Raw genomic sequence first — 72089 nt, 5'->3', positions numbered from 1 at the left:
CACACAGAAAAGACAATAAGATTATATATACTCCTACTACCTCCAATTACAGTAAGAGCAACAATTATAAGGTTGTACTCCTACAGCCACCCTAGGGAGAAAATGAGAGGAAAATGTTCCATTAGCTTAATGAAGAGAGCACAGCAGAGCTATAGTCAAATTTTCTCACTATTAGCACCTATGGTGTGCCCCAGCACACAAGGGAAGCTTGAGTTGCAGGGTAACAATTAAACTTTCTGACAATTAGCCCCTACAATCTTCTGTGTTCCCTGAACCCAAAGGAGACATTTCAAAGACTCACATTTACATTTTTCTCACCTCTTGCCTATGAAATTTGAGTGAGTCATTTGCTTGTGGAAATGGAATCAGGATGAAAAGTTTATTTTTACAGATGACTACAAAGCATAGTTGGCAGGCTTGCTGGAGAGCACATATCAACTGAATGGCATAATTTATAAGGGGGCAGGTTAAGAAAGATGAAAGCAGAGGACTGTTTACACCAGCCTAATGAGTGAAAAGATGCAATTTAGCTTCCGTGTTACCTGTGCAGGGAAGGAAATGACAAGAGAACGGTAGATTGAGGCCTCTCATTGCAATCGCCAAAGAATCAGGTTTGCCTCCTAGAGGATATTGTATTAGAGGGAGAAGATTTCTTCAAGAGTGGCTGCCTTATGCTCACATTTCTTGGCTCCACCACTTCATCTCACCAACCTCCAATTTTTGTCCTCTGTAACATGGAGGTACAGAACTTCCATGGATTATCGGGAAGATTAAAAGAGAAAATGTACAGGGATTAATCTACAGCAAGTGCTTAACTAATGTTAGCTATTATTTTTATGTTCGCAATCAGCCTAGAACGGTTTATTTGGTTTCATTTCTATTTAAGAAGGGATGGATATATGTGCAATTTGGAGATGTAATGGTTTGAACTGCTCTACAAATGACCCATGAATTATATGGATAAATATGGGCCAACAATAGGTTGCTCATACTGGCAATTTTCACTATCTGCACTCTTTTTTTGGCCCTCAGTCTTGTTCTCTACATGACTGTTACTGTAGTAATTCTGTCATAAAGGTGATGGGTATTAAAAAATAATCCACCTGGAGTGTCAGATACTCTAGATAGCCACTAGTATCCATACTGGTTCTGCACTAAGATCTTCTACAAGGTCCCTAGTAACTAGATGCAGTTTAGCAAACATGCTTGCATTTTGATTTTTTTTTTTAAAGTAATTACTGAGCCAATGGGTTATATGAGAACAATTTGAGTTCCATTTTTAACTCCATCAAAAGATAAGAATTCTTATTATTGTAATTACTTTGTCTTTACTGGTTAAATTAACATTCAGCTATTGTGGTTGCTGTGCAATATACGATATTATTTTACCTACTGTGTGTTCAAAGTAGTCTTGTCACAGTAACAGCATGCTAGCATGAAAAGCCTTATAAGAAATAGGTAAATACAAGTCTTTGTGAATTAAAAGGGGGTAATTATGTCAGTCTTACTGCATTTGTGGGTGAATAGCTAAAAATAAGTAAAGTAAAAATGTCAGAAAATATTTAACATTGTAAATACAAATAATCACAAAATTGTAAGAATGAGAATGACCTATAAAATGTAATTTTTACTTTCTCTTGCTTGAGTATCCAAATTAGAATATGAAATCCAATGCACAAATACTCTTTTATTTTCCCTTCATTTAAAGCAATCCTAGTCCTATACGACAGATACAATTGCTATAATTTTCCTGTCAAAATAGATCTTTGCTGTAAAAGACCCCCAAATTATTATTTTTATTTAAAAATTTATCTTTATGCTTTATACAAACAGAACCCAAATAAATCCTGATATTGAAAATATTTTGGCTTTCAAGAAACATGTAAGATTAAGCCAGATGGGGTGTGCTCATTTTTGAGAGTCATGTAAAAGTAAACACATCCCAACTTGCAACTGAGCTTCAAAGTAGTCTCTTTGGTTAACTGTATACTTACTTCAATGATTCTGCCATTGTGCCAAATCTTTCTGGAAGTTCCTTTTTGCTTGTGAACAGCCTTAACACTATGTAGCATATTCTTCTAAATATTTGATTTCTTAAAATTGAGCCCCATGAATATAAGACATTTGTTTAAGCTAGACAATTTTTTTTTTAAATTTAGGAAGAAAAGTAACCACAAAGTTCATTTTTCTCCCATAGCTTCTAAATTAGCTTTAAAGGCTTTGCAAAGAGAAATTCTTGATTATATTTTTAGTTAGGATAGCCACAATAGCTTCTCTAGAATCAGTTCCAGAGGAAATTAATTTGAAAGACAATCTGTATTCAAATACATGAACTGGTAGAATTGTTATGAATATGAGTTCCATCTTTTAAACATAGTTAAATGGCTGTGATGTAGAGAAATTATTATGGCATAACTAAATTAACTGTGTTTGAGTATAGTAAAAAATACTATAAGCATTTCATTGAATTGTCTGACAATTCTTTGTCTGACATAATCACATAATGAGTTTCAAAAGCACTTTAAATTTTCTCCAATATTTCTCTCTTAAATTTTTGCCTAGAACATTGTCAGTGATGGATGAATAACAATATTTTGTATGTATGATTATTCTCAACCTTATTCAAATATTGTTTGAGGAAACTAACACTAAAGGATATAAAAGGATAACATTAATAAGGATCAATATACTGTGATGGGATTGTACAACAGGGAAGAATAAATTCAAGAAAAGGGAAATATAGACTAGTAAAATGTATGCAATACAAATAAGCAAAGTGACATGACACTCTGCACATCTTTAATAAGGATCAAAATTTCATCTGTCTACTTCAGTTAGCAAAGCATAGAGGAATGTGATGTTACAACAACATATACGTGCGAGTCCATTCTCTTGTATTCTCTCTCTTTTCCCTATTTTGCTAGCACATTACAAAACAGTAATTGTAATGTGAATAATTTGTGGCCTGCTAGTGGCCTACTCATAAATCATTAAGAAACAGAAACAGCTGATATTATTTGAGGGAATGTCAATAATATACCATTCACTTTATACTTACTGTCATTTAATTCACATACCATTCTTACTAAGGTACCCATTTTACAAATGAGGCCTTGGGCCAAAGGTTTAAACAGAGATGGCATTGGAACTATATCTGCCTAACCTGAAAACAAGATTATCTTCTCCCCTGACTCCACTACTTACTATCCCCAATTAGGATTTTCCTGAAAAAGTGTCTTAAGAAATATAATAAAGAGCTATCCCTCTTTTAGATTTCCTAAGTGCTAATCTTTGATTTTCATAAAGGCACAAGATAACTTTTGTGCATTCATTTGAATTTTAACTGTTAGCCATGTGCCACTCAAACTATACTTTACTCAATTTTTATGTGTGTACATTACAATTTAAGGAGGAAATGTTATATCACTATTAGAAAGGTAAAACTGGTGTATTTACTAGAAATAGAAACAAAAAGAGAAGTGACTACTAAAAGATGTGCATTCATGTAACCCCCACAAAACTTTCAGGAGCCACCAACTGTGCCTATAGAGGGAACCCTGCTGTATGGGCCTGGGAGGTTAAGTAGTTTCTCCTTGGGTTTACAGAGTGACCTGCAGCAGGAGTTTCCTGATGGTTCCATCCTGGCCTCAATGTTATCATATCATTCACTTTTCCATTTTCAGAAATAAGAGAAGTTTGGCATTAGTCCGAAGGAAGATGAGGGATATGTCCACTGCTATTGAAAATCTCCACTGTGTTCAGAATGCTTTATTCACTAGAGCTAATTAAGGCCAAAGGGCTGATAGCATAGAACAAAACAAAATGTCCCTATTCTGTAAGAAGAGAACAAATTCCAGTATTACAAACTTTTAAGTGCCCTTGTTCTGAAACATGAGATTTCCAGGAAGCTCATTATGACAACTCACGTCATGTTTCGTTAAATCATAAATCAAGCCATTTAGCTTTAAAATTACACTGTTAACTAAATTAAATCTCTATTTTGCTATGATTTTTAGAAGATTTTCAAGAAAATCCAAGAGATAATAGTTGGTACTTAAAGCATTTCTAAAACTTTCAGATTGTAAATATTGGGAAAGCAAGCACTTGTGTTTACATTTTTTTCTAGAGCCTAGTACAGTATGTATTATATATTAAATATGAATGTCAGAATATTCTGAATGTATTCATTTCCTTACCAAATATCCAACACAGGCTTGATGAACCTGTAAGTGGTTCATCTTATGAAGAAATGATTCCATAGAGAACAAGTAGTTATGAATGATACAGACTATATCCTGGATGATACAGGAGAAAGGATTTCCAAGTAAATCAAACTCTATTAATATTTTATGGATTTTTTTAGTTTATTACTAATATTAATAGATTATTACTGTATTTTCCCAATATTCCCATATATAAATTTTATTTTCATTTTACCCCTCTTTTGAAAGAATGTGGTATTTTCAAATTTTGTGAATTTTTAGTAAATATCTTTCCATGAATAATGATGAATTACTAAACTTTTAGTAAACTTCATAAGATACTTACACTCATTACAGTCTTTTTATTAATGCCAAGGACCCATTCACATAAGAGTGGGGATTTCTGTAAAGTAATGTATGACTGAGGATTCAAAACCCAGTAAAGAACAATTCATGTCATTTCACAACAAGGTGGTATGTCTTGTAGAGACAGTAAATTAAAAGCTATTCTTTTATAACATTTTTAAGGTATACTATTTTATTGAGGTAATTAATGCTGGCTAGCAACACTGTATAATGTTTTAGGGCTATAGATTCACACCTCTCTGAATGTAAGTTACCACACCTTGCCCACAACCAATAGCCCATTGGACCCTTTTTCCCCTTTGCTCCTTACCCCCCACTCTCTTCCTCTGGTAGTCTCAGTTCTGTAGCTAGATTTCTGGAGTTTGCTTTCTTTATAATTCATATGTGAGTGAAATCATTGATTCTTGTCTTTCTCCTTATTTTTAAAAATTTATTTATTTATATATATATTTATATCATTGTTCATTTTTAAACAATGTTTGCTTCCCCCTCGCCCCTCAGGTGTAGTCCCCATAGAGTTTCCTCCACCAATGCACCCATGTACCATCACCTCAGTCCCCTGTGCTCCTCCCTCCCTCCACTCCCCTGCAGGATGTCTCTGGTTTATAATTGTCTGTCTGTTTTTGTTTTGTTGTGTTTTGTATTGTTATTTTCTCCCTGATGTCTTATTTGGTTCCCCTATATTCCTCCTATAAGTGAAACCATCTGATACCTTTCTTTTTTCTTCTGGCTTATTTCACTGAGCATAATTCCTTCTAGCTCCATCCATGTTGCTGCAAATGCATTAGTTTATCTTTTTTGATTGCCGAATAGTATTCCATTGTGTATATACAACTTTTCCCTTATTTTGCTTAGGATAATCCCTTCCAGTTCCATCCATGCTTTCAGGAATATCAAGTCTTCAATTTTTTTTTTTTTTAAGCTCAACAGTGTTCCGCACCTTCTTAATCCACTTATCTGACATTAGGCACTTAGGTTATTTCTATAACTTGACTATTATATGTATGTCCATATACATATTCAGACACCACAGATGAAGAATGTGTTGCAAGATAGTGATTCAGCATAATAGTAGATAGTAGTAAACTATCTTTTTTTTAAAAAAGATTTATTTATTTGTACAAGAACTGGGGTACAGGCCAGATGTGTGGGAGGGTAAGAGGATTCATCAGAGACAGAGCAGGGAATAGAACAGGCAGATTGACTGAAATACACTGCTGAGGGGAGCAGTGGGCGAGACAGGAGAGGTCTGCTACGCCATCTGGGTATCTCCCTGACTGGCTGGGATCAAACCCGAGCTGCAGAGGCTTCACAGCACCGCACTCAACTACCTGCACCACCAGGGAGGGCCCAGTAGTAACCTATCTTAAAGAAAAACTTGGCTATCAATTGACTATAATGTATATTACTTGCATAATATAATATATATTAAGATATCACATCTATTTTTCTTATAATTCTTTTTGTGTATTATTACATTTTCTTCATTGATAATGCAGCAGTATATCTCATACACATTCAAAATTATCAAGGGGTGGTGTGGTGGCATATGCCTGGAGGGTATGATCTTATACCTCTAAATCATGTATAATGTTGTAAACCAATGCTACCTCAATATAATTCTTTTAAATAGAATGGAAAAAAAGGGTAAACAAAACAAAATTGGCCAGGGAGGCAAACCCTTTCTATGGGGGAAAGAGGAGCATATATTTAATATGTAGGAATGCTTTTGTATCTGTGTGCATATTAGATTGGAAATTAAACACTTTCCTTAGAAATTTGTATTGGGGCCTCCTTGGTGGCTCAAGGGCTTAAATCTCAGCACTAATAAGCTATCCGTAGCCACTGCAACACTAGTTTGATTTCTGAGCAGGGAGCTAACCCACATGGCACAACAGACCTCTTCTGTCTCTCCTGCTGCGCCCCTCAGCAGTGTATTTCAGTAGATCTGCCTGTTCTGCCCCCCACTCTGTTTCTGGTGAATACTCTCACCCCGCCTGCACATACTACTTGTATGCATAAATAAACAAAATAACCTTTTTTAAACAAAGAAAGAAATGTGTATTTACACATCTGCAGATCAAACATTGGTAGCAAAAAATATTCCCTTGCACATATAAGTTTACTATATTAGATGTTCAGGTTTCTGGATTCTGTTTGTCAGAGATAGAACATCTGTGATATGTTGCCTCTAGGATGTCCATTCTTTGAAGTATTCCTCTATTAACAATGCATAGAAATAATTTTCCACATTACAATGCTAATACATTGTAGGAGCTACACTGCTCAAAATCGGGTACTTTGTGTCTAGTTCTGGCATATTAAGGACCACAATAAAATTGAACTTTATTAGATTTTATTAACCAAATTATGTAATTATGTCCATTTTGAACTAGCAGCAGTTTTAAATTCTAGGCCATACCTCATCTTCTAGTGTATGTATTGTATTATCTTTAATATAAGCAGAATTGCATATGTTATTTTCATTTGAGGGACATACATAATATGGACATGAAGCCATTGATATTCACATGAAAAAGTCCTCTTGTTGCTATTAGTTAACAAGCTATATAAGCATTACTAACCACTTCCATTGGTTATTTCTTTAATACAAGCAGAGTTAGAGGCTTAGCAAATGCTTTATTTTACATACAATTTTTTTTTAAGATTATGGACAAAGTCTACTTCCTTAGGGAAATGTTCAATAAAATATTCATTTAAAATATAAACATGCATTAATTCATAAATTAAAAAATATTTATTAATTTCTTCTGAAATTTATGATGATCTGTAAATGTATGTCACCGAACTGGTAAATAATAAAATATCTGGTTAAGAGGTTATCAAGACCCATATAGCATGGTCTAATAATCTTTGATAACTGTGATAGATTAGATTGTTATGCTATAATATGGAAGGGGACAAGCTTGACAAGCTTGTCAACTTGTACTGTTGGTGAATCTAAAAACAATTCAAGAAAAATTAGTGAATCATTAAGAGATGATAGGCATTCAGTAATGCCTGCTATGTGGCCAAATAAAATATGGCACTTTAATTCCATAGTGCTTTAAATACTATACCTCTTCTAAAACAGAAAAGTGATTTAAATTGTTCATTTTAGATAGGTGAGTTAAAATTCTTTCTGAATTTCTAATTATTAACTTTTCTCCTATTTTACAAGTATATATAATACTACATTCTTAAATGTCAGATTGGCATGTCTGTTTTCAATTACTGTCTTGTCTACTCTTAATTTTTATGAATTCAAGATAATTGTAGCTCTTACAATTATCAAGCTAATTCTCCATCACACATATTATATATTCAATTACACACCCACTCCAGTAATTTCACAATTGTATTCATTTTTTAATTTTCTGCTTATTACTTCTTACATATTGCTGTTTCTGGGAGGGAAGTCACATAAAGCATTTGAAAGTAATTAGGTGTATTCAGATAAAATGGTCTTTTATATGGGGTACATTTCCTAGAGACAAAAATCTTTAAAGGCATTAAGCCTGATACTTAATATTTTGAAGATAGATCAGAAACACTTAAGTTAAATATTTGTTTGTATTTCTAAAATGTACAAATGACTCATTTTTATTATTGCTCATGCACTGTAGCAGTTGGGAGAAGAGCAGGTTGCTTGAAGATGCAACAAATATTCTTTGAACACTTCAATAAACACAATGTAAACATTCACTTTAATAATGTTTCCTTTGTTAATGCAAAACCGAGTGCATTTTTCCCTTGCCTCTGGCTGAGCCATGACTAGCTGAGTAGCAACAGCAGAGTGCTGAAAGAATTTTTCAACAGCAATTTGCTTGTTCTAATTTACTTTTCAAGGTTGATGATCAGGATCATTATGTTGCTTGCAAAAAGATCTATTTCTATTAATTTGATCCAGTCATTCCTCTTGTTCTCATCATAGGTCGTTTCCCTGGTCGCTTTCAGTGACTCAGAAGTGCCACCATTGCTTTAGTTCTATAGTTTCACATACAAAATGAACTGTTACATTGTTTAGAAACAAATCTGTTACACCCTATGAGAAAATGTGGGCACATTGAAATGAGTGACTCAGATACAAAATCTTTGCTTTTCCATACCCTTTCTAGTTAGTAGTTCTATGCAACACTGCCACCAAAGCATTATCTGTTTAATACTAACTTTGTCTAAATAAAATTTAAGAAGGCTTGTTTTTTTTGAACCACAACACACTCATCAACAAGATCAAGAAACAGACCTCTTACATAACTTAAAAACTTCACATGATGCATATTGAACAAGGAAGACATTTCAAATGATAGTACTGTAAGAGTATAATGGGAGTTTTCAAATTCAAAATAGCTAAATGGTCCCCAGTCTCTTTGGGAAGGAAAGTGTGTTACTATAGTTTCAACATTTAAAGAGCCCCAGCTAAATGACTGGGGAAATTCAATGGTATTACATTCTTTAACTAAAAGTATAAAACTGTCAGTGGAAAAAAAGCCCAATTGCTTCAATCATGGGCATATTAACATTGTTAACAATTTAAATAAAATGGATCATGCTTATGAAGGCCGTGCTTCTGAAAGAGAAAAATCACAGGGTTTAAAATATCACTAATTATCTCCTTACAACCTGCAGAGGGCACTCAAGTCCCTTGAAAGAAAAAGTAAAAAATTTAAGAGTAGTATCTTTTTTTTTTTCATTTTTATCTTTACTAGTGTATTAGCAATTTTTTAATAGAAACTATCACTTAAAAAACATTTAAAGGCAACATGCAGCTTGACATTAAATGTTTAACAGATTATTAAGATATTTAAGTGTTCACATGTCCTACTGGCAACACGATTCAGCAGGTGGTTTTCTATCTAAGGTCATCCTTCAATCTGTATATGCCATGCATTACATATTAATACCACATTGCCATTAATTACACAGATTAGCCAGGGCCTTGGAGGAATCAATGTGAACTGCAGAGTCCTTGCTAGAAGGCAGTAAACTAGTAATACAGATATGACACCACACTGCTCTAAGCTCTGTGGGCAATAATGTTATATCCATAAAACAGTTGGTGAAAAAAATTAGAAGCTAATTAAAAAGCTTGTAAGAGTTTTAATCACTTTGTAAGAATAATCTTGTGACTTCTTTGGTAATTTTCATTCTAAGAAACTTCATTATTACTAGTATTATTTGGAGGGAAGATATTTAATTATTTGATCTTAATAGTAAAATATTTCGTAGAGAGATCCACCCAGACACACTAACATATTACATACACTTTATAGACGTTGCATGAATACATATATGTTTATATTTTATCTAATTATATTTTCTCCGTATCTCATAATGGCACTGTTAAAAATATATTGTAACATTTTAGTAACTATTGCATGGGGTAATTATTAAAAATACTAATTTCTTAACAACATGGGAGATTCTGTCTTCCATCTTTTATTTTTTCTGATCCGCAGTTCTGCTACGGTAAAATAACTTGCTAGCAAAAGATATTTGGGACAAGTTTGGTTACTAAATTGAAACTAAAGGCTGGCTTGGCATCAATATAAGTTAGATTCTATGTCCTTCCAGTTACTGTTTCAGTTAGAAATTGGGTCACAAAAACTTGTGCCAAAAATATGTATAATTATCTAAATGTACAGTTTGTAGGTGCAAGCTTATTAGAATAACAATTATAAAGCATTACTTTGTTTATATCAATAATTTGATTTTTGAAAACACATTTTGCAACAAATTGTTTAAGGGTCTTGAAATATGAGGAATAAATCTCTTAATTTGATGTTACACAAAATGTTGACACAGTAGATTTTAAAAGTGAATTAAAAAAACTAGCATGAAAGCATCTTAAAACTTTATGCTTAAAACATTGTGCACAACTTCATGAGTATTTCCAAGTTTAAAAATTAATTTCCAGTTAAATAAAGGAAAAAAAGTAGGAAAAAAACCCAACACTTTAGGAAAAATATTTAATAATTTAAAATAATTATTTTGAAGTGTTTTTATTATGGAACCATTTGCTTTTATGAAAAAAAATTTCATTTTGAAAATAAATGCTATTATTCTTATGATGGGGACATAAGTTCCTTTTCCTAAGGACAAAGTTAACAAAGTTTTGAAATCAGAAGTCCTAAGATGAATAATTGTGTATTACAACATGTTTTCACCAGTTGGATTTCCACATGTCAAGACATTTTTTAATAGGGGGAGGGCAGGGAAAAACTGGACATTTGTAGCCAATACTTTGATTTTTAGGTTATTTCAGGGCAAACAAGTACACATTCTAGTACATGAAACAAAACTAGAAGATATACTTAGAATGTAGTCTTTGTTTCTTCTTCCTTCAAAGCCCATGTTTCCTAAAATAATTGTTAGGCAAAGCAAAAAGAAATGTTTGTTCTATTACGTAAGAAAAAAACTTCATTTGGTATTCAATTGACTTTCTAACTTAGCAGACAGGACTTTACATCTTCAAATACTGAAAATAAATTGCATTCTTGGCCCTTGCTTTAAAAGGTTATAGAGAATGAACGCACACCCTGGTAGTGTTCTAGTGATCTCCCTAATCTCAGTTGCACTTTGTCAGAACGAGGTAACTGGTAGTTAAGTGAAATACCCTAGATCAAAGGGGGATTAATCACCAACTGAATCCTTGCTGAATAAACCTGTCATTCAAGAAAATTATTTCCACTGAACTTAGCAGAGGATTGAAGGTATTTGCATAACAGGGACCAACGTACTTCAGCCAGGTTAAAAGGTTCAGAATTCATCCCATGTTTAGCTTTTTGCCTCCTTTTCCTTTCAGCAGTTTGGTACAATGGTTTCTAATCTGATAATACAGCTAACTATCTAAATGATGTCAGAACAGGAAAGTATTGCAAAGTTTGGATGAGGGATGGATCAATTTCACTTTCAGTAACTCCTAAATCTGATTTGTTGGAATTTAAGATGTAATCCTAAAAAAGTCCCTTAAACCTGAGGACTGTTTATTAACATCCCTTTTCTGACCTTTGTCTTAGAAACAACCATTCTGCTGTGGCAGCGGGCACTGCATAGGCTCTGGATGATAACTTGACCTACTTACCTCCCAGGGTGGTGCAGGAGTCTGTGAATGTCTATAAAGTATTTTGAAATACTATAATAAAAACTAGAAGGATAACACTAGCAGTGTTTCTATGTATGAAATTGTGCTTTGAAAGTTCTTAAAATACAATGTATAAAACCATAATTTTAACTCCAATAATGAGCTGGAGTGAAAAACTTTGGTTTTACGAGACAAACTAATGTTTGGTCCATCAACAAAACTACTCTTGAGAATGCCTCATGAGGCTATTTATTTCAAGTCTGAGGTTTGTATCAACTATTTAAAAAGTAAAAAATTGTCTACCACTATAATGGTACATAACTTTACACTGCAAGGGTGTTGCTGGCTTTAAAGTTTAAAAACTAGTATTGGTAAAAAAATAAAGAAAAGAAGGGCTTTATCAAAATTATGAACTATCTTTCTGGAGTACATTTTTAGAAATTTAACATTTTTGTACCTTTTGGTCTACTAAAGATAATTACTCATATGACAGACATTATATTTCATAATCATATTTTGGCACTAAAAAGGAATTTAGCAATTTTGCATCTAGAGTAGGTCTGACACCATCCAAATCTTTAACTGGAAATAGGTGCTCATATTCACTGCAAATGCAAAGCATCTTTCAAGTTAAAAAATGCAAAGAATTGTTATCAAAGAAAATGAATAAAATCCATAGTGAGATAATTTTTTAGAAAATGATTGAAGTTTTAACCCAAGAAAGGACTCTTAGAGTGTCTTATAGCTTAGAATAAGAACATGTCAATCACGATTAAGCTTCTGGAATCGGAATCCCTTTGAAATGCAGCTGTTTCTTCTTTAATTGTGGCAGCAGACTCTGAAGAAAAGAAAGGTCCAGCCTTAAAGATGAGTAAGGAATACAAAATAGCTCAGGATTAGTTGTAGAGTTCAAAGGTCGCTAATTACACTAAGGAGTTCCCAGACACAGGGAAAACATTAAACAGGTCACCTACCAAACGGGAAACAGACTTTGTCTTCAGAAATTATCCTGAAGTGACAGGTTTCTAGACAAAATCAAAAGCATCACAGTGTGCCCAGCTGACCTCAATAGGATGAAAACATGAGTTGGTTTTAGTGTTGTAGTGTTATGTTAGATGGAATGGCAACAGATGGCATCAGATTCCCTCCTCACTGCCCCTACACTTTCCAATACTCCCTAAGATTTTCCTCAGGTTTCTAGAAATATCATTCACTGGTTTTCTGCCTGCTTATAAAGAAGGTTTTGCCTAGAGGAGTATTATATGGATTCTCTGCCTACTTACTAGATAAATGCCACTTACCTATTTAGTGTACTTTGCTAAAAATTTCTATAATCAAGATGTCCAAAATGGCTCCATTAATACTAACATAAATTAGATCAAATAGGTTATGGGCATGATTTTTCTGCTTTTAAGAGGAAAGATTTTATTATTGATTATCTATGGTTAAGCTAGAGTAATAAGTTAAAATGCTGGTCGGGCAGTTACTCTACTTTCTTTACTATTTGGGATAATTTTGAACACAGAACATTATGTTATAATAATGCCTTGCAGAAAATGAGTATTTATAACGAATAAGATAGACCCTATTTGAAAAAAATCGTATTTCAAATCCTAAATTTATATGCAATATCCCAGTTAGCTGCTTTTTCTAATCTTTTCCTTAAGACTCATAAAAAAACAGAAACCAAGATATAATTTAATTGAATATTAGTCTGTATTTTTAAAATAACACTTCTAATTCTGTTCTGTAAAAGGAAATGTGACACAGATTAAGTTTTGAAGATCTTGAGGTTTCATCTTTTCTTAAATGGTCACTTTAAGTCTAAAACTTGACAATGAACTGCTTCGAAAACAGAATGTGACAAATAATTAAGTGTAACACACAGGTAGAGAATATACAACTGGTTCTTGAAAAAGCAGAGAATGCAGATAAGAAAGCAAGAGGGCCAAATTTAGAATATACCATGAGATTGAAATATGATTAAATGATACTCTATCCACAGGATGACTTTTAATTTTTATCTGCATTTATTCATTAATCAGTATTAATGTAACAAGAAAGAAATATATCTAAATTTATCCTTAAAAATTTAGCTACAGACATTAAGGGATTACAAAATACTACGTTCATCTTCTGAAGTTATCCCATCCTGCTTAATGTGCTTACTAACATCATAAGCAAAATGTTATTGTGGCAGATTAATAAGCTTACCTGAAAAGTGATTCTATAACAAAAACAAACACCTTAAGTAGAAGTATTATTAGCCAATAGCATAGTTCTGATTAAGAACAGATTACTATTTAAAATGTTTTCCTTGGCTCTTTTCTCAGGAGTTTACAGTTGTTTCTAATGTGGTCTGTGGTATTCTGTAACAACACACTGTACTAGGGGCTTAGTACTGAGGTTTGGGAAAGCAAACAGTTTTTTTAATCTTGCATATCAACTATAATCCATCAATAGTTGTTGCCTGCACTGAGGATCCTGAGTCCTCTACCCAGGAGACTCAGAGGAGAAAGAGGGCTCTGATTGATTAGGCATGTCTGCCACAGGGGAAGGAACATGTAAGGCAGGGTGGCCAAGGGCTAGCCTAAAATAAACCTACAGTGAATCACTGTTTCACGCTCTGAATCATATATTTGAGTAAAATAAAAGGAAAACAAAATTGGAGCCGTTAGTCTTTAAAATGTTCTTTCAAACTGTATCAGACTAAAACATGAAATTGGAGCCTTTTATTATTAAATCATTCAATCATATTTTTCACTGATAGGTTGTATGCATATATATGAAAAATAAAAGACTGATTTATTTTAAGCTATGTTACTTTGTATAAATCCCACTTAAACATGAGACAGTTATAGTAATAATGATCCATATGTTACTGGAGCAGGGGCTTTAGAATTCCAGATGTAATAGTCAGAAGAAATTAGGTTCCGGTCTAAAAAAAAAAAAAAAAAAATAAGACAAATTATTTTACAAAAACTCAAAGAAGAGACTAAAGTCATGCTTTTTTAAACTTGTGGGATATATTTCAAGGAAAGTAATACTACGAAACATCCATTATAGTTCTATTTTATCAAGGCATTAAAAAACATGGGTTCATTAGATATTTGAATAATCTACCTTTCAGTTTATTTATGACAAATTTATGACACACTATAATTTATGCAAAATCTGCCATTTTTCCCTTCATATGTCCCCTAAATTGTGTTTCTTGTGGATCATTATTTCAACTACAAAGACATTAGGGAATTTTATATTGGTTTCTTTTATGATCTTCTCCATAATCCAGATTCTGATCTTGCTATTTTTTTCCTATTCAAAGAGTCAGAGACTGAAGTAAACAACTAACTTTACAGTAACATTTTAAATGTGGCTTTAGTAGTTTCTTATAGTTCTGATCAAATTTAACTTCTGCTTTATTAGCTTTAGACAAATGGCATCCCCTCTTTTATTATCCCATATAAAATACTTGTCTACTTGCATTCAAACCAAACCACTGGTTTGGTTAAACTGACATCATAATTTCATGCCTTCATTTTAAAAAATGCATTATAAAGACTTTCTTATATGAAAGCATTTCTATAAAACACAATCAAAAATATTATGTAAGATAAAGCCTAGTGAGGTAAAAAACATGGTTTCTTCTCTTTACATTACATAGATTTTATTATTGCCATTCACAAGTAATTCTTAGAATTCTGTAGTTCTGGGTTCTATAACTCTTGAAACTTTCAAGTACAGAGGTCTAGTCTATCTTTCCTATTTTGGGGACACTAATCCTTAGTTTAAGAAACATTTATCTAAATAGCTTTATTCTCCTTAATATATGTGGCAAAGATTTCTGTTTGCATTTCCTAAGTCTACCTCATTCTAGCTGCTTTCTATTCTTTTTTTCATTCCATGCCATAGATATGTAATTTGATCTGTATTAGACAGTTCTGAATTCACTTAATATTGAGAGGCAATATAACGTATGGTGAGGGGGTAAACAGCTCAATATTTTAGATTACCTATGAGACTGACATTATCTTTTTATATAATGTCTATAATATTATAGGTATCTTATCCATATTAATTGTACATATAATAATTTTCAGAGCATATACTACAGATTGGGACATTCTAGTAATATACATTTTTTTAAACATATTATATACTAAATGAAAGAGGTTATTTTAAATGGATAATTATGACCAATTTTTTCTTTTGATTAGTTTCAGAATATGATTATGACTTTGTGCCACTCTGTAAAAACCTTTATTTTGCCTTCATCTTGACAATAAAATCTGTATTCACACTATACAACTTAGTTCTGCAAATAGTTCAATAAAGCTCATAATAATAATAATGTTAATTTAAACACTAATAGCTAGCATTTAGTGCCAGGCACAAGGCACAACTCATTAATCCTAATAGTACCTTATGTGGTATTTTCTCCATTTCACAGATGAGGATGCTAATGGATCAGAGAGATTAGGGTCACACAGGTAGTAGTAAATAGCAAACTGGGGATGAAACCCAAGCAGGGATCTGGAACCATTTTATAGATGAGAAAACTAAAACATCTTCAAGTAGTACATTAGGTTGCCCAAAGTTACACAGCTAATAAATTCTGAGTCAGACTCAAGACCTTGTCTGTCCATCATTAAAGTTCCACTGAACAATCTATGAATGCAATAGTATATATTATAACCAGACCAAAACAAATACAGCTTTATAGGAAGCCTACCTCTATCCCAATTTATGCTCATCCAGATCATTTTATAAACAGAAGGCAGACAAGTATACACCCTGTTACACAGAATGGGTTCAGGCCAGAATTTTTATAAATTGGGACTATTTTCTGATCTCTTTCTGCTACATTTTAATTTTACTTTGTGTAATAATCTCATAACACCATTTTAATACCTTCAATTTAGTTTGAAGCTCTAAAACTTACATGTACTTATTTTTGGTTTTCCTGATGCAAAAACTTGAACCGAATGCTGATCTGCATAACACCCAGTGAGAGTGTAATCTAAGATCCTAAAGTGAAGCTAGAAAAAGGAGAGAAATTGAGATGATTACTTGGTAAAAATTATAGTTAAACTTTTTCCCTTGATATAATTTTAGGAACTTACCTTATACAGTTCACAAAATAAGAATTATAAATACTAAATTCAAACATTGTCTGGGTATGCATTTGTACACATACATAGAGTTTTTCCCTTCTTTGCAATAGGGCTGTTTCTTTGTAAGGGTGTCATTACGAAGTGCTTAACACACACCAGGTACTTCACTAACATGAACTCTAGTCCATACTGCAAAGTATCCTTACTTCATAAATAAGGGACTGAGTGAGAAATGAAAGCAACCAGCATCCCGGCATATATCTAGCAGAGCTGGCATTTAACTCAGACCTAACTGATTATTTACAAAAGCTGGTACTCCTTCCTCTATGTTGTCTGTTGTTCTCTATATTCTCTTTTATTGCTAAGGCTATCTGGATGTGATATACGTGTGGAGTAAAATCCCACAATTTGTTCTGAAAATTATCTGGAAATAGGAATTTTTATAATCTCTTTGAAATAAAGCTTACAGACATAGGTAAATCTAAAACAAGAAATGAGTATCACTATCATATTTCTGACTTCACTACTATTTCCCCTAATTCCTTTTATGTACAGGTTCCAATTTCTCTTCTTTAATTTATTTGATACCATTCTATTTAGGTTTTCCTGCTACATTTTTGTTAAGTCCTTCAATTTCCTTCATTGGCTCTTTTGAAACTTTTTCCTGCTTTCTCTTATCTTTTTTTTTTAAACTTTATTCATTTCTACTACCTTAACTATTTCTTCTCCATGGATAACACCTAAATTTTTAGATACAGTTGAGCTCTCTTTTGAGAATCAAGTTTTAGCCTCCAGCTATACACTGAACAGTTACATTATTGCTCTCACTAGCAATTTATATGATATGAAGTCTACTCCCTCCCAACTCTCTCCATATCAGTACTTTCTTCTAAATATATCATCCATTCATCAAATATTTATGTGCTAGATACTAAGCTAGATGTGGGAGATAAAACGATGAATGAAAGACTCACCTGGTCTCTGTTCTCTGGGGTTTTAAATCTGGTTTAAGTTACATATATTTTTAAAATAATATTACCTTGACTTAAAACTATTTCTTGTGTTATATTTAATTAGGGACCAAGGCTTTACCTTTATCACAGGTCTCACAGCAGCATCATCCTTTTACTCCTGTCTCTCTCATTCTGTGACAATTTACTAGTTCAGTATTACTAACTTACTAATTTTCATTTGGATACTAATATAGTAAAAGTAGTTACTTTGTCTCTTCTTTCCCCACCGCCCCCATTCACCTTCCTCACATTCATGAGCAATATTCATCAAGTAGTTTTTTGTAAGATGACTCAGTACTCAAAGTGTAACATTGTCTAGTGAAGGAATAAAATTATATAATCCAGCCCTCAACTATTCTTTCTGTTTCTATCACTGGTTCCTAGTGTGCCTTGTTCATTCTTCTTCATTCTTTTGAGTCATTTCTTCACCTATACAAATCTTAGTCCTCAAACCTTTATGCTCATGTTTACCTCAAAGAGCTTTATTTAAACTTCATCTCTGCTGCAAAGCTTTTCTTGACCACTTCAGTCAGAAGTGTTCATTCTTTCCTTGAAACATCAAAGGGAGTGGCACTGATCAATTACTGACAATGCATTACTGAAACACCTCTATAGGGCATAAAACACCTTTACATCTCATGTGTTAAGAGCTGGGTAAAACTAGTTAAGTTGGGGCTATTTAGGTTATGCTTAACTATTTCAACTTAAATTTTTTTTTAAAGATTTATTTATTTATTTATACAAGCACTGGGTACAGTCAGAAGCGCGGGAGGGTGAGAGAATTCACCAGAGTCAGACGGAGAGTAGAGCAGGCAGACTGACGAAGTACACTGCTGAGGGGAGCAGCGGGCGGCAGGAGAGGTCTGCGCACCATGTGGGACCCTCACCTGGAGGCCAGGGATCGAACCAGCACTGCAGAGGCTGTGGGCAGCTTCGCAACCCAGCGCTCAACCGCTGTGCCACTGGGGAGGCCCCTCAACTTAAATATTTTTTAAGCATTAAGTGAAATAAAAAGTAACTAATACTAAACAAAATAATCTTAAAATGGCTAGAAAAAATGAAAAGATCAATTAAGATACATGCAACTTAGAAATGAAGCAAGGCATTTAAGATACTTAGCCACAGACATATATAGATATACCTTTAAATATGCTGTACCTCCAATGCAAATCTGGTCAAATGGCTGTTTCTCATGGCTCTTGGCTCCAAAAGTTACAGTTCCAGAAAGATTAATTTCCATTGATTTGGGGAATTTCTGTCCTAAAGACACAAATGCATCAACCGACTACATCAAGTAAATTTTACAACAAATGAATGGAAAAAAAAAATCAATAAACAAAACCTAGCTTACCAATAATCCAGATTAATAAGCTTTTCTCTCGAAATACTTCAAGCTGGCCAAAACTAACTTTGCATTCCACATGTGTGATTGGACCTCTTCAAAAAAAGAAAAGTAAAAACAATCATAGATAGTTCTGTTCCCTGTTCTAGCTCTGGTGAATTCTCTTACCCTCCCGCGCTTCTGACTGTATCCAGTGCTTGTATAAATAAATAAATCTTTAAAAAAACAAACAAAAACAAAAAACAATCACAGATATAAGTTTTAGGAAACCCACATCAGATCTTGCTATTACTACTTAACACAACGATAGCAAAAAAGTAGATCTGTATTTAAGTTTGCATAATAGAGTAGAACAAATAATGAATATTTGATCTAAAAAAAAATAAAACCCACCAGAAACAATGAACATTTCTGGCAATGATACACATTTCTTTATTAATTCTAACAGCAACTATAAAATCATACAGAATGTATCACACAATCACATGAATTGACATATTAAAATCATGATTTTACTGTACATATAGGTGTCCGTTGAAAAGGACTATGTTCTAGTATAAATTAAAAGAATGGATAAAGAAATAATCATATGACATAATGGCTTCATAAGCCAGGTACTGTTAGTTGGACTTGACAGGTATATATAGAATGCAGAGAAATTGCTGTAAATAAAGCCAGGGTGAACTATCCCTGAAGAAAGTACATTGGTTTACATTTATAATATACTAGTAAGTTTAACCAGAAAAATAAAGGCATGTTTAAGAGTAGAGATTATTTTTATGATAATGCTTTGATACGGAATCAGGGTTCATTTGAATAATATAAAATTTTTAGAACATAAAAACAACGTAAGAAATTAGGACAATTTACTGTATGGCAGTGGAAGTGTACTATGGAAGGCAGAAATCATGGCATCATATTATTTTATTCTTACCTATTGTAAAAAGGTATCTGAGCTTCACAAAATTCAAAATTATTTTTCACACTTTCATGAAGTTTTAAATTAACTGTTAATTTTAGTTGTATGTCTTCTTCTTTCATTTGGTAAAAACCCAAAATTGGTGGGACAGGGACCTGGAAACAAATTATATAAACAAATTTTTATATAATCTCAGAATAACATGTCTAAAATATCAATGGTAAATGAGAAAAGGCTTGTAGTAATATGCAGAGATATAGATTATATGCCTTGAAAGACCAATGGCTTACTCCAAGTTTTTTTTAATTGAAAAAATTAAAATTGTTTATAACATTATATAGATTTCAGATGTCATTATAAATCACTATCTGTGTGGACTATATCATTCCTAGTTGTTTTGGTAATAGATGATGGGTCTCCTTTGTTCTAAGGGCAGAATTCGTCCATCTTTCTGTTTCCAGAGATGAGAAAGGTGCTTTATAAAGGTATGCAATACATTCTTTTTCATACTCTTGTTCAACCAGGTTTATGCCCTACAGGTTCTCTATAACCTGCAACACAGGTGTAGACTAGACTTATTGATCACTGTTACCCTGTCAACAATCCCTATTGCTCTGTGTGTATTTTGTGATTTCTACACCCTCTAGCTCAGAAGTAGCTCAATTGGTTATCAAGATTGAAGAGGAAACAATCTGTAGCCTAGGGTTGGCAATTACTCTTTTTGGTACCTTTGATGTAAGGTACATAGAGACACTTTCCTTATACACTGTATGTCTTAAGCTGTAATGTAATGCACAAGCAGAGAACACCTATTAAAAAAGAGATGAGATAGACAGTGTAGATCTTGGGCATAGAGTGTATTACTGAATTTTAATTTTCTGACTCTAGACCCAGTCTGAGTCTACTTCTTATCTTTGAATGGCAATGAGGTTGCCTCTTCTATTCTGAGAATAAATTCCGTTTACTTAAGCTTGTATGAGTAGGTTCTTCTAAACTACTGATTCACAACTAGGAAAAGAGACTAATGGTATAGTAGAAAAGATTATGTTTTAGATCTGGAAAATTTGGTTTGAAATCCAGAATCCACTATCAGTTATAGGATCTTGTGCAAGTCATGTACCTTTTCTGAGATTCTCCTCATTTGTAAAATGGGACTAACTCAACCTTAAATTTTTTTTTTGAAGTATTAGAAAAAATATATATAAGGTACTTAGGACAATACATGACACACAGCAGTTATTCAATAAGCAATACATGCTATTAATATTAAATAATTGTAACGTTACCTGAAATTATAAGAATTTTATGTTTATGGTTCAGACTATGACTAAATCATACCAGGATCTAGCCTATGACCATGGACTCCTCATTATGGAAGATTAAAAAAATAATAATAATTACCATAACTTTGAAAACCATTCAGTGCTATCACAGACACCAGAAATAAGAGGCATTCTATTCAAAGAAGTGAGTCTTCACTTTCATTCAATTATTGTCTGGTAATAACTCATTGAAAAGTTCTCATTTTGGACCAAGTAACTTTGCATGAGTAACTTGCTTAGAGAATTTATAGATATAAGATGAGCAAAATCTCAACTTTTCTAAGGTTGTTTTACCTGGGAAGTATAGTAGCATAAGTTGAATGACTCCAAAGGTGGAGTGAAAGGAAACTTGTAAGGTCCACTAAATGCAGAATCATCCATTGCATCAATACTGCTAGAAGTCAGAATGGCAGAGTCAAGAGAAGTCACACAAGGATGAACTAGAATATCCTGAAGTGGAGATCCATTAGTGGGGAGACTCAAGCTGATGGTAACATTTGGCATGATTCCCTCTAAATCACACTACAATACAAACAGAAAGAGATATTAATATTACTAGAATCTTAAAAGTACACATCTTCTGGGTAAAGCTTTTCTAAATTTATCTGAGTCATAGTCCACAACTTAACTTGCCTTTTTCTCAAGATGATGTTCTCCTGGCTTTCTATCATGCTTTTATTTCTTTTTTCATTTAAAAATGGAAATTTTAGTTACAGTGAAAACACAAGCTTATCACTGAAGACATTTAAGAAGACTAAATTAAATTTCTCCATGACCCTACCATCAGTTAACAGTTTAAAACAGCGTATTTTTTTCCGCAGTTCATATATCTTCATGTTTTCTTTATAAAATCAGGATATATACACATAATGACAAGCATAAAGAAATAATGCTGCATCCTACCTTATTCACAAAAAACATTATTTTCCCATGGCCTTAAGTACTTTGTTTTTTATTCTATTGATAACATTGGCTTATCATGCTTATAGAATCCTAAGTCAGAAACCAGAAATGTTTTCCTAGAGCCCTCTACTTATATCTAAAACCCTTAAAAAACTTTTAAATCTGCTTATTCTCCATTCCTGTTACAAATACATTGGTACAGGCTCTTAAAATCTGTCCTAGCCCTCAACATGTATCTAGATTTGCTTTCCTCTAATCAATCCATTGTGCATGCCAGAGCTTTCTTAATGAAACATAATTCTAATTGTATTGTACCCATGCTCAAGACCTTTCAGTAGTTCACCCTTGGTTTTATATTACTTTTAAAGCCTTTCATTGTTTGTCTCCCATCTACCTCTTTAATCATTTTGTCCTGCAACTAACATTATACTAGATTCTTAAATTTCACTATTCAAATCACAATTTCCTTTTTTTTTTTTTGGTCTCATCCTCCTTGGACAGTTTTGATCGCGTTGGCATGGAGCCACTTCTGACAGCACTTGCATGCTTCCTTCGTCTTAGATTTTTGGGTCTCAGCCTGAAGCTTCACGTGAGCTGACTTCAGCTTGTGGGTGTGTTCCCTGAGAATCTGACTGCTTTTGAACACATTTCTCTTCACTTTCAGGTATAGACTGTGCTACATTATCTTCTGAGCCACCTGTGCAGACTTCTTATCCTCATCCAGGTTAGCCTTCTTGGGCATTCAAGTGTTCTCAGTATCCTTTTGTTTACCTATGTCCATATGCCTGCTTTCCTGGTAGGCCAAGTTGTTTTTTTTTGGCATTGAGCTTGGGGCTGGAGAGTCACAGGCTCCTGCATGATCAGCCTGTATTTGATTATCATTTGGATTGCTGACAGCAGTTGGTATTGGGGACTTGATTGGTTTCATTAGGGTCCCATCACACCTTCTTTTTGCAATAGCAGAGGACACTAGAGTATTCTCAAGACTGGCCACAATGTAAAGGGAAATCATAATTTCTTATACCTCTATATTTTTATATTAGCTAGTCCTGTAAGCTATAATCTTTCACTTTGTAAACTCAGTTCATTTAATGCTTTGTCTGAAGCTTTATCATCTACACTGTCATTTCTACAGCCTACCTCTGCTATGTAGAGAAAGTCAGGATCTTCTTCCTTAGGTGGTCTGGGTCAGTTTGCCAACAAATGGTAACTTATAAGAGATTTGGAAGGTAGAAGGGGAAGGGAAGTCAATATTCTTGGAAGGTCAGAAGCCAGTTATAAGAGATTTGAAGACCATCGTCTGAGCTCCTGCTTTAAGGCTGTTGTGGGCAGATGCAGCATTTTGATAGACATGTCTATGAGTTTCTCTTTGATGTTGTAAGATGTGGTAGTTTCTCAACTTTCTCTGTGAACTCTGGTTTCTCCATATACTTCCACTCTCCAGACTCAAGTCATTAATGACTATTTCTGGAAGGCTGTAGTTAGAGGATCAAAGATTTTCACTCACTCAGCTCTTATATTCGAGTTAGCCCTAATTCTTATTCTAAACAACCTTACTCCCACAGATCTTGTTGGGTTCTTTTCTGACCTGAGCCTACTGATATGTCTTACTTAGGTATATATGGATAGTCAGATTTCCTTTGTACCTCAACTCTAACTTGACATTTACCCAATTAAAACTAGACAACCGAGCCATGGAAGACTTATTGAATGCTAGGTTTGGTTAGACCTGGGACTCAGCAGGTATAATGTTGAGTTTCAAATGCAAGCATCTAGTTCCACTATCATTTGCACAATCTGCATCATGCAATAATTGCCCTTCCCTTTTGGTTATTGTCTGTGCTCCTTTTGTTTCCTTCTTGATATTTTCAGTTCTCTGAAAGCAAGAATTGTTATATTTTTCTTTGTATCTCTAGTGTGTAGCACACTGTTCATCAAAACAGTATCTTTTTGTAATTATGTACCCTACCTTTGTTTCCAATTCTAATATGAAATATTTCTCTTTTAAAAGTTTTATCTACTGTTTGATATATTTGTGAATTCAAGGATTTATTTGCCATACATCATATGCATTTAGAGAATAGGCAGACACTATGAACAGTCACCTGTAACTAGTGACAGATTCAAGAATGCCAATCACATTTGAAAATAAAAAAGTCAAATAAGCGTACTCTGAATCAACTGCTACCTCATTCTCTATATGTGAATGAGCAAGGACTTTTTTTTTTAAGTTTTTTTTTTTTTTTTTTTTATAGAGGCATGCTTTATTTATTTGTTTGCTGGTTTGTTTGTTTGTTTTGTTTATACATGCACTGGGTACAGTCAGAAGCACGGGAGGGTGAGAGAATTCACCAGAGCCAGAGCGGGGAGCAGAGCAGGCAGAAGGACCGAAGTACACTGCTGAGGGGAGCAGCGGGCGGCAGGAGAGGTCTGCACACCATGTGGGACCCTCCTCTGGTGGCCGGGGAGCAGCCGGGGATCGAACCGGCGCCGCAGAGGCCGCGCGCAGTTTCGCAACCCAGCGCTCAACCACTGCGCCACCGGGGAGGCCCTAAGTTTTGTTTTTTAATAGATATTTTACTACAGAGATAATAAAATGAACGAGTACTGCTAAAATTTTTAAATATTGTTTACATTTACTAAATTAGCCTCTAACAGTTTAACATCCTTAAAGGGATAAAACCACAACCATAATAGAAACTACCAACAAATTATCCTATATAGGCATTTAAAATACCATATCACTAGCCATTTACTATAGGATAGTATTCATTCTAGAAGAAATCCATGTGCTACACTTTAAATCAATGTGACATATGAAAATCTAGACTTTTAGCTACAAATTGTAAAAATAAAAGGGACCTTATCTGATTTTAAAAATGACTTAAAGACTTAACAAATTATGTGAGCTTTTCAAAGACATACACAGAATTGGTAGTGTGAGGACTATAACTTGAGTCCATTGAATTTCAGATCATGAAGTTTTCTATTAGGATTATGAAGATAATTATTTCCATACAACAGGCTTCACCATAAAATTTACCTTAAGTACTATAAATATACAATAATTTAAATACATACAATAAGAACCAATCCAAAACTCCCATAATAATTTAAGGTCAGTCTATCAATGAACTGAGATATTTAAACACTGATATTAATAAATAACAAAATATATATATAATGTATTCTCTTCTTATTGCCACACAGAATAAAAATAGAGTAATGGTGATTTTTCCTACTTTTATTTCACAGAACTTAAGAGAAAAATGGATTCAACTACTTTTAAGACTTATCAATGACCTTATCAGTGACTTAATTTTGGAGCCACTTAACATTTTTAATAAAATTAATAATTGGAGCATTTTTGATTATGATAGAAGTTAAAACAGATACAAACTCTTATGTTATTTTATATTTTGAAAAGAAAGACCCAATTTGTCTGCTAGAACTATTCTCTCTCCTTGAAATCGATTTTCATTTCTAAGATTTGTACATAGGTACTCAACATTATATTTGACATATAGAAAGTTCACATTCATAAGTACCACGAATAGAGGGAAATATTAGAAAAATAAAGACATTGTGAATATTAATATGCACCAGTACAAATTTCACTTGGAGGATTTTTATTCCTTATCATTACTGAACACTATCACTGCTCTATTTCTATTGTCTTTTCCTATTTTCTAACCTTAAACCAGATTATCAATATTAACCTATTGATTGAAGTAAAACAAGAGCTCTTCAAAATTACCTTGGATATTAAGTGAGAGATTTGTCAAATTCACTCCTCTAGAGAAAATGGAAAGTAGGTACGGTGGTTTCAAAATATTTTCACAAATTCTAACATTGTTCTCTGCAAAAAGTAGGAACTTTTGGTAGAATTAGTAACTGTTCTAATGAGTATAAAAGTGGTGGCAGTGGTGCTATGTGGCCTCTTAATTTAGGTAAAAAAAGTTTCCAACTATGCTGTCTAGTTCTCTTTTGGGTCACTGGGTCTAAAGGAAGTCAGTTACCAAGTTGTGAGAACATCCTGAAATAGCCTGTTGAGAACTCTATGGAGAATGGAACTGCAGGAAGATCTCCCACCAAGAGCCATGCTATGCTGTGTGGTAAGTTAGCCATGCGACTGAATTACCACACAGCCTCAAAGGTTCATGTGACTGTAAACTCAGCTGAAATCTTGACTGCAACTTTACGAGAACCCCCACACTAAAAGCTCCCAGCTAAGCTGCTTCTGATCTGACCCATAAAAACTATGAAGATAATAAATGCTTATTGCTGGGGAAGTGGGGCAATTCATTACACTGCAATGTATAACTTATACAATTAGTAAAGAATGCAAAAAGGTAACAAAATTTCACCTGAATCTCACATCTCGTAATTGCTGCTTATGTTATAAAAATCAAGAATGTCATAAAACAATGAAAACAAAGTGAGCAAATTTTACTTTTCTTCATAGATATTAAGTGGCATGATAAAACAAGGGCTGGGAAAAAAAAACTCACCTTGCAAGTGACAGCTCCCACGACTTGCCATGTATCTGCTATATCCTGTTTGTCATACTGCATGGATTTTACCTTTTCAGTGATAGAAATAGAAACTTGTGGCTTTCCTTTATATGTTCCAGTTTTCCAGGCTGGTTGCTTTTGTGACTGAATTACAGAAGCAAAATTAATACTATCTAATGAATTCTGTAAGTTGGCATCTAACAAAGTACCAAACGGACAAGTCTGTAGAAGCAAATCAGACAATTGGTTCAATTTTGTATTCAGCTCAGTGTCACTTTTTTGACCTGAGTAAAGAAAATCCTGCACCCCAAAAAGTAGTTCAAAGCCTTGTGAAATTCCACTGATACTGATTAATGCTGGACGAGGGGATAACCCTTGTTCAACGAGTGGTGCGCAAGCATATATCATGCCATTCTTCAGAAAAGCGACAACTGGCCAGAGTTCTTCACCTCCAATTGGGAGTCCATAGACAGATGTTTTGTTGATGTGTGAACAGCTATCACGAGTCTGCACAAAGTCCTTAGCATTATCCGATAACCTAAGTTCGAAGAGCAGTGCTTTAAGAAAGGGACCATCATCAGGTATAGGCATATAACTTGCTCCATTGAAGACTTTAGCTCGTTTTTCAACAGTTGGGTACCTTCTGCATTATAGAAACAAAAACATCATAAATGATTCTTCCACATAAAATAAAAATGGGAGAATCCAAAAACAAAACCCAAAACACAAGGCAGCAGTTACAACAATAAAATACATAATATATATACACACTTACAAAAGCCACAACCCCCCCCCCCAAATTAAATCACATGTTAAATTCTTAATAGTGTAACTAGCGATAGTATACTTGGTATATTATCTCAAATGATAAAGTGTCATTATTTTTTATTGAAAGTATCTAATTCAATTTACTTTTTCAAATAGGTAGAGTTCATGAGTCTAATTTAAAATTCTAGTCTCTTGGCTACTCAGATTTCCTTTTGGAAAGTAAATAGCTGGGAATATTTTATTTCCAAGGAGTAAATAGCTGAAAATATTTTAGGCATCTATAAGGACATTTTTTCTGATTCCATCTTAGTAGAGGAGGATCAAAAGAACTGGTAGAGTTTATCTGTCCACAACTTTGGATTCCCAAGTTGAAATGATACAATTTTAAAAGGAATGTTCTATTCTACTCAACTGCAACAAATTAACAGGTACCCTGAATTGCTTTCCTATCCCCCCTAAAATACACAGGACCATTTTAGAAATAATGGCTTATCGCTATAAAATCTGAATATTCTTTTATGGTTTGCATGCTTTAAGCTGAATGGTAAGTAACCAATTCATCTTCTTTTGGAAAGAAACAATGGAAGGTACTTCTGCTCATTCAAAGAAATGTTAGATCACTTTTTCTTAGTTTACAAAAATATACCTTTTTCTTACTCCTCCTTTCTCTACTACAATGTCCAGAATAAAATACTCTATTAGCTATTAACTTTTGTGTAAGTCACTTAACTTCCCTAAGTCTATTATCTTAGTTGTAAAATTAAGGGGTGGCTAAAGAATATATCGGTAATTCTCATCAAGGATCAGGAATACGGCCAAAACAATTTTTCTCACTAACACTACTAATAACATAGAAATGCTTGTTATTAATTTTTAAGAAGAAATATAAGAATGTATTCGAAGTCATCCATGTATTTAGTGAACCTCACTCATTTACATCCTGATCCATTTTCTTTCTTTTTTTTTTAAAGATTTATTTATTTATTTATTTATTTATTTAGTTATTTATTTATAAAACCACTGGGTACAGCCAGAAGTACGGGAGGGTGAGAGAATTCACCAGAGACAGAGCGGGGAACAGAACAGGCAGACTGACGAAAAACACTGCTGAGGGGAGCAGTAGGTGTGGCAGGAGAGGTCTGCGCAACCAGCGCTGCAGAGGCTGCGGGCAGCTTTGCGGCCCAGCACTCAACCGCTGCGCCACCAGGGGAGGCCCCTGATCCATTTTCTTGATTGAGAAAGGGGAAGGAAGAACTAGCAGTCCAGAAGTTGCCCAGCAAGTGAACACCACTTCTTTCTCTAAATCTCTGAATAAGAATAGGTGAGAACTTTGGACTAAACTTTAGTCCAGTTTCTTATCGTCTAGTTATCTAGAGAATAATAAAAGTTTTTCTTAAGTGTAAAGCTTATGATTAAATGTTAAGAAAAGAAGTTAATCTGGGACCTCATACAATGCCTCAATATATGCTCAGTAAATAGTGTTGGATAACTCACTTGTTATTTCAGACTTATTCTAGGACTTTCTAAAAACAGGACTCAAACATTAAGTGGCCCTGCAACTATACAATACCAACCTAAGCCAGACATGAGCTAACACTTCTGTTATTTATTTGGATGGTAAGTCTCTAAATCACAATCTAAGCAAAATTTTGTTGTGGGGGGGGGAAAAAGTAGTTCAAAGAAAGATTGATTGCGTTTTTAAATCTTAAATGATGGTTATTATCCTTTGGCATATGTGTGATAACAAGTCAGTGCATATCTGCTAAGCCCTAATACCAGTCCCAAGAGGTCAGAAAATTGAAAGTAACAAAAGTTAACTTGTTCAGTGGTACAGAATAAATAATAGAATTATTTGAACCCACATGCTATGTCCATAGAGAAACCTATCTAAAATTTTCTTCTGATACAGTGGGAAAAAAATTCTGGAAAGTATGAATTTTTGAGACTTATTTTGTAAAAACAAAAAATTTAACCTCTATGAAATATTAAGATAAGCTACAAAGACATAGATATATAGTATGGTATTGGCACAAGAATGGACAAAATAATAGAACTGAGACAGACCAATGTTTATCTGGGAGGCATAATAAACATCATCAACAGCACCACAACAATCATTAGGGGAAAATATACATACATATACATATATATATATATATATATATCTCCACACACACACATACACATATACTGCTTGGAAGGTGATGTTAAAAAACTGGACTCCAGTATACTGAAAAAAATGAAATGGGATTCCCATTATTTCATATCCAAAGATGGACTACAGATGGATTAAAGGCCTAAATATAACAGACAAAATGATAAAGATAAGAGAAGGTAATACTGGAAAGTATCTTTGGAAAATAAGGGTAGGGAAAGGTTTCAACAAATCCTCCCAAATGCTAATTACTTTGATTGCAATAAAATTAGTAAGATTTCTGTATAACCAAAAACAACATAAAGTTATTTGACAATGATAAATTAGGAGAAAAATACCTATAATAGCTAAAAATTATGTAAGACTAGTATCAAGAATACAAAATATATTTTGCATACTAACAGGAAAAAAACAAAAACTCTCAAAGAAAAAACAGACAAAGGAGACATAAATATACGTAGAGAAATTATATATATATTTATATATTTATACACATACATACACACACACACACACACACGTGCATGCACAGCACAGAAGAGGAAATCCAAAGGGCTAACACAGAGAAATGCAAATGATATTAAGATATCCTTTATGCCAATACTGACAAAACTTAGAATAAATGTTAGGAAAGAATGGAGAGGTTGGAATGCTTGCTCACTGATGGTGAGAGTATAGACTGGTGAAAGTACTCTGATGAGTAACTGTTTGGCAGTATTTAGCCAAAATCAGCATAGATAAGTCTTATAGGTCTCTCTGAAGACTGTTCTTATGGCTAAGTTGGAGGCAAACTGGGAGATCATCACAAAAGAAAGGAGACAGGTGAAATGTGGAGGTGGGGTGACCACGACAGAACAAGAAGAAGCAGTGGTATAGATGTGCACTGGCCAATATAGTAGCCACTAACTATACGTGGCTATTTAAACTTAAAAATTGAGTTCCTTAGTTACAATATCCACATTTCAAAGGTTTAATAGCTACATATGACTAGCAGCTACATATCAGCATAAATTTAGAACATTTTCCATTTACACCATTGCAGAAAATTCTATTGGTCAGCACAGCTCTAGATGAATACAAAGTAACATAGGTATTTCTTTATAATGCTGAGAAATCTGAAACATGTAAGAAAAGAGAAGTCTATAGCACATCTAATTATGAATTATGTAATTTGAAAAATGCACACACAAATTCACAAATAAAAGGGCAGCAAGAAACTATACCAGTAACTTGTGAGGGAGAGGGGAATGACAAGAATAAAGATACTCAAAGGAATATATAAATAAAATGAGAAGTCCATTGGATGGACCAATGAGGTTATTAACCTCCTTACTTGAGGTACAACAATAAACATAAACCAGTTAATACCGGGTTATAGATGGTGGTCAACTCTAATACTTCCAATAACAAAACTTGGTTAGGTTGCAAGGAGGGAATTTTTCATATCCACGTTGCCAACCATTTTCCGTTTAAAATTACTCATCCTTATCTGCCTCAATCTCAATTCAGTTACTTGCTCCTTCCTTATAGTTTTTCTCAAGGAAGAATGAAATTGTAGGCAAGAAAAAACTGTTAATGGGCACTGAGAATAAAATGAGAAAATTACTCAACACCACCACACTTTACAAATGAGTTACTGTGTAGTTCTTTACACAGCTATTATGATAAAATGTGGCAAATTCTAAAAGGGGAACCAGATCAATTTACACCCTGAAAGAAAAGGTGACTAGAACTTATTTTTGTATTTTTTTAATTTCCATTAACAATTAATTAACTATGTGAAAATTTCTAGAAATAAAATGTAGCAAGATGAAATAACCATCTGATACTAAGCAAGAACTTTCTATGAATTAAATGTCCTCCAATGTTTTTCTTACTGAAAGCAGAAAAATCTGAAACATGGTTAGCGTTTTCATCCTTTCCTTTCGTCATTCGATATCAATCCTAAGCAGGTCAAGTTAGTTTTAACATATTGCAATATGTTACTAAGCAAGAACTTTCTATGAATTAAATGTCCTCCAATGTTTTTCTTACTGAAAGCAGAAAAATCTGAAACATGGTTAGCGTTTTCATCCTTTCCTTTCGTCATTCGATATCAATCCTAAGCAGGTCAAGTTAGTTTTAACATATTGCAATACTATTACTAAGTATAGTAATACTAAACATAGCAAATACATAGGCATGCTAAAATACAGTAAAACTAATGTTAGAAGACACATAACACTTAACATGTGTCAACTCTCAACACTTAACATGTGTCAACTCTCACTTCTCAAAACACTGAAGTAGTAGTACTATAAAAATCTCTGTTTAACAGATGAAGCAGAGGTTAAGTAACTTGCCAAGGTGAAGGCCCGGGGACACACTGCCACACAAATCTATGCTCCATCATCCATCTTCGAGTCATCATTTCTGAGGATTCAGACAGACATTTACCTGGAGAATCTGACGGTGCCACAGAGTGGAGTTCCCGGTTCGTGGCTTATGAGCCACACCGCCCGCTGGGCCATGATTAGCCACTAAAGCGTCAGCTCATCTCCAGGTCCCCACCATGGAAGAGCGCAGACCTGATTTCTCTAATGGGCTGTTAGCAGAAGCCCCGAGCTTCACTCATCCCATCCTACCAAAACCAGATGCTGCCACCTCTGCCCTACCAAAGCCAGATCGGGCTCAGCAGAGAAGCAGCTCCTTCACGAGAGGTGACTAAAACCTTTGAGTTTCTCCTACTAACACATCCGACCCAAACTTCTGTGAATCCGCACCCAGCGTCTCGACAAACTTGTTTATCTCCAAACGTCTTACTACTTTCTTCCTCTAGCGCCTACTTCCGGGACGGTGGCCGGCGAGGACCACGCTTCCTCACGCGTCCCAGCGGCGCGCTCTCAGTGACTCACCAGGGCGCGCTTCCCTCGCCGGCCCCTCCCGACAGCCTCCAAGGCGCGCGCAGTTCCACTTCCGGCGTCGAGGCGGTGACAATGGGAGCGGCGCGGGCGGCGCCGGGAGGCAGCTGACAGGCGTCTGCGGCTTCGCTTCATGGCCGCTCTCCCGCCCCGCCTGTGCTGTGTGGGGAGAGGGGGAGCCCGCGGCGGCCTGGAGCCGGGGCTGGCGAGCCGAGCGAGGACCGGGGTGCCGCGCCGTTGAGGCGCAGCATGTGAAGAAGAGACGGCATCCAGGGCGAGGCGAGCCTCTCAGCCGGCCGGGATGGCTACGACGGCCGAGCTCTTCGAGGTGGGTCCCGGCGTCTCCTCAGGGAGTGGCAGGCCCGGGGTGCTGGCCGCGAGGTGGGCGGGCGGAGCCGCGGGCTTCGGGGGAAAGGTGCGAAAGCGAAGGGGTGGGGAGCGGCTCCCGTGTCGGCGCGGGCGGAGCGTGACATGGGGGAAGGGAGACGGGGGGCCGGGGTGGGTGGGGAGGCGCCCCGCGAAGGGAACCGGGGTTCCAAAGGAGAGGGTTGGTTTTGCCTGCGGGGCTGGAGGGGCGCCCCGGAGCTCTGGTAGATGGATTCGGGAAGGGCTGACTCGGGGCGCGGAAGGAGGAGCGGGCGAGCCGGGTCGGTCGCTGGGACCCACACGTAGTGTCCTAACGGGGCCGCCTGGGGTCGGGACGGTTGGGGGCTTCTGGTGCATGAGTAATTATTTCCTCAGCACATACTAGGAGTGGCACGCTTGCCTGCCAGTTTACCCTTCTATTTAAAAAGGCTGAAGTGTTTTTTAGGACAATAAAGGCCTGCTAAGTCATTCGCACCACTGAAGGGAGGCAGAATTAAAACGAACATCTCTCTTCAGGTCTTAGGGATGTTAAACGCGTTATTAAACCCCCTCCTTGCCAGCTAGAAACAAAAGCCCTTACGCATCGAGACAATGAGCATTCCAATGTGTTTCTTGGAACCTTCTCAGCTTCCAAAATTTAAAATTTAATTTAGTGAAATCCGACGTAAGAAGCTGTGATGTTTGACATGATAGAGTAGGAAAACTAATTGGACCACCAAACAATGAAACATATAAAGACTCCCCTTTTGTGAAAGAAACGAAAGCAGAGATGTGGGGTGAAAAAAGGAAGACCTTTTTTGTGTATACTTGTGTTTCACATTAACAAAAGTGTAAGTAATAATCGAGAAGTCAATTGACTGTAATTTCACCATAAGTGAAAATTTGGATCTCTTTTCTGCTTAATAATCAGCAGTTTTTGTGGTTTAAAATTTGAGTACCACAGTTTTTATTACAATTGGGAACTTTTCATTTGTTGGTGTAGCTATATTTTGGAACTCGCAGCATTGGGATATATAGTGCTTTTGTTGAGAGGAATAACTTGCCATTGACATAATGAATTACAGTAGTAATTTGTGAGTGAGGGATTATTATTACAAGAAAGACTTATGAAATATTAATTGCATATGTCAGATTTAAATGTTGGGAGATATATTGCATTAACTTCTCTAATTCCAAAATTGGACATCTGTTTATTGATTGACACAAGAGCTGGGAGACATTCTTTTAGCTAAAAGCTTTTTACTGTGTGTCCCTGGGCAAGAAACAAAGTAGTTCTGTACTTCCTTGTTTTATTTTTCACATCTTATAGAGGTAGAAAACTGTTTTATGAAGTTGTTTGAGGTCTTTAATTTACTTAATGAATTGAATGATTAGTTAGCTATTAATAGAAAACTGTTATTTTGTCACACAGTTCATAAAACATTAACCTTTGAGTTAATGATTCCTGCTTTACATTCCCAGTTGTGTCTTGGACCATATTATGTCTCTTTTTCTTTAAATGCTTGACATGAGTCCACAAAACTTATTTGAAAATATTTCTGATCCCACCACCTCCAGGTGGGAAGGAGAAGTGGTAAAGAAATACAATTTATTTTCAAGGGTCTTCCCATTTAGTAAGTATTTAAAACAAATTAGTTCTTAACCTCACTCTAACTCCAGTTAGGTGGCAGTAGGTAATATTTACTTACTGACCCGTATTAATAGAGGCAGAATAGTCCAGTGGCCAGAGTGTTCATAAAGCACCCTCAAACATGCTCATGGATGTTAACTCATGCGATTTTCCTTTTCCGATTGTTTATTACTTTATCAAAATTAAAAGCATAGTAAATTAATAGTTACAATTAAATGTTATGATTAAGAAATGTCTTTATCTTTTCAGCCCTGCAGTGAACTCTACTCTTGAATAAGTTTTTATCCCTAAGTGAAAAGTTGATCTCTTTGTTTTAGAGGGAGGAGGAAAACAAACAAACCAACCAGTCTTTGCTGCCATTTCCTGTGATTGCTGACATAAAGATATGTCTAGGTTGTAGGACAAGTCCGGGAGTGTCATTTTCTCTTGCTCCCCTTTCTTAGTCACAACTGGAGAACTATGGGAAACAGAGGTCAGGATGGAGTCAAGGATATTTTGTTTTTATGCATCCTGGTTTTCATGCACTGCTAAGTTGAATTGTACTTTCATTTTCCACATGGCAAAAGCAGTTAATTCAATATAAAATTAAGCTTTGAATTCATGAACTTTCCTAAGTGTTAACTTTAGTTCTTACTGTTGGTCCTGTGATATCCTTTTTAAAAATAAATACCTCCATACACAAAATAAAACTACAGCAATTCCTTGACTGTCAAAAATGATTTAGAAATATAGATGACCAGGTACTTTAATAGTGTATATCCTGGAAATTGACCAAAATACTACTTAGTTTCATCTTAATGACAAATCTTTCTAAAAGGCGGTATCTGAATTGTTTGTGAATGACAGCCTCTGGATGGGTATTCTCAGCAGGAATTCCTATTTGATTTGGAGTAATTATGACCTCTACTTAGAAGTGACTGGGTAGTAAGTTCTTTCTCTGTTTTTGCAAGTAATTCTCTCTTATTGTACTGCTAAGAACTTTGTGCTCCTTTTTCACTTGCTATTCTTTTCTTTTGATTCTTGTAGAGTCTTTCTTTCTGGGCAAGCTGCATTTATGAGAAATGTCTTTGTTAATTTGGATCAGTTATCTATTTATTTGGCAAATATTTGTTGAGTATTAAATTCAAGATAAGGTGCCAAGATTAAAGAGGTTGCAGGTCTCAGAGGGCATGCCATAGAAATATTAATTGTATGAAATGGCAAAAAAAAATTGATTAACAGGCCAAATAAGTTTTGGAATGGGCGTACTTTGTTTCATTAGAGAAATTTAAATTTCAATATTAAAGATTTTGAATTCATTGCCCAAACTTTTTTTTGGATAAGACTTTTATTTTCTGCTGCTTGTTAATTTTGTGAATTCCATGAAACACACTTTGGACTTCCAGGATGTTGAATTATAATATATAGAACCTACCCTTATTGTTAAATAGGAGGAGAGAAGATAGATGGAAGATATGTAATTATATACTATTGAAATGTAGTGATAAGTGGTGTCAGGTTTAGGTAAAGTGCTAAGGGAGTTGAGAGGATGGAAGAGTCAAAGAAAAGGTTAGGAGATGGCATTTGAATGCTGTGCAAAGGATGGATGGATTGGATTTGAATATGTGGAATTGGGTGGAGAGACTTTCCAAGAAAGCAGAAAATAGAAGCTGAGACATAAAGGGAGGTAAGTTTAGACCCTGGAGACAAGGAAGAGTTCATTTTGGCTGTAGTATAGCATGCATGAAGAAGAGTGGCATGTAAAATAAATTGGGTTTAATTATGTATGTCTTAAATGCTAGAATTAGAAATTTGATCTTTTCTTCTTTCTTGGAGAGGTAGGTTCCTTGATAATCGTGTTTGATGTCAGGTAATTTTACTGTGGTAACAATGACTGTTTGACTTCCAGAGTAGAATTTGAAGAGGCAAGAACACATTTGTGCACACAAACACATTTAAGTCTCTTGGATTTTCAACTGAGCTTCAGAAACTATTTAAACAGACTTGTTAAAAAGGACTTTTCTTGTTCACCTGACTAGCTAAATACATATTATATACAAGTCAGGACTACTATCCTTTACAGCTTAAAGGTGCTGAACTGCTACTTGTTTTAGCCATAGTAACTGTGCTTGTTGAATCTGACTGCCAGTTACTGTATTGCATATGAGAAAATGTATTCATGCAGCAAACATTCATGGAGCACCCTACCTACTTTAGGCTAGAAGACATTTTAGGTACTGAAGTTAAAACATGGTTTGAGTTAAAAATCTAGTTGAGGGGGAGTGATAGGGAAAGAACTCTTGTTTCTTCTCTCTGTGTTCTACTACTATTTTCAATCCTTTATTTCTGACATCAGATGTGTGGGGAATTTTCCCAGAAAATTCAGTTCAGTTTTCTAACAGACACTGAATGGATGTCCTTCAGTTCAATCCTGGCACTGTCTGCCTGGAGTTAGCATGATATCCCACAAATTAAGGACTTAGTCCCTAAAGAATGCCCCTTAATTTGTCACCTGTGCTTCTGACTGCCCAGTGATAAATTGAAGGTTCTTGTGAGCTCCTCTTCGCATTTAATAATTTACTAGAACAGCTTACAAAAATGAGTTTACTAACTAGATTATGGGCTTACTATCAAAGGAACAACTAGATGGAAGAGATGTATAGGGTGAGATATGTGGGAAGACATGCATGACTTCCATACCCTTTCTGGGTGTGCTACCCTCCTGGCACCTTGATGTGTTCAGCAACCAGAAACTCTCAGAACACCCCCTTTATGGATTTTGTGTAGGCTTCATTATGTAGGGATAATTGATTGTTAACTCAATCTCTATCCCTTTTCCCCTCCCTAGAGGAGAGGGGTTAGGGGCTGAAAATTCCAAGCTTTTCATCATGCTTGATCTTTTTGGTTCCTCATCCAGAAACCCAACAAGAGTTGCTTTAGTACCACATAAGATGCTCTAATGTCCCAAGGAATTCCAAGGGGTTTAGGAACCCTGTATTTGTCAACTCTCGGTAAATTCAAGGGTTTTTGGAGCTCTGTTTCAGAATTCAGGGTCAAAGACTGAATAGTAGAACAAAGACTACTGCTAACACCTTTATCACTTAGGAAATTACAAAGGTTTTAGAAGCTGTGACTAAGAGCTGAGTACAAAGACCGAAATACTTGTTTCTTTTTCTGTCGAAATACCATATGAAGACACATGTTAACAGATAATGCATTGAGAGTATAGAGACTCTTTCTGGGATAATTAGGAAAGATTTCATATAGTAAAGACATACAAATTGAATATTGACAGATGAGTGAAAATTTTTCAAGCAAAAGGACATTCCAAGGCAGAGACGGAATATGACTCTGAATTGTGAGGTGCAGTGTGCACAAGAAATATTGAAAAGAGATAAGAGCTGTAGATGCATCTTTTAGGCATTAGAAGTAGTAGCTTATAATAAGGCTTTGAGAGTACAAGTGCAGTTTGGGGGAAGATTTGAGAAGACTATAGACCATGCTTATGGATGCTGATAGGACTTTTTTGGGAGCAAAAGAGTAGAGAGATAAATGGCTTTCAATGGGGAAGCGATTGTTAAGGGTTATGGGCAACTTGACATAATTGGGAAGACATTTTAGAGGAAGAATCAAAATAATTTGGCTATTGAGTTAATTCCAAATTTGTGAACTTTGCTATTTGATGATTCATTAACTGTGACAGAAAAAATAATAGAGAAGACACTTTCAGGGGGAAGGAATTCTGTAATTTTTTTTTAATTTTTAAAGTTTGAGTTTTTAGCAAGGATATTCTGGTGAAGAAGCATTTGGGAATATGTGTTAGTAACTCAAAAAGAGGCCACAGCTAGAGATAGTTTAGGAATCATGGGAATTGCCATTCTGTATGGGTAATAATTTAGACATGAGAATGACATTTTTTCAGCTCTGTCCCTACCAGTTACATGATCTTGAACAAGTTGCCTAACTTTTTTGTGTGCCTGTTTTCTTATCTAAAATGGGGGAAATAATAGTAACTACCTCAGAGGTTATTTTGAAGATGAAATTATTTGATAAACTGCTTTTAAGACTCCCAAGGAGTCTTACACTAAGGAGAGTGTAACCTTTTGAAATTACTGTTGATGATTGGGTTAAAAGGGTTAGAATGAGAATCTGTCAGAGAAAAAGCCTTCAAAGGAGACTAGGGTGAAATATTCCTAGAACTAGAAGATGACAGGAGACAGCTAAAAAGGGGACTGGGATAGGTTTTATTTTCCACAAGATCTGCCACTCTAAAATGTGATGTTGACATTTTTCCCATGGAGAACTAGAGTCTGTGCTTCCTTCATGAATCTAGGCAGGGCTACCAACTATAGCAAAAGTGATGCTATTTGATTTGCACAGTTGGGTCACAGAAGATAAAACATTTGATCCTCTTTTGATATCCCTGTTGGAACCCAATAACTATGCCAAGCAGCTCATTGAGAAAATTGACTTTCAGCTCTAACTGAACTCCCACTCTGCTGTCAAGGCCAGCTTGCCATTTGGAAAAGTACATCTTCCAGTCCCAAGTTGAGCTGGCCCCAGCTGATGTTACATACCCCAGCAGAGACAGGATTTACCTGTCCTAATGAAGATTTGTGAACAAAATAATGAGTATTGTTATTTAAGTCACTAGTTTATTGAAATCGTTAAGCAGCAAATACAGGACACTGAAAGAGGAGCTGATCAAATTCTTATCTACTTCAAGATCTAATCAGTTTCTAGTCTTTTTTGGGGGGGAAAGATTTATTTATGTGTACAAGAACTGGGGTACAGGTCAAAGGTACAGGGTATGAGAGGATTCACCAGATACAGAGTGGGGAACAACAGGCAGACTGACTGTAGTACACTGCTGAGGGGAGCAGCGGGCAAGACAGGAGAGGTCTGCTGTGCCATGTGGGTAGCTCCCTGGCCAGGGATGGAACTTGTGCTGCAGAGGCTGCGGATAGCTTCACGGGTCTTTGCTTAACCCTTAGGCCCTTAATCAGGTAGGCCCTCAGCTTCTGCTCCTGAAGTGGTGGAGGTAGAGGCAGATGCTTAGGAGAAATGGGTTTACCTTTTAAGCATTTTGTGTTCTGAGTTATTTGACCAAACCAACTTAGAAGTGAATTTTTGGAATGGGCAGATCTTTCATTTGAGTGTAATTTATTAACTGCATGTGTATGTAATAAGTGCATGTGTATGTAATATTGAGTAAGTGATGTGCTCAGGAAATTAGATAGTTGTGTGTGTGTGTGTGTGTGTGTGTGTGATTTGAAAGATTTGAATTGCCTTGTTCTCTTAGTAGTGGATTGATGTTTCATATACCACCCTCCAAACAAGCAGAATACCAAAAGTCAAGTAAAAGTTCTAGTTAGTTGAGTGATATATACCTTACGAGTTTTGATTGTTACAAGCTTATATTTTAAAAACTTAAGCTAACTTTTGATGCCTTCTTTCCCCTTTTGATGCCTTTGAAATAATGAAATAGGAATAAGAGAATGAATTAATTATGTAATATATATTTGGTTACTAAGGCTATGATAAAATTTAAAAAAAATGAATGATTCTTCAAATTCATTTGACTAATTTGACTAAATATATTTCTGAATATATTTAATGTAAACTTGTAAATATATTAATTTGGTTTGAAATGCTAATAAAAATTTTATTAGACATTTTAGATGATACTTTTTGTAGTCTTTAAAAATACCATATTTTTTTCTACCATAGTAGAAAAATGTGGGGTTATAATACTGAAATTGCATTGATTCAGTTTTCTTATGTATAAAAAGTAAGATGAAAGGACTGGGCTAAGATGATATTTAAAGATTAGTTTAAAGCCTTTAAATATATTTCTGTGATTCTACTGGTGTTGGTACAGAAAAGACTCTTAACATTCTATTACCTTTTTCTTTTGGACTAGAAATCTCAGGTATTACTTTACTGCCCAAAGTGACATATATTCTGTTCTGAAGAGACATTTTGCTTAAACAAATATGAAATATTTTGTAAGATTCTAAAGTTCCACCATTTTAATGATCTTCAAAACAATTCTGTTAATATGATTCATCAGATAATTTTATCATTCTTTAAAGAGCTGGCATTCCTTTAAGACTTGAGTGCTGAAATTGACTTTAATTTAAAAAGTAAAATTATTCATCTCAGTGTTGCAGGTAGTTTTCATACATACTTTTTCAAAGATTGCCTTAGTTGTATTTAAACATCTTGATGAACTTTATCTTTCTACCTTTCTATAGGTAAAAATAATCCCTTAGCTTTGTTAGCCTTAGACAAGAAACATTTTGTACTGCTTTTCAAAAGAAATCAAAACCCAATCAATATAATTCATTTATTAATATACCATGAAACATAAAGAGATTCATGAAAACAAACCAAATGGGGTTAATAGGCGAGGCCAATATAGGAGCATTTATTTAGTTCCAGTGCTAGAATTGCATGAAATTCAGTTTTGGTTTCTATTAGAGTCTTGAATTTGTAGCACCAAAGAATGCCCATTCTTTATTTCTAGGCGGTGTGGTGGTGGTCCTACTTTCTTGGTTTTGGAGAAATAGATCATCTAGATTAATTTTCAAGATCCTCTGCGTGGAATTGATCTTGACACCAGCTAGTAAATGGTTTGATTTACTGTGCATCTGTGGTGGGCTCAGTATTGCTCTGTTGACCACAACTGGAAAGCAAGAGAAATGTATGGCAGACTCTGCCCTTGCTTTCAGTTTAAGCGTGGGCAAGAGTAAAACTTACAAAGGTTAATTTCAATAATGTTATAGAGGTGTGAATTGTTGGAAGACAAAGGACATTTGTGGAATGAGTTACCTGACCACAAGGAAGGATGCAGAAGTAGCATAGGTTGGAAGAGAAGACTGGTGTATGCTTGATGATAGTGTGAGTAGTGGGACTGTTCATTTTGGGGTGTAGGCAAATTTGGATGAGTAGTGTAAGAACCTTCTAGTAGATATGAGTGTGAACTTGATAGTTTAGGAATTTCATAGGGAAGTTTTTGACTGAAAGGCAGTATTTTCAAGATTAGTTTGGCAATAGTATGCACAATAAATCTAAGAAAAACACTTAATAATAAATTAGAAGGAGGAGGTAGAAAATTAGAAAAGGCCTCTGCTACTGCTGGTGGTCTTGGTATGACACTTCAGCTAATACGGTTTCCCTCCTCTATTGTTCACTGATTCTTTCTCACCTTCAGCTAGTACTTGGCTGTTCTTGGCTGCTTAACTGGTTACCATACCCTTTTAGGCCAGGGCTCTGTACTTCACTTGTTCATGAACTTGTTCATGAGATGCTCAAAAGAAGATCTGTATGTCAGACATATTATTTCCTACCCCCATCGAGTAATAATCTCCTAATAACCAGGGTCAAGTATCCCTGCCAAAAATGGTTACTCCTTTTCTGTCCTCTTCTAGATAAAAGCAGCCAAAGTGCCCAGGCAACACCTCTGGTTCAGTGAAACTCTTATTCTGTACCCTGGCAGAAGAGATCCCTCTTTGGAGATCAAGGCCTCTAAACCTACCGACCTCAGTCAGGAATAGCAAGCACAAATTGGGAGTCATGATAAGTAGGGCCTCGTCTGCTTTTACTCCTTGTTCCTGGATTCATTTGTTTTTCCTTTTGAAGACATATCATCATATAAAGGTTTTTAGTTCAGAATATACTGCATAATGTAGGGTAGTGCTCTATCCTTATAGTCTTTTGCTCTGACCTGGTGCTTTAGCTGTCGCTTCAGCAGGCTGTTCCAGTGCTCTGACTTCAGCTTCTGTGTGGTATGGTTTATGATATGACCAGTGAATCCCATGATCACCTCCTCGACTGTAAAATGGGTCCCTTGGTCTGATGTGATATGTGGGATACTGTGCCAGAGGAAGAAAGACTCCCTCTGAGGAGAGGCAAGCCCATCTCAGAATGTTTCTGTTCCTGTTTGAATTATTCTTTTTGAGTGGGAAGGGCCAATGTCGTTAACTTGCCACCACATGGCTTATTAGTCTATTTAAAGAATGGGGCTGTTTTAGGGGCTTAGGGCCCATTAGCACACCAGGAGTTGTTTCTCAAAAGGAGTATAATTCTCTGCAGCAGATTGCATGATCTTGCTTCACAATCCAGGGATCTGTGTTGTGATTATTCTACTGGGGCTTGCCATAACACTACATGACATTGTTTCCAAACGCTGATTATTTTATTACTATAGGGTCTGCTAGGTTGTATGGCCCAGACAGTAGGGTTGATTGCATGGGTTCTACTGATGTAGAGTCCTTTCCTGTACATTGGCCACATATCATGAAGCTGGGAGATGTAACTCAGGCTATTTCATGGTTGAATTTGATGTAGCCATCTTTCAGGTTTTGTCTGGTTTCTGCAAAACCCAGACAGATGAATTAAGTGAGAAAATGATGAGTATCATTACCCCTGCATCCTTCAGGTCAGAGGTCTACAGGCTTACAGCCTATGGGTTAGATTTTCTAGAGTTTTATTAATAACACAGCCATGCCTGTTTGTTTATGTATAGTGTACGATCACATTCATACTACAATCACAGATTTGAATGTTTATGACAGAGACTGTATGGCCTCCCTCACAACCCCAATATTTTTTATCAGGCCCTTTAAGAAATTTGCTGATCCTAACTTCAGAGGTTTTGAGAGTGGCACAAATTTTTGTCATTACACTTGATTAATAAAGTTCAGTAGAGGGAAAGCAGTTTCAGAGATTCTACTTGGGCTTCCCCACTATAATAGCTCTTATTTTATAGACCCAGGATCCAATGTGAGAGCTCTGTAACTATCCCTGTATTAATTTTGCAGACTGGGGAAATGGTGCCTATTTGGCTAATGAACCCATTGACTGATAGTGAGCGTTGGCTAGAAAACTATTTACTTGACTTCCATATGTACTCTGTTGAGTCAGTGATGCTTTAAGTCAATCGAATATTGTCAACTAGAATCTTATATCGAACAAAATAAAAAATATTTGAGTATTTCCTCTACCAAAATGTTGAGTTTTTCAAGTAAATAGTTGCACTGTTATTTTGGAGGAGAAGGAATACTAGGATCATTGCTGCATGTATGTGCCTGCATATTGTAGAGTCCTTACTTCTTGCAACCTGGCTTTTTCTTCAATTAATACCAAAGAATATGTAATAGTACATCCTACAAAACCTTAGTACCAGTTCCAGACTCTCACTATCTTACCTGCCTTGACCTCATCCATACCTATTCTCCCCAACCCTCACTCTACTCTAGTCATGCAGGCCTCTTGTCACTAATGCATACTAAGTTTGTTCTCTGTACTTTGAGCAGTCCTTATCCAGGTGGCTTCTTTTTCCATATCTGCATTCAGGTCTTGGCTGAAAATTTATTTTCTTGCCTGATCACTTCTACCAAAAAATCACATTCTTATCCATTTCCCTGTATCCTTTTTAAATTTTCTTCAGAGTTCTTATTGCCTTATATATCTGCTTATTTGTTTCTCACTCTCCTTCATGTTATCCAAAGGAGTTGAGATTTTTCTCCTGCCTGCTTATTGCTATTTCCTGGGCATTTAGAGTAGTCTCTGTTATATAGTAGGCTCTCAGTACTTGTTGAATGAGGGAATATTTTGAGAGAATTGGAAATGATTCGCATGCAAAATAACTTGATTTTTTTTTTCACTATGTGAGTAATAGTTATTTGTTGGCTTATAAGTTTTTATATATATGTCATTTAATAAACTGGTACATTGAAGTTAATGAGCAGTGTACCATGTTTAATTGAAAACTGCAGCTACTCAATAACTAATAAAAATAACACATAAGAACTATGATTAAGTCTTCACATGAAGTATATATGTGAAAAGTATATATATGCCCAAAAGTAAAAGGAAAAAAGGAGCATGATTACTTTTTAAAGTTATTTAATGTGGGCCTCCCCGGTGGCGCAGCGGTTGAGCTCTGGGTTGCGAAGCTGCCCGCAGCCTCTGCAGCACTGGTTCGATCCCTGGCCACCGGGCAAGTGTCCCACATGGCGCGCAGACCTCTCCTGCCGCCTGCTGCTCCCCTCAGCAGTGTACTTTGGTCCTTCTGCCTGCTCTGCTTCCCACTCTGGCTCCAGTGAATTCTCTCATCCTCCTGCGCTTCTGACTGTACCCAGTGCTTGTATAAATAAATAAATAAATCTTTAAAAAAAAAGTAAAGCTATTTAATGACAGTATTGTGGGCTTTTGGAAGAGCTGACTGCTTTCTCAATTAATTTAGCCAGAGGAAAAGCTCTTGATTTTACCAAAATTGTACACTTGGATTGTATAACCTTTTTGTATCACAGAATTTCACAGGTGTAAAAAGTAAGTCAATGTTAATAGAACCTTACCTCATAGAGTTGGAAGTATTTACATTCGATAAAGTATATAAAGTGCCAGCAAGTAATAACCTCTCTCAATCTCAGTTTTCTCATCTTCATAAAGTGGGGATAAAATAGAATAAAATATGTTAACCTAATAGGTAATACTGAAGTAGTAAATAAGATAATGCATGTGAAGTGTCATGTGAGCTGTTCTTATTGTTATTCCTCTTTTTATTCTGATGATTATTCTAATTGAGACTGATAACTCCCTTCATTCCTCCTCTTATAGCAGACTGATAAACCATTTTGTCATGTCACATTGTGATAAAGATGATAAAAAGGACAAGGTTATCATCTTTGTCTTGATCACCACCTCTCTCTGGATCCTTTCATGTGTGATCTCTGATCCCCAGTCCATGCTTGCTCTTCATATTTCCATAATGGGTTAAGCTATATCTTCCCTTTCTCTAATGGTGTGGAAAACTGCTTGTTCCATTTTTGTCTGTCTGATTTTTTTATTCTGGTTCCAGCCTAAATGTCATATCTTCAAAAAGTTTTCCTGTTGCTACACCCACTTCTTGCCAATCTTATTCCATTGCTCACTGTTTTCCCATCATCTCTGTTCCTGTTACATCTGCTTAGCACATCCTGAAATTTTCTATCACCTTTGTCACAATTATAATGTTATTTCTGTTGTTATTTGTTAAATGTTGGCATTCTTACCTGAAAGATCATTTCTGTGAGAACTTGCAGGGCCCTTATCTATTGAGTTCGCATCCATATTCTTGGTGCCTACCACAGTACGCAGTATGTAATACCTGCTTGGCAGACATTTTGCTGAATTGATGAATAACCCATATCTACCCCCGAACTCTTTTGAACTAACAACTCACTCAGTGTTAACATTGAAGTTTATACATACATTAAAAATTTTATTTATCCGGCCTCCCTGGTGGTGCAAGGGAATAAGATGCAACCTATGAAGTTATCCACAGCCACTGCAGCATGAGTTCGATCCCCGGCCAGGGAGATGACCCACATGGTGTAGCAGACCTCTCCTGACTTGCCTGCTGCTCCCCTCAGTAGTATATTTTAGTCGATCTGCCTGTTCTGTTCTCCGCTCTGTCTCTGGTGAATTCTCTCACCCCCCACACCTCTGGCCTGTACCCCAGTTCTTGTATGCATAAATAAATCTTTAAAAAAATTTTATTTATGATGCTCTTGCATTCTTTCCCCTTTATAGTTCCCTTATTTGCCTATGAGCTTCTCAAGGGTGTGGTCAGTATTTTATATATCTTTTAATTCCAAAGTCTAATAGAATGTTTGGATCAGTGATTGTTTATTAGTGAAAATATGTTTTTCAATATGATGAACAAATGGAAAATTTCACAGATAAATGCAAACTGCAATCACCAGCAAATGTTACTAGTTTAAATTACATGCTAAGTGGGAGGCAGTATGTGCTATTCATTTGCATGAAAAGATGTAGTATGGAGTGTGAATTAGTGTGTATTTGTCTTAAAAATTCATTATCAACTGATGGTGAACACTTGAATATTTATTTTCTTGATTGGGCTCTCTGCTCCAATATTCTTTATTTTTTATAATTTTTTTCTGAGAAAATTTAGAAAATTTTGAATCCTGCATTTTTCCATGAGATCTCATATGTGAGCAATTTTCATTAATTTTTACAACATGATTTTAATTTTTCCATGAGATATATGTGAGTAATTAACATTAAATTTTACATGATTTTAATAGGAGCAGTTTTTCATCCTTTAGAGTTTCCATAGTTTTTTCAATAATGGTTTTGTTGATTATGTAAACAATTTTTCAGTATTATGCATATGCACTGAAAATTTTTCAGAAAATTTTTGCAGTCATATCTGCAGATTGTTAAAAGTAGAATTAGTGGGTTGAAGATTATAAGCATTTGTAACCCTGTTTGGTGTTAACAAATTATCCATTATTTTCCCAAAATATAGCTGTTAACATTTCTAAAAATATCGAGTGGGCATTTCAACTGATCCTCCTGTGTTGCATATTATAATTAAAAAACGCAAAAGAAAAAAACAGCTTTGTCAGCTTGTGAGGTCAAAAAAGAATGGTGCTGATTTGACCTTATTTGACTAACAGTGAGGCTGCATGTTTTCATATTTTTTAACTATGTGTATTTATTCTATCACTTGCCTGTGTTCTTTGCTCATTTTCCATTGGGATGTTCCAGCTGGTTATAATACTGTTCTAATATTTTAATATACCAGTTTTCATTAAGTAATTAAAGATTTTTGAAGTTGAAAAAACATTGTGCATTTAAATAATTAGGTAATTTAATTCTATTTTATGTTTTCATATAGTAGAACCTTGTTAATTTTTAAGTTATTTTCTGTGAAACATTTTAAAATAATATTTGCTTTGCAAACTAGGAGCCTTTTGTGGCAGATGAATATATCGAACGTCTTGTGTGGAGAACCCCAGGAGGAGGCTCTAGAGGGGGACCTGAAGCTTTTGATCCTAAAAGGTAAAGTTAAAAAAAAAATTATTTTTCTATAGAACCAAATTCTAGTGCAAATTTGTGAATAGAGGTGACTGTTGGAGTTCCTTTCAACTTTCAGTAGAGGGATGTTAGTTAACAATTGGCCAATAAAAGACACAAACATTGGAAGTTTGGGATTGATCTCCCCACCCCCATCTCCATTTATGTTCCTTTTATTTTAGAGAAATACTTTTAAGTGGTATGAGGGAATGACTTTAATTGAGTTATAGTTTAATATTTTCTCCAGTTAGTACTAAATTGAAAGGGTGGGTATGCCTCTGAAATAAAAACATGTTTAATATGTTGCTTTAAGGGCCTTCCTGGTGGCGCAGTGGGTTGAGCGCAGCGCTGTGAAGCTGTCCACAGCCTCTACAGTGCAGGTTTGATTCCCGGCCAGCCAGGGAGAAACTCACATGGCGCAGCAGAACTCTCCTGCCATGCCCGCTGCTCCCCTCAGCAGTGTACTTTGGTCCTTCTGCCTGTTCTGCTCCCCGCTCTGTCTCTGGTGAATTGTCTCACCCTCCCACGCCTCTGACTATACCCCAGTTCTTGTATAAATAAATAAATCTTTAAAAAAAAAATGTTGCTTTAAGTATAGGTGAAAATTGGGGGAACAGAAAATACAGTACCCTGGAATCCACTTTTGCCTTTTTGATGTTTCTATAAAATTGATTTCTGTGCTGGGGATTAGTAGAGACTCCAGGTGAGTTTTCATTCATGTCAGAGATAACCCACTGAAAAGTCAATAGTTAAAGACTGTGTGTTTAAATGTAATTGTTGTTTTAAAGTTATGTGGTCCGGACAAAAGCTATGAAGAAGTCATGAAGTTACAGAAAGACCTGATTATATTGAAGAAATTTTATTGATTTTATTGAAGAAATTCCTAATAAGACACTATGGAGAAAATGAATATCTTTATTTCAAAGAATGCTCATTAAGATTTTATTTACATTGTAAATGAACAGGCCACTTCCTAATGATTAATCATACATGGACTCATTTTTCTCTGTTTTCCCCTGTTAGGTTATTAGAAGAATTTGTAAATCATATTCAGGAACTACAGATAATGGATGAAAGGATTCAAAGAAAAGTAGAGAAATTAGAGCAACAGTGTCAGAAAGAAGCCAAGGAATTTGCCAAGAAGGTACAAGAGCTTCAGAAAAGCAATCAGGTAAACACTTAAGTAAGCAATGAATAGTTTATATAGGTTCTGATGTCTTTATTTCTTTCTTGTTTTATGTTCTTAAAAATGTCTAATTAAAATATAGTAACTCTGCCGCTCCCTTTTCATGGGGTAAAATGTTTATGAATTCTTATTGGGCACTCTTGGCACTGGATTGCTACTGATAACTAGTTTGAGTTTATAGTAGTCCCTTCCTAGAATCAGGTGGTACCCAGAATAGTGTCATCCTTCGTCTGTAATGCAAACTTTTAAGAATGACACTTTAGCAGACCTGTGTTTTTAGGGACTTTTTATGAGCTTAGATATTTAGGTAGTTATTTGCCTTCTCATTTAATCATAAAACAAAGTAATACCAAACCAATTATTGACTGGATCAGGTTTTTCTCTAGAGGAAACCTGGTCTGGTAAGTTTCACCAAAATTTAATATGTAAGTACTCCAATGAGAATTGAGAACTGGAGAAAAAGCAGGTGCAGAACTCTTCGTCAGTTTGTTTTGGAGTAAAACCAAAACTTTGGGCCTTGGTAAATCAAGCTTCGTAGCCATTCTTAGACCCTAGATTTAGTCTGGAACCTCTCAACCCCTCTTACAGTTTGCACTTATCTGGACTCAAGTGCTCTATGCTAGGGTAGTTTTAAGGAGCGTTGTTTAGGTCTGTTGCCTCCGAGGGCCCATTTTTTTCTTCAATGTTAGACATTAGCAAGTGGATTTCTGCTCAGATTTCTTTAGATTCCTTCACTTGAGCATATATGGATGTGAGAAAATATCCATACATTTAATTTACATAACATAGTAATGTTTTTAAGAAATAAAAGTGATAGTTTACAAATACTTCTAATGCATTTTTTCCTTGTAATAATGATATTAATACTTAGACTAATAAACTCTTTTCTGCCACTTGGTAATTGTATAATCTCAAGTAACTTAACCTTTATTTCTCTTTTTTAAATCTGTAAAATAGGTTGTTGTAAGGATTAAATGTAAATGCATGTAATAGAAGAGTGCATAGCACAGAGGAAATCTTTATTAAATGTTTGCAGCTTTTTTCCCTTCATTTTAAGGTTAGAACAAAAGTGCATTTATTATACATCATTTTCATCTACCATGGGACTATCTGTATATCCTGGGAAGAGGGGAAGAATGTTCTAGAAAGTAAAGTATCTTTGCTTCAATAGAATAATTATTGCAGTTATTCCTGTTTTCAGTACTGGGAAAGGACCATTTTATTTACCATGGTGACATTGCTCTTTCAATATTTAAAATAAATGTTTGTTAAAAACTTTTTTTTTACCAGTGACTTATTTCTATGTACTTTGATTCATTTTAGTGTAGTAGCGAGTGGGATAATTTAGATGACTTGTCCTTTTGATACTTAGTTCATTGTTGTTCAGAATCATTTAAAACCAAATGGTACAGGGAATTTGGTTAATTAGGGTGAATGTTAAGTAGCCTTGCTGCTTTGTTGCTTAGTAAATGTATTCGTGATAAAATAAGATTACTTTAATAGTTAATTGAATAAAAAGTCTGCAACTTGGCTAAGTTTTCAGATCATGCCTTATTAAAGGATGTGAACTGTTTTGGTAAATAATTTCATATATAACTCTATTATCTTTAGTTACTTAGGTTAGAGACTTATGTACGTATTAACTTATATGCTTAATACATATTAACTTATAAACTATATTTTATGCTTATTGCACATTTTTTCCTAGGTTGCCTTCCAGCATTTTCAAGAACTAGATGAGCACATCAGCTATGTAGCTACCAAGGTCTGTCACCTTGGAGACCAGTTGGAGGGGGTAAACACACCCAGACAACGGGCAGTAGAGGCTCAGAAATTGATGAAATACTTTAATGAGTTTCTAGATGGGGAATTGAAATCTGATGTTTTCACAAATTCTGAAAAGGTGAGCTATCTCAGATGGATAAGAGAAAATTACATCCTTAATAAAAATGCCCTGCTATTATGCTTGGCCAATCAGACTTCAAATCATTAAATAGCTGGCTTATGAAAAGTTTTTATTCTGAAATGTATATATTCAAAATTAGTGTTCTTGCCTACAGGTTGTTAATGAATCATTTTTATTCAAATTTTAACTGTATTGCCTGGCATTTTTGTTTATGAAATTTTCTGTGGTTTAGAAATGCTGAGTTAACTATGTTCATAAGTATTTCTTTTTCCATAATTGACTTTTAATGTTAACAAAATTTCTATCATTTTTGAATAGTTCTGTTCCATGGGGAGATGGTAGTTTGACCTAAATCATTAATAAGCTGAAATACCTTTCTGTGTAGGGGATTGAGAACTTATAGTTTTATTATTTGAATAAAGGTTTTTAATAAAGAATTTTAAAGCATACTTTGAACCAAACATTCTTATGGATACTATGTACATATGGTAACATTGTCCATTAATATATTGAACTTAGTCTTCCTGCTTTTTCCAAATGTATTCCATGGAATATCTTAGTAGACTATTAAAAGCAGTAGTATTGAAGTTCAGTTTGAATTAAGCAACATATTTTTCATGAGTAGAAACTATATAGGGGCCTACCCTGGTGGCGCAAGGGGTTAAGATGCAACCTATGAAGCTATCCGCAGCCACTGTAGCATGAGTTCTATCCCCAGCCAGGGAGCTACCCACATGGTGCAGCAGACCTCTCCTGACTCGCCCACTGCTCCCCTCAGCAGTGTGTTTCAGAGGATCTGCCTGTTCTGTTCCCCACTCTCTGTCTCTGGTGAATCAAAATTTTTTTTTTTTTTTAAGATTTATTTATTTATTTATATAAGCACTGGGTTCAGTCAGAAACGCTGGAGGGTGAGAGAATTCACCAGAGCCAGAGCGGGGAACAGAACAGGCAGAAGGACCAAAGTACACTGCTGAGAAGAGCAGCGGGCATGGCAGGAGAGGTCTGCGCACCATGTGGGACCCTCGGCTGTGGCCGGGAATCGAACTGGCGCTGCGGAGGCTGGCTGCGGGCAGCCTCGCGCCCAGTGCTCAACCGCTGCACCACCAGGGGAGGCCCTGGTGAATCACATCTTTAAAAAAAAAAAAAGGAAACTATATGGGCTTATAGAATTTAAATTTTTTACATATCTCTGAAAAAATGGCTATGTCTTTTATAGAATTCAATAAAAAATAGCATTATTTACTGCTATCTTTCTTAAAATATTAAGTCCAGTTTGTAAATAGTAGGAACTTCCATTTCTTAAACCATTGAATCAAGAATGTGTAAAAAAATAAATAAATACATTTAATTAAAAATAAAATAAAAAAGAACAAAAGCAAACTCCTGATGGAAACATAGAATAGATTGTTTGCAGGAGGTCCTTTCGGAAGGGAATGTTGATGAGGAGGAAGCGATGGACATTGCTAGTACAACTATATGGCATGATGAAAAGTGATACTGTATCGATACTTGTGCCTGTGTGCACCAGGATAGAATGTGGTAACTGAAAACGGAGTGACATGCTGACTGGGTGAGAAGCAGAATTTTATATTCACTAGTATTTAGCCAGATAAGTATCATTTAGCTGTGCTTGTTGTTACCCACAGTTCTTTTAAATAGTTATTTAAAGTGCTAAATGTATATTAATGTTAGAAAATCTAACATTAGATTGGAAAGGTCTGTAAAGTGAGCCTTTCATATTTATAATTTTTTTAGTGTCAAAGAAAAATGGATAGTCACAAAATCAATTACTAAAGGGGTGCCAAAATAAAACTCAGTGCTAATTGGCAATTTAAAGAAAAAGTGAACATTAGATAATGCCCTATCCATTCATGTAAGCACAGTCAAATATCTGCATTTTAAAAATTTTAGACTCCTTTAGTTCTACAACTTGAATAAATAAACACATTTCTATAAAATAGTCACTGAGGAGACTTCATATTAACTTTATCTTTGATTTTAGAACAAGCTTTATAATTTACATGTTCATTAATTGACAGGAATTCTTATTCTATTAACTTAGCTTGAAGTGGGATATATGTAGCAGTGTGATCGGAATTATTTTCATAAATCTTATTTTGGGGGGGGGGGTTTCACATACACAGAAAAGATAGTTCTGCTTTCAGTAAGCAATGATTTGAGTTTATTCAGATTTAGACTGGATTGTAGGTTTCATTGGAAAAGGACTGTGATGTTATAAAATCACAAGATTTCAGTAACAAAGCCAAATATTTGTTTTATTGAGTATTATTGTCTGTATGCAAATGTGTTCCTGTTGTTCACAAGATTTGTTGTGGGTTTTAAAAGGAAATTGTTTAGGTAAAGGGCTGTGGGTGTGCATAGGGGAATATTACTATTTCGAAATACAAATTTTTTATATGTATCAGGCTTTAAAACAATTACTGCTTTTTTTTTTTTTTTTCCATAGATAAAGGAGGCAGCAGACATCATTCAGAAGTTGCACCTAATTGCCCAGGAGTTACCTTTTGATAGGCAAGTTTATTTCTCAAGAATTAATTTGCATAATGGGATAATTTATAGAATGAAATTATATTTTTCCCTGTATGATTTTGCTCATTAATAAGAATATGAGTCATCTCCTTTGTACAGGGTACAATATACAATAATTGAAAAAAAGGTAATCTCTTAATATCTAAATTTAATGATATACTTTGAAATAATTTTAATCTTATATTTTTCTTCTGAAAAAAAATGTTGGAGAATTTTGAAATTGACTGAGATACTAGATCTTCATTTGTTGAACTTGGATAACCTGAGTGGGAGGGAACAGGGGCAGATTAAACACGGTGCTGTTTGGCTGCTTTTTCTTCCCTTTAGATGAGAATTCTCAAGCTTTTGGCCTCTTAGACACCTTTGAAAAGCTAATGAAAGCTATACATTTTCTAAAAAAAAAAAAAATTCAGATACCTGTAAGTTGTCACATACAGTTTCATAGAGTTTTAGACTTCTCAGCTTCCATAGGGATTTCAATTTAAGAACTCCTGCTTTAGAGGAAAGGCGCCTAGGGTCATTAGTAGAAGATATTAATGGTTTCACCCTAAAAGAAACTTCATTGCAAAGGACATTTTTTCATGATTTCCTTTCATCCATGGAGTGTTAGACTCTAATAAACTTAAGTAGTAGTGGTTCTCCTGTTGATATCTGAGCGAAAGCTATCTTCCCATATAACACACTATTTATCTGTTATTCTTTTGGTAATACTTGAAGATCTACAGGAAAAGGCACAATATGAATGTATTGTTATACTTAAAGCTTGACCATTATCTTCCAAATATAGAGTGAGAGTAAATTACTTCATCCCCAAATGTATCTCTTTGTTTTATTCTCTCATCTGTCATCTGTCTTACATCTCTCATCATAAAGGGTAAGCAGTACTTAAGTAATTATTCAGCTGTTACTTATAATCTCACGCTTGCTTTATGAATAGTGATTTTTTAAAGTTACCCAAAAATCCTCTCTTTAATAATTTTATTTCAGTTAGATTTGGACCATTTCCTTAAATGGGTAAAAATGTGTGACTCACAGTAGGTGCATGATATTTATTGTCTACGTCTTCCATCCCTCTGTCCATCCTGTTCTTTCTCTACAAAACATGTACCAAATACTCATCTTCTTCTCAAGTACAAATTTCTCGTACAGTTTTGTGTTAGCCTCCCTATCACACTTTGGAGTTGAATATTTTCATCCTAATTAGATGTAATATTTTCATAAAGATCGTTAGGATCTTACATACCCTCTGTGATCCACCATCACTTTATATACCAATTTTGCATAACATAATTTTCATCACCTTCTTCATCTTTCTTTGCTATCCCTTTTGCCAGTAACTCTTTGCTTTCTTCAAACTGATTGTACAGGGTCTCTCAATAAATCTCCATGGTGTACATTACCCCTTGATATGTAAGATTTTTAAAAGTACTGTTTTGTGGTAGTATATTTATTTTTTTTTGCTTCTCAATTTGCAGAGACTTAACAGTTGCTTTGTACATTGTTGGAGCCTTCTTAATGGCTTCCACTTTATTTTTCTAGTTTTAAGATAAATCATTTCTGTATACTTGTTTTATCATTTTTTTCTTTTAAATGACAATAATGGAACTTTGTATGAAAAAGTCCCAACATAGAGGTGAAATGGACAACTCTCAAGTGACTTTAAAATGTCAATGAGTATGAGTAAGGACAGTAACTCATTGTGAGGAATGGCTGGGGCTGGGTTAATGCATCATACAGAACTCTCCTCCCTCTTTAGTAAGAAATTGTTTATTTAATGTGAATTCCTAAAACAGGGATAAGCTGCCCCATCTGAAACACCAAAATTTAGTTTTATCACTTGGCAACCTTCCTATCGGTACTCACTACCCTCTTTTTCTTGTTTTCTGATAACCTTTAATACAGGGAGTTCCCATATACCCTGAAAACTAGTTTCCACTTTTGTTGTTAATGTCTTAGGTTATGATGGTAATTTTGTTCACAACTAATGATCCTCATCATTGATCTTTTTTTTCAGATTTTCAGAAGTAAAATCCAAAATTGCAAGTAAGTGGGATTCTGTTTGCTTAATTGCTTTGAGTAGGCAATAAAACTATGTAGAAGAGGAAAAAAACAATAAAAGGAGGGATGATGAAAACAGAGTCATACTTTTACACCATCCTTGAATTTGATTCCTCTTCCTTAAAACAACCATTACCAGATTCTTGGGTATTCTTCCAGAATATTCTTTGAATATACATGCATAAGACATAGGTCATGTGTGTGTGTGTGTGTACATGTGTAGAATATAGTTCTGCTATCATTTATTTTAAAATAATTGGTAGCACACTATACAAATAGTTATATTCCTCTGTTTTTAAATTTAAGACTATCTTGGAGATTTACATCTATATATATTTCTCTATTTCTGTAAAGGCGGTTCTTTTTTCTTTTTAAAGCAAAGCTCATGTGAGAATTACACTACCTATTTTACTCCTTTTCTGATTTATTCTTTCCAATCTTTGGAAAGAATTATATTTTAAGCAACTCATTCTAGGTTTGTGGAAAAACCACTAGATATAGAGATGCTGTGGTAGCCTGGGTCACTGTTGGGCAGCCATTGCATAAAAGGTTCAAAAAACCACCTATTTTCCCAAAGGTGGTGTTAGAAAAAGGATCATGTAAGTATTAATAATTGCACTTATTGGTAATGCTTCCAGTCTCTATAGAATAATCCAAAGGCCGTGTGTTCATTTAGAATTACAGTAGCCTCAAGAAAGCAGCAAATTAAATATCACATATATCTTAAGATAAAATTTGGTATTGAGTGTATCAGTGTTTATACTTTACCTAAAAGCATCTGAACTCCAGTAAAGAGTTCTTTAGTTTTCCTCACCCTTTCCATAGCTTCAGGTTTAAGAATTTTCCTCTGTTGCTGTCAGAAGTAATATCCAGATGATTTTTGCCAGTCAGCTGTTTTTTTAAGTAACAGTGATAAATGGCGGCTAGCCTATCCAGAGCCCAGCTGTTTTATGAGTTTGGAAGGTTCTTGTGTCTCATATGAGAATTTTACTATTTAATTCCTTGTATGATTTTTTCTTTCCAATCACAATATATTATGAGGACCAGAGTCACTGCCTGTAATCTCATATTATGTTTATAATTTTCTCAAAAGTAGCCAGAACCATAGTCCTGATATTTGTAAAGGACCCATATGCTAGTAAATAACTTGGCTACCTTGTCTTTCTCCACATAGCTGAGTAACTTTCTTTTAATTCTTAGGTAAATACCATGATTTAGAATGCCAGCTGATTCAGGAATTTACTAGTGCTCAAAAAAGAGGGGAAATCTCCAGAATGAGAGAAGTAGCAGCAGTTTTACTGCATTTTAAGGTAAATAGTAAATTTTAAAATGAAGACTAGCTTCAAAACTCTGGAAATTATATAAATTCTATATATTAATGTTTTTGATTTCCCTTATTAGTTATATGACTATGTTATAGTGGTTATTTTTCTTGTTTGGAATGGTTTATACATTTCATATCTCTCTTATGTTAAATTTTAGATATTTAATATTTATGTAAGTTTTATATTTAAGGATATTGATATTTTATCATTGAGTTTTGATATGGTTTAATAAAGAAAATATTGCTTTCTAATTTCTTTTTTTGGCAATTAAATGTGTTATGAAAAGTTCAAAAGCAAAAAGACTTGACTTGAAGTACATAGTAGAATATAGGAACCAGAGAATGATGGAATGACTAGTAAAAGACTTAGGTTAATTAAGTCCGGGGCATCTCAGGTATAGTATGAAGGATGTTGTATTATGTAGTCTTCCTGGAATTTACATTAGAGAATCCCTGTTTGGAAATGTATTTCTAAGATGATGCTTAAATAGTGCCTCCTTAAGTCTTTTTCTTTATATTTGTATCAAGTTAGAAAAATGAAAGCCATTTAGTGGATTTTTCATGTAGGTAACATGTGAATGAGTACTGAGAATGGCTCTTGAGACAGTGCTTTTTATTGCTTGCTTACATTACTTGTGTAAGATTTATGTATTTATGTATGATTTATTAATAAACAAAAATCTCGTTATCATGCACTTCATATGACCAGTGGTTTTGTTTTAAACATACTCTGTTAAAATGGATTCAATTTTAGAAGTAAATTTCCGGACTATCAATTAAATACAGCTCTGTCCAGATCTGCAAGAGAAGGCAAATGCTTTGAATCCAAGAGAGGAAACAAATATATGCATAAAATCTTCTTTTAGGAGGGTGGGAGGGGGGAGGAGGAAGGAAAGGGGGAGAGAGAACACCCATATTAGGATTTTGGTTTTCTGCAATTAATTTTTTTAATCTTATTTTTTTTAATTGAGGTAACACTGGTTTACACACACTATACATGATTTCGGGTAATTGTTTCATACCACTTCAGATACATGTTATCATACCACCACCACCATCCTTTACCCTAGGCCATTCGCCCCCCTACCCTGATTTGTTTCCATCTCCATTCTTTTTCCGCTCTAGCAGCCTTCATTTTCTGCATTGAATTTTAAATCTAATAATTATTAGTATAGGCCACTTATTGGGCATAACCATGGTGTTATTACATATAATACTTTTATTGAGATTATTATTGTTGTTATAATTGAATCAGATCCATGTTAATGTATTTCTTTCTTCTTCATAGGGTTATTCCCATTGTGTTGATGTTTATATAAAGCAGTGCCAGGAGGTAACATAACAGTACACTTTATTGTATTTTATTATGTTTTATGTTAATTTGTATTTTAAAAGCTATTTTAAAATTATTCACTGTGTAAAATAATTCTGTTTTTTTAGGGTGCTTACTTGAGAAATGATATATTTGAAGATGCAGCAATACTCTGTCAAAGGGTGAACAAACAAGTTGGCGATATCTTTAGTAATCCAGAAACTGTACTGGCAAAACTTATTCAAAATGTATTTGAAATCAAACTACAGGTAATTTTAAATAACCACTAGTTATTTCTCAATAATTAGCCACATCACAGTCACAATATATGACTTTTTCCCTGTGTTTTAAAAGTTCTTTATAATTTAGTTTACATATGTAGTACCCTTGAAAATATTGATCTCCTTATTCAGTGAAAGGGAAAGAATGATTGTATCATGCTTTTTTTAACAAGATGTTCCATTATTCACCAAGAAAAAGGGAACAAATCATGAAGTGTCATCACACTCTTTAAAAGCTTGTGTAGTGGTCATAGCAGAGGCAGCAATACATTAATAGTAATAACACCAGATTTTAGTAGGTAGCCTTAGATTTTTACCTGTGTTGGCCAGTTGATGGCATTTGTGAAACTAAACAAGAATTAAAAATGCAATCTGTAGAACATGATACTAACATGAAAAGGAAAAAACATAGAAATTTACAGTTTTGACTCCCATGCCACTATATACTTTAAGGCACATTTTCTGAACTGTGTTTCCCACTGGATTAAGCAACATTTAATAAGTGTTTGTTTTTAAAACACAAGTCAGGACTCTTAATAGCCTTCAGAGGTACTACATTGTGATTCTCTAGAAATGAGGAGTATTATGTGTAGCATTTCCCAGTTTTAGAGTGTTTCCTATTATTGTCTTAATGCATAGGAATGTCACACCAATAACAATTTAGGAAATACTGCTTTAAGGAATTGAGTCTGTTGGTTTCCTTTTTTGTTCTTTTGTTTTTTAAATGTGTTTCATGAGGTAGGATAGACCAATTTCAAAGGAAATTTTGAAATTACTAATATTATTCCTCAGACTGATATATAGATCTGTAAAATATGAGAAGCAGTAAAATTTTAAAACGTGTTTTTTATTCTTGAATATTTCGTCTATTTATGCATTGCCATTTTTACTGGATTTTAAGTTAACAGTTCAAGACTTTGGAGTTATTTTAGGGGGAAAAACTTGAAAAATATATTGAAAATGAAATATAAATGAAATGAAAAATATGATGTTTACTTGCCTTTTTTTTTTAAGAGTTTTGTGAAAGACCAGTTAGAAGAATGTAGGAAGTCCGATGCAGAGCAGTATCTCAAAAATCTCTATGATCTATATACAAGGTATATTTTTAATTATTAGAAAATAATAACAGATTTTAGGCTTTCTTACGTTTTTTAATTGAAAACAAGGAAGTATTCAGATATTTTTGAAGAACTGTCATGTTAATGTTAAAATGAATATTGGATAAATTAGTATTCTTATAAAAGCATCATTCTTAGTATGTTCACTTAAGGAATTGGATATTATGCTTTGTATTAATGTGCTTTAATGAGTCGTAAACTTAGATTCATGAATTGTGTTTCTGATTTTCATCATGAGCTAGTTTACTATTCTTTATATTTTTTCCCCTAAGAATTAGTATATTGTTATTCATCTGCTGTTAAAACTTTAGAAATTGAAAAAGGAAGTAACAGATTCTTAACAAATGGCAGTTTCAGCCTTAAGTTCATTGGGAGAATTTGTCTTGTGCTTTTCTGTAAATTGTAGTGTTACACTTAGAAATTTATATCAGAAGCTGCACATGGAGTGTTTTTCCAATCTATTGCCATTTTCAATGTCATCATTTTAGGAGGAGGGTTTTTAAAAGTACCCCATAATCAGGGAATCCATCTCAACAGTAGCACTGGTGACCTTCTCTTCAGTAGTAGGAAACAGAAAATTAGAGGAAAGTTCTTATAAATAAAGATAAAATAGAGAATAGGCCTGCTAGTATTCTGTCTTGGGTCTCATGTCATGAATGGCATTAGAACATGCATGGAGCCATTCTGCCACTGTTGCCATTTCTAGACTGGTTCATTGGGTCACTCTCCTAAGTCATTCTTAGAGTTCATGCAGTCTTCAAAACTATAATGTTATCCATTCTATTTTATATAATTCTGTATAGCTGTTCTCGCTATCACAAGGTTCAAAGAATGGGTGTTAGCATGGTTATTGAAATCACATTGAAAATAATATATGGTCCTTAGTGTTATTACTATGCCTAAAATATGCATTTATGTTTTTTCCCCCTTTTCCATGAAAAGAACCACCAATCTTTCCAGCAAGTTGATGGAGTTTAACTTAGGTACTGATAAACAGACTTTCTTGTCTAAGCTTATCAAATCCATTTTCATTTCCTATTTGGAGAACTATATTGAGGTGGAGATTGGATATTTGAAAAGCAGAAGTGCAATGATCCTACAACGCTATTATGATTCAAAAAATCATCAGAAAAGGTCCATTGGCACAGGAGGGTGAGTGTTTTTGTTAAATATTATAGTTAAAATTAAAGATAAGGAACTTTATTAGATTTGGACAAAAGTCACTGAAATTTTTTTATGAAGAATTTTTTTAACCCACTTTATTTACATTATTGATTAGTGTCTCAAACCATATGCTGAAATGATCAGTCATAACATGATTAAAATGTAAAGCAGACCAGTGCTATAAAGTTTCATAGTTTAATTTTTTTCAAACTGAATAAATTATTCCCCATTATTAATAAGGTAGTAGAAAGCACATTGTTTTTTTCCTGTTGTTACAAGTATTAAAAAAACCTAGCAAATGATTAACAGTTTAGGTAGCCTGACCTTTTTAATGACTTGGGTATAAAATTATTAATAACATGAAGCCTGCATTTACTTACACACTGGAAGAAAATAATTTACTCTAAGAATTGGTGGCACTATAGTTATCCAGGTCTCAACTACCTGGAACCTAGGGTTGGTTCTAGGATGACTAGACGTAGAATAACTTCTGTGGAGCCATCTGATCAGAGTCCAGAATGCACTCATACACACATCCAAATCACTTGCCCAGTTGTCAGATCTTAAATGATCAGGAAGAGGCTGTAATTAAGAGTAAGAAGTGACCTAAAATGCCATGGTAAGTAAAGGAAGAGAAAAACTAAAAAACAATAAAAATTACTTCACTGTAATTCTACATATTGTAGAAGCAAAATAAAATATACCTAACCTTCATTAGATACCACCATTTAATAAAGTGACCCTTGGTCTTTAAGGGAAACTAAATTATGTTTAATGTATTTTGTTTAATAATGACGAAATATGCAAGATGTATAAATAGTTCAATTTATTTATTTATTTATTTTAGATTTATTTTAATTTATTTATACGAGAACCAGGGTACAGGCCAGATGTGCGGGGGGGTGAGAGGATTCACCAGAGACAGAGCGGGGAACAGAACAGGCAGAATTACGAAATACACTGCTGAGAGGAACAGCGGGCAGGAGAGGTTTGCCGTGCCATGTGGGACCCTCGCTGGCTGGCTGGGATCAAACCGGTGCTGCAGAGGCTGCGGACAGCTTCACAGCGCGGTGCTCAACCGCCTGCGCCACTAGGGGAGGCCCAGTTAAATATATCTAAAGGCTATTAAAATTTAAAGTTTTAAGCAACCATTTAGCTTTTGGAAATACTAACATATTTAGAATAGCTTACTTCCTAGGAAAACCAGACTAGGAGTTTTGTCTAAGTCAGAATTATAGAACTGAAAAAGATTTTAGAGATAACTCTAAATATACTTATTTTTCAAATGAAAGCTTTCTGTTTAGAGATTAATGCTTCACTTCACAGAACTAATTATTGGAATTTGAAATTTTAGTGTCCTGAGTATTGGTCTGTTTTTCTTTGTTCATGTATACTGTATTAAGTTTGAGAATGCTTGAAACTGAAATATATGTAAAGTGTTCTTTTTTCATTTGTTGATATGATGCACTAGTATTCAAGATTTGAAAGAGAGAATTAGACAACGTACCAACTTGCCACTGGGACCAAGTATTGATACTCATGGGGAAACTTTCCTATCTCAAGAAGTGGTGGTTAATCTTTTACAAGAAACCAAACAAGCCTTTGAAAGATGTCATAGGGTAAGAGTGATTGTAAATTTATTTATTTGTTTATTTATTGACCTGTGTTCACTAAGATATAAATCTGCTCTTTAATGAGGAACAGCTATTTTTTTTGGTAATAAAAAAAGGTGAAATTCTTGTTTGGAAGCAGGATTATTTAAAGATTATATAGAAATACATTTTAATATAATTTTAAACTTGAGTATACCAAATTTTTCTTATGAAAATTTTTCATCAAGATGTGAAAGGGAGGTTTAGACCTATAGCATAAAGAAATATAGACCATCAGGGAGAGGATGTCTTATAAACACAGACTTCAAAGGGAAAGAATGAAAAGTTGACGCCATTAAAATGTAGAATTTATAGCCACACTTTTACAAAGTAATAGATAACTCATAGCCAGTGAGAAAGGTATTTGTAATCAGAATTATTAGCAGGAGATTGTATAAAACCAATACTAGTGACTAATAACTGTATAGCACAAACTATATTGCTGCCACTATATTTTTCTATTTAATCGTAATAGTCCTGTGAGGTTGTCTTACTCCTATTTTACAGATGAAGAAGCTAAAAAACACATAGTTCTTAAATAGTGTAATTGAGGCTTAAGGCAGTCTTTGTTATTTATATTGTGTGTGATCTGTATGTTGACATATCTATATGCTGATAGTAAATCAATATAAATTGTAAATATAAATCAAAAAATAAAAAGCTACACATAAAAAATTTACATAAATAAATGTAGATTACTAGTAAAGTATTAAGGCTAATAGGGTAATGAAACTTAAGATAGGGAAAATACTATCTCATTTTTACTAGAGTGGCAAAGTTAAGAGGTCTGATGGTACCAAACCAAGTATTACTAAGGAGGTGTCAGAGTATAATTTCTCATATGCTGCCAATGAAAGTAAAAATTGGTATAGTGATTTGTAATTTGGAAATTCCCAGGAGAAACTCATACTTGCATATGTTGTGTCTAACACCATAGAAGGATTATTTGTCATGACAAAAAATTAGAATCAAACTAGTGTGCCTCAAAAAAAAATGTATCGAAGTATTGAAGTAGGATGGAAACATGCAGATCGCGGCTGCTGAGGAGTTGCTGAAGCCCAGTGTATGCATGTTTGTGTGTGTTTGTGAGTGTGTGGTGTTTGTATGAGTGGATTGTATTTCTTGCAGCTGTACTTGTTTTTACTGTGTACATTATGCCTTATTTTCTAGTGAGTCTCTCTGTCACAGGTTAGTAGTGACAGTTGTACAAGTTTGCAAAACTTTGATCTGGTATAAACCAGGAGAGCTGTAGACAAATAGGGAGCATTGTGTCACTGTATGTGCATATATGTGAGAGAGGTTTTAGGAGTGGAGAGGAAATTATTGTTATGCCTAAAAAACTGACTACTTCATATATGAAACTGACTTCTTAAAAAATGCTGGCTTTTTTAAGGTAGACTTTGAGGAATGATATATTTTGTTTTGTTTTTAAAGCTCTCCGATCCTTCTGATTTACCAAGGAATGCCTTTAGAATTTTTACAATTCTTGTGGAATTTTTATGTATAGAGCATATTGATTATGCTTTGGAAACAGGACTTGCTGGTATGTATATTTTTTATTATACTTTGTGTAAAATTCATTTGACCCAGGAAGCTGATAAGGACATTATTTAACAGTTACAGGAGATAATTAGGACTTACTATAAGAAAATTGAGAGAAGTTATTGTGAGTTATTGATGATGAGAGAATGAGGAAGGGAAGGACAAGGAATATTTCAAAATGATTCATTTATTGATTAATTTTTAAGTTTATTTCAGCAAATGAAGACTGATAGAGTGATGAAAATTTGAGAATAAAAATAACTGGATGAATTTCATTTATTGACAAGTTAATTTTATTCTTCTAACCGCAAAAGTCATTGCTGGTTAAAGTCATTAAAACAGCAGTTATTTTTATTCATATTGCATATATAAAACCACATTCTTTTTTCTGCTGACAAGATGAATTTCTTAAAATATACTTCTAATATATGAATACTTTCCAATTTTAGGAATTCCTTCTTCAGATTCTAGGAATGCAAATCTCTATTTTTTGGATGTTGTGCAACAAGCCAATACTATTTTTCATCTTTTTGACAAGCAGTTTAATGATCACCTTATGCCACTAATAAGGTTTGTCATATTATCTGATTGTCATTGGTATTGCAATGAATATTATAATATTTTATATATCTTTTAGTTAAATTTCAAAAGTAGTACATGTTTATAAAAATACCTGACAGGAGGGTATGAAATGAAAAGTAAAAGAACTTTTCTTTCTTGCCTTTTTTTCTCTTCTGATGATGATAATTTTAATTTGAAGAGATTATTTTCATAAACCTAAATCTGATGTGAAAGGAAACCTGTAGGTTATCAAAACTCAACAAATTTGACATCCTTCAAAAGATCTAACAAGCACTGTCTACTTGTACCCACTTGTCATAAAGATACACAGCAAAATCTTTTTTGAGATTAGTGGGACATATTTTGATAAGGTGTTAAAGTAAGGTTTGATTGATATCCTCATCAATTTATGTGAACTTTTTTTTTTAAGATTTATTTATTTATGCATAGAAGAACTGGGGCTGTAGGCCAGAGGTGTGGAGAGGTTAGAGGATTCGCTAGAGACAGTGTGGGGAGCAGAACAGGCAGATGTACTTAAATATACTGCTGAGGGAGCAGTGAGCAGTGAGCAAGACAGGAGAGGTCTGCTGCGCAATGTGGGTCAGCTCCCTGGCCGGGGATCGAACTCCGAGCTGCAGTGGCTGCTGATAGCTTCATAGTGCTGAGATTTAACCCCTTGCACCACCAGGGAGGCCAAATTTATGTGAACTTTTAAGAGTATGTAAGGATTTAATAAAACAGTGTATATGTGAACTTGTTTTATACAGTTATAATGTTAAAGAAGAAAAATAATCATATAAAAAATAAAATTGTGGACTCTTTATTATAAATACTGATATGCCAAGAAATCAGTCCAGAAACAGTATTGAAGGTCACTTACAGTTCCTGAATTACTTTTGAAACATCTATACAAAAGAATTCTTTTTTATGTGCATTTTAGCTCTTTTAGTCTATTAGGGTTACATATTCCTTATTAAATTTGAGTGTTTTGACATTTAGATAGCATTCAGAAAGGAAATATGATTGTCAAATATATCTGTTTTAACATAGGAAAGCTAAATATAACTGGATTGGCTATTAGTCTTTAAATTTTTACTATTTTTGTTAATTGTATTCTTAAAACTCTGGGGATCCTTTGAGACTTTTCTTACTGTTATGCCATCTATTTAAATGAAAAGGAAACCAAATAATTTAACAATTCCAAGGATGTGTCTCCTCTTAGGTGAAAATAACAAATCTAAATCTTCCTCTTCCTTCTCCTTTAACTGATTATTTTTTCCTTGTGTGATTATTATAATAAATTGGGAATAGTGAATAGTAATTAATTACTAATGTATGTCTTGGATTTGTGAGCAAAATAAATATATTTGTATGTGTATATAAATATGTATCTATAACTACACATATGCATATGAAAAACTTAGAATTGTAGGATTACTAAAGTGATTTTTTTTCCCCTTTAAACATTCAACAGTTCTTCTCCTAAGTTATCTGAATGCCTACAGAAGAAAAAAGAAATAATTGAACAAATGGAGATGAAATTGGATACTGGCATTGATAGGCAAGTTACTAGTTTCACTTTTTTAAAATTGTAAAAACACTGTTATACCACATGAAAGTGGTTTTCAGAGAAGAAAAATGTCTGTCTTCATTCTACCATTCTGCTATAGCATTTGGTTTTATTTTTGCATACTGCCTTCATTCTTAGTAGAATTCTCTAAGTTTGTTCTTCAAGTCACTTTGTCTAGATTTACTTTTAAGCCAGATTCATTTTAAACTATTTTTTGTAAATCCCCCCTGTACACTTGTAGACTACAAATGCCTTAAAAATGGTATGTAATATAGAAGCTTTTTTTTATTTATAATTTTCATACTTAAATCTGAAATGATTTAAATAAATACACTAATTCTCTAAAAGTAATTTCTACTAAGTGAATGCAAACTCTACATTCAAAAAGTTTTCATATTAACTTAATTGTGGTTAATTACCTGTTCATATTATAGGTTTCTATCCTTTATTTTTTTGAGATGATGGTAGGTATATATTGACTGATGATGATAACAACTACCATTTATGAAGCATTTGCTATGTGCAAGGCACACAGCAAGGACCTTTACTTGTATTATTTCATGTATTAGGTAGGAAATACTATTTCCATTTTACAGATGAGGAAACGGAGGCTTAAAGAAATTAAGTAATTTGCTCAAGATCACACAGTTAATGGTGGTAGAGCTGGGACTCAAATTCTAAAGCCCATGCTACTAGGTTTGGGTATGTCTTTTTTTATTTACTATAATTCTACTCCTTTCTCTTCTGTTCACGAAAGCATATTTGAATGCAAATTAGTTACAGTGCTATAATAAGGATAACAAGGAATCCAGTCTAATTATGAAAATAATTTAAATTTTATTTGTTAGTAACAAATCTCTTGCAACTCACTTTCACATAGCTTCTCACTAAAATCAAGATCTACTAAAATGTGATAACAAAGGCAAGAAAAATAAAATCAAAGAATAAAGCTGGAAAATATGAAAATGAGACTCAGTTTACTATAGTAAAGAATTAGATTCTTAAAAGAGTCCTAAAAACTGGTTTCTCCCTTTGCTTTTAGTTAGACCCATGTGAGAATATACATGCATGGTACTTAATATCTTTGTAATGCATATGTATATATTATATATATTATAATCAGCACTTCCAAGAAGTTTGTATTTTCTTGAATTCCTCATTGACTAAAGTTGTTTCTTCCTGCTTTTCCTCAGAATACCTGAAATTTATTTTTGGGAGGGAGGAGATTAGATACATTAATAAGCCTTTAAAGAATGTGAAATGTGTTGTTTCCTAGTGATCTTCTTAATATGTATAGCTATATAGTTTCTTTAATTGCCCTAATTGACTTTACTGAAGTCATAGTCATCTGTGGTGATTTCTTGAATGTGAATTGCTGTTATTCCTTTACGCATGTGTTGGGGTCAGGAGGTGAGCTAAGCATTCATGTGCATCCTTTCTGATAGTTTCAGACAAGTATCCTTCTACCATTTGTCTAGAATTTGTTTCCTTGGAAGCTCATTCACATCATCTTCCCTTATTGCTGTTATCTCTCAATGATGTATATCAGTCCCTTGCATTTATTGAGGATTTGGGCTCACACTTTTAACCTTGAATTTTAGATTATTTCCACTGTCGTGTTTGTGACCCATTTATTTTTCTTGATCATCTCTGCTTCCATTACCTACTCCTTTATCCCATAGGACCTTTGTTATCATTATTAACCAAAAAAATCTCAAACCTCCGTACAATTTTCTATTCTCCCAGTTCTACTTACCTATTTTCTGACCCCAGCAATAAGTCTAGTCCTTAATATTTCATCTTTTACCAATTTTTTATCCTTTTCCTAACTTTACTCACCTTTCTACTAAGATTGCTTTGTTCATCTCTTGAATTTCTCCCTCATAACTATTTCCTTCAGCCATTATAGGTCCTGTACCAGATCCGATTCAGTGCAGTCTCTTTTTTCGCATAACTGGGTGACTAATTGCTGTTGAAGAATATCACATCACATAACCAAAACTTAATTGACACTATTACAAACCCATGTTTTATTTCTCAGCTGAGTATTGAGTACCACTTGTCCTGCTTCCCGCTTCTCCTTAGAAGCTCATATTCCTCTCCTATGCTCTTCCAAACGGTGGCCATTCTTAAGTCCTTTGTATTTCCCTTTCTAAGCATTTCTGTAGATAGTTTTGCCTTTTAGTTCCATAGTTGTTAAAAATATTAGTGACGGGCTTCAAGATCATTAATATTTCCTTAAACTATCAGGCAAACAAATCATTGCCTGTGTTCTGAGTAAGAAGCTAATAAACCAAGAGTTCTTCGATATTAAAACCTAGAATTTACTTTTTAAATAATTCTCAAGTCTACCAATAGCAGAATAGTTTTGTGGTGATATGAAATTAAATAATTTAAAGTTAAGTTAGTACAAATGAGATAAATGAAAGTAAATCTAAAATAAGTGGATCAAATATATGGTATTCTCCATTCTTTAGGACATTAAATTGTATGATTGGACAGATGAAGCATATCTTGGCTGCAGAACAAAAGAAAACAGACTTCAAGCCAGAAGATGAAAACAATGTTTTGATTCAGTGTACTAACGTGAGTAAAATGACTTGATGTATGGCAAGAATATCTGCTTTAATACTTTTGTGAACATTTCGCTGGTACATATAAGCTGGTACACATTTCTGTTTAATAAGAATAGAAAAAATTTTACAGGCCTGTGTTAAAGTCTGTGCTTATGTAAGAAAGCAAGTGGAGAAGATTAAAAATTCCATGGATGGAAAGAATGTGGATACAGTTCTGATGGAACTTGGAGTGCGTTTTCACCGACTTGTTTATGAGCATCTTCAACAATATTCCTACAGCTGTATGGGTGGCATGTTAGCAATTTGTGATGTAGCTGAATATAGGAAGTGTGCCAAAGACTTCAAGGTATGTACACAATGTCAAACTTGTCAGTAGATTCAACAGCATAAGTCATATCATTAAAAATCTGTATTGACATACCATTAATGAAAAGTTTATAACTTTTGTTGGTAACTGTAATGAGAGAGAGCTAACAAGTATTATTCTGATCATATTTTTAATATTAATACATATTTGTTTTGTGCTTCATTTTGGATAGGCCATATTTCAGTTCTTAGTCCAGATAAACTTGTTGACTTACATAACTAATGCAACATAAGTCACATGTCAGGAAAACATGTTTTCTTAATGTATATCTCTCTGAAGTCAGTTTTTCTTTAGGTTTAAATTATTTAAGGGCTAAATTAATGAGAACTACTTCTAGACCACAAAGTATAAATAATCATTACTACGAAGAAACTGTCACATAATAGGAATCTTTTCAGAAAGATTATAGCAAGTTTGAATGATGTTTAAGATATTTGAGTTTTAACATTGCAGGTGTTTTTTAAAATTCTATTCCATTGAATTCCTTTTTCACATGAGTAAGTCCTGACTGACAGTATTTAAGTGAGAATTTATGAACTAATTATAAAACTGGAAGTTATTTTGCTTCGTTTTATTTTTTCTTCTCTTATTTCAATTCAGATTCCACTGGTATTACAGCTTTTTGATACCCTGCATGCACTTTGCAATCTTCTGGTAGTTGCCCCAGATAATTTAAAGCAAGTCTGCTCAGGAGAACAACTTGCTAATCTGGACAAGAACATTCTTCACTCCTTCGTACAACTTCGTGCTGACTATAGATCTGCTCGCCTTGCTCGACATTTCAGCTGAGGTCGAATTTACAAGAGAAATGTGTTGTATGTCAGCAGGCCTTGGTTGATAGAAAGCACAGGAGATTTCTTATGATACAGCCAACATTTTATGGAAAAATGACTGGAAACACAGCAGCCATACTTAAATTTGAGATTTTATTTGAAATTTGGATACTACTAGCCATATTATTTTTTCACCCTTAAGTTGAATATTAATTTCATTTTTGAACTTATAAATTTCATATTCTATGAAAATACATGTTGTAGTTTTCATCCTGGACAATGTTGTTGTCAGAAGGCAAATATGTTGCCAGTGTTTTAGTCCTTACTCTTTAGCATACTCCAATGGGAAATTTCACCACCCTGTTTTACATTAATAATGGGTAAAATACAGCAAAATTGTATTTATTATTTATCATTTTTAATGACCTTTTCAGCACTCATTGTTAATCAAGTTATTATAGATTTTCTTAGAGAACATTTGCTTCTTTCAGAAGATTAACCATTCAGCATAATTTCCATAGTTGGTTGATTAGACTTTTTTCTGAGGTACAGTAATACTATTCCAAGAAAAATGTTGTAAACTAAAGTGATGAAATGTTTTATGTAGATATTAGGAGTAGATCAGAATAGATCTGCTCTCTGAGTAAAAGAAAAACTTAAAGTTTACTATTTCTTATTTGGTAAACAGATTTTAAGCCAATGCTAGCAAGAAATTAATGAAACTACCTTATTTTATATTTCATTTAAGATAAGGTGGAGGGCCTTAACTAAAGGACCATATTTATTCATTATTTTAATATTATAAGGGAAGTGGAAAAGTGAGGTATAATCTAAATGATGCATATGAGAAATGAAATATTGAAAATGCTTAGCAACAATGCAGTTCTTTAAGATTTCTATCTTAATGCTAAACTTGAATGAAATGGAATGACTAAACATGCAGGTAGTCTTCTATTTTAAGAGGAGTTGGGAATTGATATTTAGCATGTATATTCTAAGACTGGGGATGAGCTTTGCAAAGACTTGTTGCTTTTCAAATCTATAGTTTCTGTCATCTTTTTCAAGACATTTCTGCAGTAATTCCTGCTGAACGTAGTTAATTGAATTGGCTTACTATGGTGACATAATAAATCACTTATAAAATTTTAACTATCAACCGGAAATTTAGAAAGGCCATTACTCTATAATCTCTATAAACTTGTTTTGCAAGAATGCATTCTTAATATGTAGTGTTTCAGCTTCCATTGTGTTGTTTATAAGAACATATAAACTTAAATGTTCAACTCATTCTTGGCATTTTTTTTTTCACTTTAATGTAGGCTTTTTGTCTAAGTTTGGAAAACTGCTTTTCTTTTAAGATTATGTTTCTGAATGTTCATGAACTTTATCAAAACTTCCAACTCCAGAGCTAGTTACTGTTTAAGTTATTGTTGACTAAATTTCCTTCATTTTTCTGTTTAGCCCAGTGTTATCAATGTAAGCAAGAGAAATGAAGTATGCCAAATTTTATCAAGCATTTTTTGAAATTGTGGCAGCTTTAGAAAGCAGTCTAGTTTTCTGTTCCCTAGCTAAGGGAGAACCAGAACAAGTTTGGGATACTAGAGAAAGTCATATGCTTGTACTGTTGCCATTTTAGAAAGCTCTAATGTAAATTCAAATTATACCTCTGTTACTTAAAGCCAACAATTTTAAGGCAGTAGTTTTACTGGCTATTTGAACTCTTTGTACACAGTGTCAATTTGTAAAAAAAAAAAAAAAAAAGGAAAAAATATCAAATAAAATGAAGAGAACATTTTAAGACTTCCACATTGCAGAAGCATCAAATTATTTTGTTTGGATTAAGTTTTAAAATGTAAAGCATATAATTGTTCCTTAATATTTTGTTTATTATTTCCATGCTTGAGTTATGTGCAATATTTTCTATTATGTCCGTTGATAGGGCAGTGATAAAACTCATAAGTGAATACTTAATTTAGACGTGTTAACATTAATACTCAATAAACAAATTCCCTGCAATTGTTTTTTTCATTTCACTCCATTTTTACATTTTAAAAACATTCATATTGGTTTTTTAAATTATTTTTTCTTACATTTTTTAGATATTCCTGATTTTTCATAGGCTATGTACTCCAGGTTCTTTTTTCTAGCAGAAAATAGTACTTAACTATATAACCAAGGTTAGAAATTAGCCTAAACAGATTGTCTTTCTCTAAAAATTGTTTTGTATAAAAAAAAATGCATTCTTTGTATTCTGACTTTTAAAGTATCTTCCTATTTATGTTCACCACAAAAATAATTTGCCCAAAATTTATGACTCAACGAAGATTATCAATAAATACATGTATTTCATATGCTAATGGTAAAATTTTAGGTAGTCATAATGGAAACTTTTTATTAGTAACTTTAGCCAATATTTGCGTAAGGAGAACCTTTACAATTTACCACAATTCCACATGAACTAAAATATTTTGAAGTTGGAAATATCCTCTAAAACATTGCAAATTGTTTCTTTAAAACTTGTATATATTGTGTTTACATAAATGGTACAGAAAGTGAAATACAGAACACAGATTTAAGAAGGAAAAGTCTAGCTTCTGTAGTTAATGATATTGAAAATGACAGTCAACTAGAATAAATAAATAGTACTTAGGAAGAATTATTAAGTGACAGCTCAGTTGGATGGAGCTTTAAACTGTTAA

General features: G+C 34.2%; 2 protein-coding genes across 2 annotated transcripts; one reads left to right on the top strand and one right to left on the bottom strand.

The window, feature by feature from the left end:
* Positions 1-12677: 12677 nt before the first annotated feature.
* AP5M1 (adaptor related protein complex 5 subunit mu 1) lies at positions 12678-32212 on the bottom strand (the record flags this gene model as incomplete). Its single annotated transcript, XM_084239941.1, has 9 exons — positions 12678-12711; positions 14512-14590; positions 16595-16691; positions 18921-19039; positions 19131-19216; positions 20056-20195; positions 21657-21884; positions 26777-27422; positions 32139-32212. 9 exons carry the CDS (start codon positions 32210-32212, stop codon positions 12678-12680), a joined length of 1503 nt encoding a protein of 500 aa, XP_084096067.1.
* A 691-nt stretch (positions 32213-32903) lies between these two features.
* Positions 32904-69406, top strand: EXOC5 (exocyst complex component 5; the record flags this gene model as incomplete). The annotated part of the gene is given in 19 exon segments (XM_084241311.1): positions 32904-32936; positions 32938-33033; positions 47341-47435; positions 48474-48621; positions 50345-50539; positions 53010-53074; positions 55107-55135; positions 56351-56460; positions 57763-57807; positions 57915-58055; positions 59082-59164; positions 60128-60337; positions 61821-61968; positions 63436-63544; positions 63993-64113; positions 65579-65665; positions 68152-68260; positions 68381-68596; positions 69218-69406. Coding segments are annotated over 19 exon segments (2229 nt in total).
* Between the last annotated feature and the right edge of the window lie 2683 nt (positions 69407-72089).

The sequence above is a fragment of the Talpa europaea genome (assembly GCF_964194135.1).
Source record: "Talpa europaea genome assembly, chromosome: 8".
Lineage (NCBI taxonomy): Eukaryota > Metazoa > Chordata > Mammalia > Eulipotyphla > Talpidae > Talpa > Talpa europaea.
This window is presented reverse-complemented; position numbering and strand designations above follow the sequence as displayed.